Source organism: Oncorhynchus mykiss, chromosome 12 (assembly GCF_057628025.1).
Source record: "Oncorhynchus mykiss isolate SJ-2025 chromosome 12, ASM5762802v1, whole genome shotgun sequence".
Taxonomy (NCBI): domain Eukaryota; kingdom Metazoa; phylum Chordata; class Actinopteri; order Salmoniformes; family Salmonidae; genus Oncorhynchus; species Oncorhynchus mykiss.
This window is the reverse complement of record NC_143033.1, coordinates 344,271-415,806: the sequence shown is the minus strand read 5'-3', so window position 1 is coordinate 415,806 and position 71,536 is coordinate 344,271. Positions and strand designations below refer to the sequence as shown.

Here is a 71,536-nt window from a genome sequence, read left to right as displayed (position 1 = left end):
GGTGTACTGGGGTTCCACAGCAGCCCCTTGCCTTCTCCACATGAGCCTCAGAACCTGAAGTGTCAGAGGCGCAGGACACAGGTAGTTTGTAGGTCGCAATATGTTGTTACTGTGCGATCATAAGGTAAAGGCGTGCTGTAATTGTAGTCTGATCACTGTAAGACAGTAGACATTTACTACTACATAAATATTGTTGTTGCCGTGAACATTATCCTTACACACAAAACACCACCAGCTTACACCCATACCAGTAGAGGCTACTCACCCAGAGGGCCATGAGTCCCTAGAAAACAGCAGTGTATAATAGCAGTGCAATGAACACGTCCATTACAGAGGTATACAGAAGGCACCCTGGGTGGATAAATGTGCCCCAGTCCATAGATTTAACATTGGGCTGGATGTGTTAGGCACCGTTAGACGCTTGCACTCTCATGTACAGGTGCTTTGGGTGGAGGAGTGAGCCGTGGTCTGGTGTTCTAAGCGTTGTCGGAGACTGAAAGCCCAGGTACCTAACATTGACTGGATGGGGTTGGCACGCTTGGTACAGCTGTGGTGTGATGAGTGAGCGGCGAGTGGAAGCTACAACCCCCAGAGCCTCAACATTGGTTGAAACAACGATCCATGCTTGGACACATGGTGCTCCCCTATTTATATAGAATCAGCTCAGCTACTCTTTCAATTACATTCTGTCCTGTCGGCCTACATGACATTAGTACAATGGTGTACCTTACCATAGCCATTAGATGGTGCTGTACACCACTAGAACACATCAACATCATCAAGGCTAACATCACAAAATGGTACATCAGCAGGTGGACATACGCCGACACTAGACATTTGACAGTTATCTGCGTTCAGACTGAATCTAAGAGGGCAAGCACTTACATAGGCAAGTTACTAGGTTTGATGCAAAACCTCTGGGTTGAACAGACTCACAGTGTAATGACGTGTGGAGACTTGGATACATTGTTGGGAAACAAAAATAGTTTGGCTGTAGTTAGCAACATCTATAGTGTCACGTACACTGACAGTAGACCAGGACTCAGTTTCTACAGACATTTGACAAACACCGTGGCTTTAGTGAAAGGTTACGAATGGACGCTAAGGAAGGGGTCTACAGTTGCAGACAATGGGACGAACATGAAGCTGTACTGCCAACATGTAAGTTTACAACCCATCATCATCGCCGGGAACATGACAGTTCTCTGTATACCCCTTGGTTAACACTCGTTTGTATGTGTCACCCCTAGGAACCCCACGTTGTCACCGTTATACTGACTGGTTCATCGAACAAGATGATAACAGTACAATGTGAAGAACCCCAGAGAATATACGACCTGATGCTGAGGTATGAGGTTGTATGCTCCAACGTATGGGATTCCAACATAGCACTGTCAGCGACTGCTCCTTGTACAGCACTGAGTGACCACAAGATGATGCTAGTCTATGCAAACACGATCCCCTACACCGAGAATGTTGGTCAGGACTCCAATGTGGACACATTCTACCACAACATGAAATACATCACACTGGAAACAAAGGGCAGAGTACTGAGACACAGACCATACACCATGCCTCTCCGCCGCTGGGTAGATATACCACCACAGCCATCGACCAGTCGTAACAACATCATCTCAAGGGACACTCAGGACGATACTATACCACTTGCTCTGTACTACGGTGATCAATGGGCAAAACTAAGCGCCGTTATCAAGTCAGACGGTCGATTTGTTTCAAGTGTGGAGTGTGAGGATACCCAGATTGACCAAGATACAAAAATGGTCGAAATTGAACCGGGTGAAAACGTTGTGCTTATAGGTAGGTACATCATTGTACATAGGGCTGTTGTAAGGATAAGCTTAACTGGTCATTACTTTACACTTGTGTTGTGTAACTTATGTGTCTATCCCTATAGGTACCGATGAAGATGATGGGTCAGAGGACATGTGCCGCAACCCGTTTAGCTGTCTATGCTGCTTGGAGATATCAGACCGCTACCTTTCCTGTGGACACTTCATGTGTATACAGTGTATACAAAGCATCAAGGCAGATGGTGTCATTGTGTGCCCAGTGTGCAGAACAGAGGCAATGTTTACCAGACCCCTTATAATAGCACCCCACTTCGTGTTTACATGTCCTGCATGTTGTAGTACCAAGACCTGGGTTGGAGAGTGTGGACACGTAACATGTAGATGCAGCACCAGCTGTGCCGAATGCTCTAAACCCATTACAAAACTGAGCAAACTGTATGCCTTAGGGTAATTGAGACTCAACCAGAACGACTGTAATGGGTAACATTTTTATTGTGCCATGATCCATTGCTAATGACAACATAGATGAGTCTGTTGAATGGCTACCTTTGCTGTACATAAGTCTAACATAATATCTAACAACATATGCCTATATACCATATATGACCCTGTCACAATAGAATGCTTTGTGTTATTGCATATATTACCTTGTACGAATAAACTGTTGTATATTACATTAATAACCTTTTAATAAACATCAAGTGTTGTATATGACATGGTGTACTTTTTACATATAAACTGCTGCCACCACCTTGTTGCAAGCTGACAAAGGCCTTTGTTGAACACAGGCAAACTATACATGGCCTTTTAGTACAATGTGACTAGTTTCAATGGTATCTACACTAGGTGGGGGATCTTTTGGGTTGGAACCCACTGGCCCTTGACATGCTCCATAGGACGTGTGACAAAAGGGATGCGTGTGTACCTGGAACGTCACTGGGTACGGTAGCTTTGCAAGGTTGTACATGTAAGACCCTTCACTTTTGACAGCAAGCAAGTAGTACTGTCTCAACCTGTTCTCTCTGTATACTATGATAGTATATAAACAACTTGTCCTGTGATCATCTCCATATACCTCGTATTCACCCCCAGGTGGCCAACATATAAAAAGCCCACATTCTAGTCTCTGAGAGAGTTCTGTCATCTGTGAGCAATGGCAGGTGCTTTGGTTATGATGGGACAGGGCCTTGACTATCTCCTCAGAGACCTGTAACACACTCATCAGAGTATCAATAGGTGTCTCACATCCTAAAGTTATGATCTTTACATCATTGTGTATCATCAGGGATTGTGCTATGTAGTCCGGAATCGGTCTCTTTCCAGGGGTATCATTCTCACCCAGTTGAATGTCTAACATGTGAACCTTACTGTGGCTACTGATATGATCCTTGACCAAAGGGAGGTACCTATTCAGTTGTGTTATTATTTGACAGTGAACCACATTGTCATTTCGATTCCCTTGTGACTCCATCTTCACTGGAAGATTAGCATCTTGTTGCTTCTCAGTTTTGACTGTGTATTCAGAGTTAGCGTCGTGGTTCACTTCACTCGTGCATTCCTGCTTCTTACGCACCGGGTGGTCCTCTGGGCTACTCTCCAATATGGCAATTGGAGTGAATCTTCGTTTCACTGGAGATTTGATGGATCTTGGTCTTGTAGGACTAAACCCGCTCACATCCATGGCTCGATGTTCTGAACTCAGACGTTGTATGATGTCGTGTATCTCCCTCTCATAGTCTTTGAACAGCTGACCGGTATCGGACCCAGTGTCCATATCATCTTGATCACCGTGATCGTCATCATCTTCCTTAATTACCTGGATAACTGTTCCTTTAAGAACCTTACGTATCCTTTCAACCGAGGCTGCTTTCTGAGCCGTTATCATATCTAGCACAGTTCTATGCTCACCATTGGCCATTCCAACACCTAACAACTGATCCAGTGAACACAATTTCATCTTAGAAATGTGCAATTGCTTGCCCGTAGTGTGTAGTTCCATGGTCAGCGTGTCCCTGGTCTGAAGGAGCTCATTTTTGTTTTCCTTACACATGGCAATGGTGGCCATAAGGTCTTTGATATGTGCTCCCTGATCATGTATATTGCTATCTAGCAGAGCCCTTTCACGTCTTGCATTATCTAGCTCTAGTGTATGCCTACACTCCGTGTCTTGTATATCACTCTTTAGCTTTTTCTCATTCCGTGACAGGGTGTCCGTAACCTTTTGCAGAGTAGATATCTGATCTTTACGGTCACACTGTTCGTTTAGATGGACTCTCTGCATTGTCTTGATTCTGGACTCTGTTGTGTCTACCTGCTTGAGTAATCTCTCTACTTTCAAACTCCACTCGGACCTCTCCCTCTCCTGTTCACCTGTGATCCTGACTATGTCCCTTTGTAGGTCCTCCGCTTTGCTCTGCGCCCCGCCGTACAACTCTTTTAGTTCACTGATGCGATTGTTACTCTCCAGTGATGTCCTCTGCATATCCTCGTTGTACATGTCTGCCGCAGTAACTCTTTGTATCATGATAGACAGATCACGCTGTAGTTTATCAATGGTTTCCCTGGCCGTGTTGCACTCGGATTGCAACCGGACATGTTCTTGTCTAGCGAAGGTGATCTCCTTCTGATGTTCTGTGCTCTCAAGTGTCCCAGGCAAAGAAGGGATATTGTGGGTCTGGATCATTGCGATGAGAGCACGCACTATCTCGACTACAAGAGCCCATTGCACCTTAAGCGACTCGACAATGTGAGGCGCCGACGATATGTTGCCTGTGTCAGTGGACAATTGCTCGACAGCGGTCCGTATGCTCTCAGTTTCCGAGTCTGCGCTATTGTCTGGTTGGCAACCCAGCTCTTCCAAGGCACGTTTCAATGCACGGGTGCCATCTCCTTTTATAAAGGTCGCAATATTCTCCAGCGCTAGGTCTGCCGCTTTGACATGTTGTGCGCTTTGTATGACAGTAGTCTGTCCAAATGTATCCCTTAGTCCATTCCCCAGTCTACGGATGAAGAGATCGTAACATCCGCACAGCTCCATAGCCAAATCGAATCCTATTACATCCCTAGCTTTGGTACTCTCAAATAATTGAAACCACTTAGCCAGGTCTTGGAAATGATTCCCCAGTGCCTCTACTGCTATTAAGGTCTCATCTAGGGTGCTAGTTGTGGGGATGTCAGGCTCTATGACAGGCTCTGTGCTAGATGTTGAAGGCTCCGCATTGATATCCAAAGGGAAGAGTTTTGATATGACATTGAAGAACATTGCATGAGAATCGCTTCCAAAGTCCGATCGAAGTGGAGTATCTACTGCGTTCATCGCCTCTGTGGTGTGATCCTGAGAGGTAGAGGTCCCAGAACCTGTGTTTACGGACCCTTTCGCCATGCGTGTAGCACCCGAGTCTCTCGAGTCGTCTCCGTCGACAGTCCTTCTGCCATGACCACCAGCCTGGGTCGGTGTCCTCTTTGGGCTCTTTCCTTCTGCTCTTCGGCTCCTGTCTCGATCTGTCTTCTTCTTGTTCTTCTCGTCCCGTGTACGTTGCCGATATTTGCATCGACCTGTATTTTCGTCGATGTTCTGATCTTTCCCCTCCGTCTTCTGTTTCCTGTCCCCAGTACCACCTTGATCCATCTTCCCACCACGATGCGATCTGGTTCGCTCTTCTTTCACACCCGGGGGTGATTCGTGACTCGGGTTTAACGATGTCTTCTTCGACTTGCCTTTGGTCGACTTCTTCTCGTTCTCTCCACTCGTCCTCTCCCTTGCACTTGTACAGTTCCCAATGTTCCTCACAGCTAGCTCTGTAGACCCTTCGGTGATTGAGACAATATCTCTGTTCCCGTTCTGCCCGGCCTCGGTGTTCCGAGGGGTAACTGGCTTGTTTATCTGATCCTGCCGCAATCGATCCATCTCTGTTATCTCGGGTGACTGCAGCACACAGAGTTGTGCAGATGCCACCCAGGAGCAAATTGTCTATCTGCAACACAGCTGACACTCGCTTGGGCCTTGACTCACACACCACGGGTGATATTCGATAAGCGTACCCGCAGCGTTGACACAACTCGTCCTTCTCTCGTTCACTCAGGAGTAGATTGTTGTCGACTCTCAACGCCTTTGACTGGTTGTCTAGCTCGAGAGACCAACGGTCCAGGGCTCCGCAACACAGGGCCGCGAGTACAACTGCCCAGTAGGGAGCCTGTATAGTGTCTTTGGTAGCACTTCCCCCGCAACACCTAGTCACCTCTACACCGGTGCACGTCAGCCTTACGCTCAACCACCGAACAGCAGATGGGACTGGCGATAGGTCCGTGTGTTGGTTAGCAGTTGCACGTGAGAGAGTGCCTAGGGTCGAGTCTAGCTGCCACAATACACAGGTACCCCAAAGCGCTTTGTGTGGATCGGGTATGGTGAGAATCTCACGGTCACTCGGACACTGCAGCCGTTCCAGGGTTAGCCTGCTCTGTTCGTGTAAGGCCTTGAACGCAAGCGGGGCCCCGAGTATGGACAACGTCTCGCCTACCAATTCTGAGGCTAAACTATCCCTTTCTGTAGAGTCCTGGGTGTAGGAGGTAAACACTAAGGTGTTGTGCACGTGACGGTTCATATTGGCGTATATCCTCGAGACGATAAGCTCGGGTTGATGTCCACAAACCATGTCCCCTGTGTAAGGGTAGGTCAGGTGGCTAGCTGCCGTATCATCGGGTGTGTTCATCTTCACCCAGGCCAAGGGCGCTCTTGCTAAAACGCTGATCCTTTTCACTTTGTGACCCTTGGTGTCGGTGTACGTGTTGGTAAAATGTTTGGTTGTAACAAGTCCGTAGCTGTCTCCGCAGTGTGTGTATACAGCCCGGAGAACTATATAGCGTGTACTAGGGATCATATGCGACCCTACGGCTATGCGGAAGACACCATCATGACCGGGCTCCGTCAGACTTACAGATGTCGGTATTCGCTTCTCTATATCAGCCATGTGCACCCAGGTGTACTCTACACGACTTATAAGATGTACGTCGTCGAACCTTACGCACATATGCCACGTACGGCTCCAGTCCCCTCTCTGAAACGGTTCCATGGTCATATGCCCTGAGCTAGAGAGGCATGAGTGGGCACCTTGGTGTGGAATAGACAGGAGACAGGGTTGTGTGTACAACAAAGGTTTAATTTATTTCTGTGTTACAAGCAACAACACAATGATACAAGACCGTGTATAGTATAACAATCACCAAATGCTTACAAAGGGATAATGAACAGTCAGTCCTCGTCAATTATAACTTTAGACGTTCTCAAAGTCCCGTGTTCCAATATACCCTTGCACCCCACATTATTGTCTTGTGTCACGTTGTCTTGGACTGGAGCAGACATGCAGCTCAGATCATCCTCGACCAAACCACTGTTGAGTCCCTCCTGTTCCCATTCCTCATCTGAATAATCTTCCCAATCGTAACAACTCAGTTCCCCCAGTTCAAGGCAGCAGCTACGAGTGGTATTACATTTGAAAGTCTCCAGATACTCGCTCATATCCTCAGAGTCCTCCAGTCCCATGACGCTCTCGGCTGCTTCGATCTTTGCGTTATCACACAGGGAGGGGTCCACTGGCTCTACTAGAAGCGGAGTCTGATCCGATGCCAAGGTCTCCACTCTGCCTTTGCTCCCCGATGCCATTTTGGCGATATCTCTGTACAGTCCCATAATCTCTCGGATGGCCCCTTCTTTTCTGTCCAGCCTATTTGTGATGCTTAAGTACAGGTAGAGATTTCTGTTACCGATGGCCGAGCCTTGCTGACCGGCTCGGACTCTCCGCCACTCAGTGTCAAAGTGATTAGCTCCGTAATGTGTGCAGATTATATCTTTCAATCTAGCAAAGGGTATACAGTGTACCGCTCTAAACAGCGTCACGTCGGACTGGTGCACAATGCCCGATGCTGCTTCAGCCATACCTTTGTCCGTCTCGGAGACTTGGGCGTCGTGAACAATGCCTGAGGCAGCTTCGGTCATAGCCTCCTCGGTCTTGGTGAGATCGCTAGTGTCTATTCGGATGTGTCAGATATGGTCCGAAGTGCAGACCACACAGCGCGAGTAGAGCGTTTCCATATCCACTAGTAGTTCGGAAAAGATCGGCTGCTTGCATGTCTTACAAGAGGTGTACATCTGTTTCATCTCGGTAAAGGTACAAGTGTTGACCGTCTCCGTGCTGAGGGGTACGTTTATCATGGGCGCAGCGCAGCACGATGACCCAAACCTCATCTGTTCGAAGTCAAATTCCACATCTATGTTTCTCGGGTTGCCTTTCACCTCAGAAGAGTGGAAGGTCTGATTCTTCAGACATCTCGAGCACCTCAAGTCTCCATCCCGGTTAGGGGTGCGGGCGCTCGGTTGCCCGGGCATGAGGAGTATCTGCTTGTGGTTGTGGTCGACCCAGTTGATGTGGCAGTTGAGCACAGCGTATAGCAGCATCTGAGACCCGAGAGGTAGTCCACTCAACTTGTGAAACTGTTCACTGTGGATGAGGTCCACTGCTTGACGCAGTTCGGGTAGACAGGCCGCTGCCATCTCCAGCGGCTGATCCGTGGTGTAGGCGACTGCTAGTTTGTAGTAACAACTCAGGCCCCATTCGGAATTGAGTGTAAGCATAGAATGTCCGACGCCTTTCACCAACTGGAAGGCTCTTATGAGCTTAGCCTGGTATGATTTCCTCTTCACAGAAAAACTGAGTTTAGCCCACTTTATGGAATCTTCCCTGTCTCTGGGTCGTTCACCGGTCTGTGTGTAAGGTTGATGCCTGCGCCGATTGGGCCGTTTGCTCTTCCCATTCTGGCTATCCCTGTTATCACAACGGCCCTGGTCCTGTTTGCTCATAGACATTGGACATGGCCCGGGTCCTGGTTTGAGGTTACGTTTCTTGTAGACCTTTTTAATAACACTCAGCTGCGTTGGGTCCGTTGCAAGGGTGCCACCTCTCTGACTCGTTATCTGTGCAGCAGCAGCCTCATGTAGACTGGGCGACAGGTCGGCTGCTGATTCTCGGGTGTGCGGAGTGTATCCACCCAGATAATCCCTCCCTTGGACAGGAGAGCTGCCATGTTCAGAGGATCCTACTACAGTTTGACAAAGGGGCTGTGGCTGTAACGGTGGTCTGCGGACGGGTGGGTTGGCCCTAGTTCTATGACACAGAGGCGTTTTGGATAAAGAGATTACCTTTGGTAGTGTACGCTCTGGTCGGACATCAAGTCCTTTTGCGAGGAAGCTGAATGCCTTGGCCCTAATTGCACACAACTTCTCCGTTGACTCCTCCTTATTTAAAGCCAGATCTTCCTTTTGGTACCTATAAAAATCAGCCAGGAGAGCCAGTCTGATCATATCTTCATTGCCCTGCATCTGAGACAACTCCTCTTTGCTTGGCAACACTGCACTCGACTCTTGTGATTCAATCAGGGCCAGAGACAGTTCGTCCCACAGATCCAAACAGAATTTGTAAGCATCGCCGCAGTCCGAACTCCTTGTCTTAGACGTCAACATCTTGACTAGTTTCGTCTGTAGTCGTGGTGTGGACCCACTATCTCTCTGTTTAGAATGGCAAACTGTGTTAAGACACTCCAGGTAAGCCTGCAACAGGATGGATTTTGCATAGCGACGGGACCACACGACTCCGGCATCGTCTACCCTTGCCCCGCAAACCCATTTGCGCCGGTGCTTCTCAAGTCTCCCGTGGTCTTGCATCTCCATTGTCCAAACGTCTTCCCCGACGAGGTGTTGAAAGTGCACGCAGAACACCTAGGGCACTTCTTGGCATTACAGAACATCCCCAAGATAAACGGGGAGTTCGAATCGACCCTGTTTCTGAGCCTGTGCAAATTGTTCACTCGGGACACGGTCCTCTCCCTGTACGAGAACACCCTGACTGACGAGGCTCTACGTGACAACGTTCTTAGTGTAGCCTCCGAAGACAAGGATGGGGATGACTCCTACCCAAGTGTTTTCGTCAACTTTCACAAAATCAAGGCAGGTCAGATTCTGTCGTTGCTGCGCAAGTTGCTGGACCTGTTCGACCTGGACGACCTTCGCGAAAGCGATATAGTATACGAGCGCGGAGAGGAGCCTAGACACATGGTATTCCTGTACCTGATTCAGTTACTTGCTATATTCGTGAGCAGCTGCATTGAGGACAAGGACCTTGCTACCATAATGAGTGTTGCATCGGCCACTTTCCTGGAGGTGAATCATTGCGACCCCTTGTGCGCGGCCACGGTGGTGAAGCCCATGTTCATTCCCTACTATGATCAGCAAGTGGGTAAAAAACACAGAAAAGGTGAGACCGAGGGAGTCAAGCAGGACGATCCCGAGGCAAGATTGAAATATTACAGGCTGTTCACGGGCTATGAACTGGACACTAAGGGGTCTGACGTGTCCAGCGGGATGGATATGACTATTCGCTGGACCGATCACAGTGTACTGCAACGTATGCAGGGGTGCAAGATCGTAGAAAGGCAGAGCAAAACGTTTTGGTTCGTGGCTCCTCAGATGGGAGACAGGATGGTGATGGTTAAGAATAGTGGCCTGAAACTGATGGGAGGACAGACAGGCAACAAGGCCCTGAAGATCTGCTCCTACCTGATTTCGGATAACATAATGGCTTACATGCAGTGCGCCGTATTTGGCACGATGGCCAACATGCTGCCCTGTCATGCAAACAGCGACTTCACTGAGACTGTAATGACCACCATCAAGAGTTCCATGACCACTTTCACAGAAGTGGTGCGTCACCAGAGCGCGAACCTGATGGCCGAGCTGAGTAAAATGCCAGACAGCTGCCTGTCCACCACTGGTGTAGGGTTTGCAGGGCAGGAGACAGGCAACTCGCTCTACTTTGGAAGAGTCTTCACTGGTCCAGAAGACAAGAGACCTCCTCCCAGCAGTCAAGTGAGGTTGGGGGTCTTCACTTCAGTGACTCTGGGGATGACGAACAACACCATGATGAAGAGTATGCTGACTATTGCCCTGAAAGCAGAGTCTAAGATCAATCCCAGTAGTAGTCTAAACAGTATGCTGTCTATGCCATATAAGCCCGTGGGAGTTACCAAGGTGGCGACCGATGCTTTTTTCTACGGCCGATACCACCACAGGTTTAACACGGGCGAATTCACAGAGGTGGCCTGTGTTAAACCCATGAACGACCCCAGGTACAACAACCTCGTACACGAGGAGAAACTTACCAACAGCAGCAAGTATCAGCTAACCTTGTCCCATGGAGCCTTGCCAATGTGCACACTCACCCTGGCCATGACCGTAAGACAGACTGTGATGATGGTAATGGGGTTCCTCTGCACCGAGCTGGCCCGTGTTGTATATGCCCCGAAGATGACCGAGGTTAACCTGTGCAAACATCTTATCACAATATCAATGGCTGGGAAGTTCAGACACGGAAAGGACGAGGAGAGCACAAACGCGTTCGAAGCGTCCTATGGCACCTTGATAAAGCTGACCGGACCAGCCTTCGGCAACCCGGGTATGAACGGTGTCAACTACCACGACCTGGATTCTATGGAGTGGTTGCAAGCCGAAGACAACCGTCTCCCCGACTACATCCACAGGTCTCTGAATATGATAGGGGACACAAAGAAAGAGGTCCGAAGGATCATGCAGGAGAAGAACATGTCGTACAACAGGGTTGTGTTTATGGGAGAGCTGGGCCCGATGAAATTTGCCACTGTCTTTGCTAACGAGGAATACATGATCCACGCGCCCATGATGGTCATGTCCAGCATGAGGATATTCTCGAACAACAACAACAACAACAGCTACGGCTCTGTCAAGCTCTGTAGGCAGGGTGTCTACTACCATGTGAAGGTGTTCAGCAATAGGTGTGTCGATACAACACTGTACAGTTCCCAGGGAGGTAGAAACGTCAGCTGTGCCAGTGAGAACAAAAGTACGATCGATGAAATTGTGGAGAGGATCAAGAAAGGGGTGTCCTGCGTGTTGCCCAGGATAGACGTAAACCGCATCAAGATGATGACACCTGAGCTGAATGAAAAGGAGTTTGGCTTGCTAGTGTCAGCTGTTAAGAATAACAACATCGAGGTGACTGGACAGGAGTCTTGTTCTTACTCCTCATCGGCGTCTTGTTCTACATCATCAGAAGGGAACAGCCGTGTTTCACCTGGCCACTGGGCCGGTATGAAACGGGCTACAGAGGAACTTCAAGGTAGCCCCGAGAAGAAGAAGGCGAAGGTGACAAGCGAACTCACAATATATGACCCAGAGGTGGACTTTGGCTTTGACGACTCTGACTGGTGATTGTGCTTTTGTTGTACCTCACATATACAGAGTGACTCTTCACATATACAGAGTGACTGTTTGTATCCATTTGTCTACCCTATATGTTTACTGCTTGGCTGTGTGTACCCTATATTTCTAACACTTTGCTATTTTGTAGATGTGAAATAAAAACTCTAAACAGAAACATAGCGTGATGGTAACGTTCTTTATTACACATATACAACAACCAAGGGTGTCAGTGGAACATGACACGAGCCCGAACTTTATGAATATATGAAATGTATCATGTTCAGGTGTAACAGTTCAACTAAAACCAACATCTGCCTGTATGCGCATCCGAGCATGTGCAAATCTTCTCTCACTGTGAAAATGAATCGATTCTCCATGCTGCCGATTGTACTGCCCAAGTCGCCCTTGTACACTCTCGGCACCCTCATTTTACTCCTGCAGTCGAGTCTAGCGAACTCCTCCGTGGCTCTGTGGTAATCTGACTCACCACAGTGAGTCAGATCTAGCTCCCCGTGGTCGACCCGGGCGCTGATTAGCGGATTGAGTATCCCACTGACTGTGATGAGTCTTTGAGAGTTGGAATTACAGTTGTCCTGGGGACACGCGAGTTTGGTAAACTTGCAAATAAGAGTTTCCCCCTTGTGCTGGGAGATCCTGGGTACATTGGGCGGGTCAAAGGAACACATTCCGTATATGTTCATAAAGTCATAGGAGGAGGAGGACGTGCTCAGCTTTTCCACGTGCTCTCTCACCAGACCCTTTATATCTGACAGCGCTTTATTCCTCAGGTCACAGTAAAGACGTCTGTATTCCTCATCAATAGGTCCCAGGGACACAGACTCTTTCCCTTCGTTATTCAATCTGGGTCTCTTTTCGACCGAAGGACCCTCGCCCCGAGACTGCCCTCTCTGGTCCCTCGAGTCCTCCCAACAAGGTAGTTTACCATAGCACGCTTTAATGGCAGTTGCTACGAAAAAGAGTTCAGGGATCCCTTTGCTTGACCCCACTGGCAGATGCCCCGGTCCACACGTGGACATAATAAGGTACGATATCTTTATTGGGTACCTAATGGGTGAAATGGAGTGTACTACCGTTACCGATGGCCAGCTCTCCAGTGAAGCCTTAATAGAGTGTCTGGTGAAGCACCGAGAGCTGATCTCAGGCCCTAACGTTTGGTCCCCTAGAGCTCGAGCCTACGTTCACTTTGAGCAGCACAACCACGGAACGTTCGCAGTTCTGAAACCCAACGGCCCGACGGTGGTTCAGTTACTGGGAAAGCTACTACCCGTGTACTGCAGGCTGTGCTTCTTGTCCGAGTGTCATGACCGAGCGAAGGCTGCGGCTCAGGCTTTACTGGCCCGTCTGACAGTATCAAGGGACTTGAGGGGTGAGGTTGCTGAATTTGAAATCAGAGCCCTGGTCTACCTCATAGATAGCCTGTCGGCGACACCTCCCTCGGAATGGGGGGAGGTCTGTCAGTCATCTGACGTGTCAGCTGAGACCAAGATCGCAGTCGAACTCCTCTGGTCTCATTTGGTGCTAGTGTACGCTGGCAACCGCAAGCTCCTGCTGTGTAATCTTGAACTGTTTTTCACCAGACCCCAAGACTCCCTGAATCTGTGTCCCAGCGAGCTTAGGGCAGCGCTATTTGTGCACGGTAAACATGAGCCATTCACTAGACAACGGCTGTTGTACACAAGAAAGTGTCCCGTTCTTCCACGCTGTGCGTACCCCAGGTCTAAACGGTACACTTGTAGATCCAGAGTCACTGCTGTCAACCAACTTTACGAGTCTCGAGTGTCCCGCATTTGCTGGCTGGGAGCCCTGTGGATCCTCGACATCGAGTGCAACAAGGGCACCCTTCACTGGCTTTACAAAGCCGAACCGCACAGACTATAGCCCGAACGTCACAATTCCACGCGAGTCCAGGTCCCACTACAGCTACCTAGCCTGTCCAGAGAGAGCACGAGAAACGCTCAGGGCCGAGGGGAGCTGCCTGGTAGAGTTGGACAACAACGTGCTCCTCCACGTGCTGCACGTAAACACGGTTGGCAATCAGAAGTTCAACGCGACCGTAGTCTCCAAACATCTCAGAAGGTACGCTCAGATACAGTCCAACACCACCAAGACCAAGCTGCTGAGCAGACTGAGGTTTGTGTCAGACAAGAAGAGGCTCTGCTCCCAACACGGCTATAAAAACACTCGCATAGAGTTCTCGTCCAACCCCAGCCGCAGCGCCAACTACACCTCGAACGCCAAGTACCTGCTACAGCCCTACTTCAGAGGGGTGTTCGAGACCATAGCCTTATCCCAGGGAACCTGCATGGTGTCGACAAAACCGTTCACAGTTAGCAACGAGAACCTCACCTGCTACATATACGGAGTGGCCAACCCTTTAACCGTGGTGATCCTCATGAAGAACACAAGGAAACATTTCCACACACCCTTCTTCTTCTCCTCAGTCAACGTGGCTGGCGAGGAAACCAGACATCAGCTATTCTCGTCCATGTCTATCAACTCGCAAAAAGTGAGGGACGTAGCCAAAGAGCTCCCTAAGGCACTGGCTAAGGTGGCAACGCTGGTGGAGATACACATTCATCTCAACAGGCTGTGCTGCGAGCTGGCCCAGGAGCGGCGCGGCATGCTGACATCGCAGGAGAAGATGTGTCTGGTGTACCTCACGGAGACATACTTCATAGAAGTGAGAGACCGCAGTCACCCCAAACACTGGCCTGGCTACAGAGAGGCCGTGAGAGGCGCATTTGTCGAACGGTACCGTAGCAATCTGACTTCGTTCCAGGATAAGGTTCTAACAAATTACCATCTGAAGAACCCAGAGTTTATCAACTTGGTCTCCTGGTTCCTCGACAATCCCAGCTCTCTGCATGACAAAATCATAGTCTCACACGAGGCGTACCTGAGAGAAGAGGGTAAAGTGAACGCTAGAGTGGAGCTGATCACAGCAGTCGACGTTCACGTCAACCACCACCCCAACTGTCGCCGACCTTGCGGATTCCCCAGCTTCGAGGACATTGATTTTACAAACCTAGGATACAGTCAGCAGACCATACAACTGGCTTTAACTAAATCACTCTGCGCCTCAACAAAGCGACCATTAGCTAACGTCAGGAAATCCATCGAGTCAACGATGGGAGGCCAAAGGCAAGAGACCCATACTTAACAAAGGCCTTGTGAGAGGGGGGGGGCTCTCAGCCAGCAACGGCATCCATGGCAAGTGAGAACCCGACCATCGGCTACCGGGTAGCTCCCTCGGCTGCATCTAGATCGTCCATTCTAAGGGTATGGCGTATAGTGAACACACACTTTGAATCGCTACTGACAAGGGCGGAAGGGTCTACCACCAAGAGCAGGGCTGAGATCAACATACAGTGTCAGGTGAAGGAGCTGCGAGACCTAATGGGAACGTGTAGCAGGCGCCTCAAGACCATAGAGGCATATATATCGGAACTGCAGACACAGGACACTGGTGCCCAGAATAACTGCCCGTCGAGTCAGAGGCCGTCCTCAGACCTGACAGGAGAATGGCATTTTCTGTACATGGAAGACAACAGTCCTTTCGGCTACATGAAGTTGGTTCCAGAAACCGTCTCGGTCACTAGCGAAAACGGTCACCGTGAAGGATCTACCTTGGTGAAGCGAGCCGAATTCACCATCCCAGGTGCTGTGATGAGAGAGGCGAACGAGGCCCTGATTCATGACGCTTACACTCAAGCCGACCGCAGTGCCGAGTACGCACTGTGTCCCTGTTGTCAGATAACTTTCAAACATTCAGAATTCTGGAAGCACGCCTTGTTTGAGATAGCAGAGAGAGGTAACAGAGTGCCAGCCTGGCAATCCCTGGATAGATCAGAGACGCCTAAGTGGATAGTGGACCGAGGTGCTGGTTGGAGCAACCCTATTTACAGACCCAGAGGTTTACAGAGTACTTGCCAGATTGGACAAAGTTTCGCAGAGCTGAACCTCACTCACTTCCTTTCCGACTACGATTTCTCTCGAGCGCTCGACAGCACATTTGACTTTCTGTCTTTACAGTTGAGAACCTGAAACATGTTATCCTACTCGTATCATCCTAGCGCTATGCTATTCCCAGCACCTGTTCCTCCTCCTCCTCCTCCTCCTCAACCTCCTATGCCTCAGCAGCAGTCGATCGTTCACGAGTCCGATGGTAGAATCTTGGAAACAATACGAGAAGACTTGGTGACCCTAGACTACCTGATTGGAGTTGCTTTGCTGGGCAAAGAGTATGTTTTTGTGCAATACAGGCCCACAGAGAAACACAAAAGGTGCGCAGGGCTAAGGATCGACCCTGTTCAGCAGATTAACATGTTCATCAAGGCGCTGCGAGACAGGGCCATAGCGATAGAGACATTGCTATACACGCTCATTCCGTCAGCTAAAAAGTATTTCTGGATACGTGTGTCACTAGCAGACCTGACAGAGCTCAGCTTGGAACCTCTCTGGATGATAAAGGGGAAGGTTGAGCTGTACCCGAAGCATCGGTGGGTCACGATTACGATCGATGACCAGTCGCTCCAGCCCTGCGTCCTTAACCCTCAGTCCCAGCTGCTCTTCTCTCAGCACAACAGAAACGGAACGGAGCAATTGCTAAGAATGGCCAATGAAGGTCTAACGGGTCATCGTCAGGATGAGAGCGAAGACGACGATGAGCACCTCTCGACTGGAGAGCAACAGGAAACATGTGGCGAGTGCAAGGTGGACAGGGTTCCACAAAAGCGCAAAGCATGTAAAGTAGAAGAGGACACGCTGATCGGCACCGTGGTGCCAAATAAGAAACGCAAACGCCTGGTCGATAGTTGTAAAGTGAGCCCAGGCTCTGAACCCGATGTGCGATGGCCATGCGAGAAAGAAGACAAACAAAGATGCAGTACAACACAGTTAGGACACACAACCTTTAATCGTGGCATGCAAACCAGAATTAAATCAAGACAATATCAACCTGTGAAAAGAGGAATGAACAACATGTACAATAGAACAATGAAATCCCGTTCCCCTTACAAAAATGCAAACAAAGTCACCCTGAACCAGAGCGACCGAGCTCTATCTCATCCATGTCATTCGTCTGTCCCTCAAGTGCACACGGAGCAAGCTTCGGTGGCTAGCGGTGTCACGCACGACACGTCTAATGTTGCAGCTGCCTCCCCTGATCACCCTGAGCAGAACAGTCCTGATGACTCTATGAGTCGTTGTGTCTCTGCTGTAGTGGAGCAGCGTTTCGGTGACCCCAATTCTGTTTCTGCAGCGATCCCTTGTGTGAACATCTTGCCGATTGTAAACCAAAAATCTCCTTTGCGATCTCAGCCGCTGGAGCCTCAAAGGAAGCCAGTTGCTCAGCTACGTGGGGCTGAGGAGCTAAGGAGTTGGCGCTGCTCGCTGATGTAGCAGACTGCAACCCACTCATGCACTCGGCCGCAATATCCCCATGGTCCTTTTCATCTTCACATTTAACATCGGAAGGCCTGAGACCCAGCTTGTTGGCCAATAGTAACCCATACGCGGTCGGGTGCAGCGAGTCCCGGGTGAGCATAATGTCGTTGACTGTGAGGGAAGAGTCTGGTTTTCTCCCTGATAAGCTGTCTGCGAATGTTACACCGGACGTGTTCAAGAGTGTCACCAGCATACAGTGGAGAACATGCACCGGTGACCCTGATTGTAGCTCTCTCACTGTATCCCTGTTGTTGTACTGGATCGTATTGTGTCTCCTGTTGAACTGGCTAAATCCGGACAGAGCGCTCCTCCAGAAAGTGGTCCACATGCTCAAGGTTTCTTCCAGGTGGGCCACGCTGACAGTAGAGGGGTTGTTGCAAACTAGTTTAACGTCTGACCCGAGCTCTGTGACGGGCTCTTTGGCTTCAGTCTCACCGCCCTGGCTGATGGCGTGTTCCAGCTGCCTTGTAACGCTCTTAGCCATCTGCAGCAGCCGCGGTTCCTTGCAATTACTCTTGAGCCGTTCCAAGGCCATGCGAGGGTGCCTGGTCACTTCGCCCAGGAACTGTCTGATCAGCAGAACCTCTTTGCCTTCGGAGATCATCGAGGCCATCATTTTACTCAGGCTGTGCGAGACGCATGCGGACTTGTGCTCGGAAACCGTAGTCCCGACCCCGGATCTCAGAAACACATCTGGTAGCTCGGCCGTGTTGAGGCCAAACATATCGGGCTGCTGGTCGCTGGCCAGGAAGCGGGACAGGTTGTCAAGTAACGGTTTGCCAAATGAGTTGCCAGCTGCCGAGATCCCAGCACGCTGCTGCTCCCCACGCGATGAAAGCATCACGTCAGCCATGTGCGTCAAGGAGGACCGGTCTACGCTTGTGCTGGTGTATAAGTGTCTGGTGGAGGCCGTTGTCAGCCCCTGTATGATCTTGTGAAAGAGAGTAGCCCAGCTCTTCACCGTTGCGTGAGCGCTCTTGGCCAAAGAGGACAGATTGGAACCCCCTGACCAGCAACTATCCCCCATTGAGATGTGCCTGTACAGGACCCCGTCCACTGTGGTCGTAACAAGGTCCGTCTCCGTGTCGTAGAAGGCCAGGCAAGTGGAAGCCCTGCACTCGGGTATGACTGGGCACCGGCCGTGCTCGAAGGTCTTCATCACACCCCAGAGGGCCACTGTTGCCATCTTTAGCTCTGTTTCCTTGATCGGATCTCGCTTGAGCGTGATGTCCCGTTGGACCCAATCTCTGATGATCTTACACACCACCGAGACCTGAGTCTCAGGGACCGAATAGCTCATCAGCAGTTTCAGAGTGTCAGCAAGGTGGTCGAGCGGCACGTCCAACACCGAAGGCAAAGCTCTCTCGTGAGCCTCTCGTTCCTGTACGGCTTCGGCAGCGGCATCGGGAGGGCTGAGACCGTCTCTTACAATCCTGAAGCAAGGTTCGTGCCGCTTGCGTCTAGCCTTGCCCATGTGCTCGCCTATGGCTAAGCCACCAGGTCTCCTCTGGTTCTCAATTCTCCTCCGTTTACGTCGGTCATAGCTATCGTCATCATCATCATCATCATCATAGACCTGTTGCCTGTACGTCTCCCCGTGGACTGCGGGGTTGTCAGAGACTAGGTTGGTTACGGTAGCTTTACCCGATAACCCCAGGCCGAGAGCTCTGAGTTTCTTCCAGGGCAAGAAGACGCAGGGCACAAAGCCCGCTAATACAGTCCAGCGAATCATGTTCCTCAGGGTGCTCTTGATGTGTTCGCACAAGTGGTTTGAGGAGTAGTAGTTGATGAGGTACCGCACCAAGCAAGTGGAACTCTCGCTGTTGCTCCCCAATATGTTGTAAAGCAGCAGCTCCACGGAGAGAGCCGGGCTGAACGTGTTGACAATCTCCTCTATTGCTATGGCCAGCTGTGGATCCTCACTTACGTAAGCCCAGGAGTCGACGTCCCGATGGATAGGGATCAACCCGTAACGCTCGTAGTCGACATTGTCACACTGAACCCTTTCACGATGACTAAGCTCACGTTTTCTGAAGATGTCTAATGCGTAGGCGCTCCCTCTGTCTTCCAGAGCAGCTTCGGCAAGCTCCTTCTCGCAACGGCAAAGACGCTCTCTGGACACGCTGGTAGTAGCTCTCGTCATCTCCCTGCACGGTCCAATCGGATAGCCCAAGGTGTCTGTAATATCAAGCGTTCGATGTCTGGTTAACGATAGCAACGTGCTTTCCCGTATACTTACAAAGTGCTCAGCTTATGAGCCGAGCCTCCAGCATGATCTGGATGCTGTTCAGAGCCTTATGTTGTCTGTGTAGCAACAGGCAGACCCTGAGTAACCTAAACCGAGGTGGTGGATATTACCGCTACTACCAGGACGACAGCGACGACGAGGACAGCGACCACGACGACAGTGATACCAAGGTCCAGGCACGTGTGGTTAAGCTCTCCAATCTGAAACGCAAAGCCATCGACGTGACCACAGATGTGATTGTTGCGGAAAAACTTCTAAGACGACACGGTGACGATTCGAGTTTACTAATGTACCACGACAAGTGCTCCAAAGAGATGTATAGAGCTCTCGGTAAGCTCCCTGTAACGTCACACGGAGCTCTGGTTAAGAGTCCTTACAAGAAGCTTCGCAAGGGCGTGTGGGACACTCGAGACATTGTCTAACCAACAAAATAAACATCTTATCAATGGACTCTGTCTGTCTCAGATGTTGCTATTGACACCAACTCTATCTCTATTATAGCAAGTACACAGCCAGGTCCCCTGTTAGTCAGTATACTTTAAATAAATCGACTAGAGTCCCAAGAGGTTGCCTGCATCATGAGTGTGGTAACCATGGACCCGAGTAGCTACACGCTGAAACCACTGGAGACAGTTGTGCGTTTGGTGAAAGCCCCAAACTTCCTGGCCTCTCCGAACAGCACATTCGCTGAGTACATGACGGATAACATAATCAGAGCATCGGCCACCAACAGTTCCATCTCGGCCGACGCCACTGTCCTGATATCGCAGGCTCACATGGGAGTTACGCTTTTCAGACAACAGAGAGACACGAGTCGCCTACTCGCTGGCTTTGTGTACAAGATGCTGGTGCCGGATGAAGTGGTTCCCAAAGGTACGAGGTTCTGCAGGCGCTACAGGATCACGGACCAGCGCGAGGCTCAGCAAGGCACCTATGACACAATCAGCAACGGAGTGCAGACTAGGGAGTACATCCAAGTGTTCCAACATAGGTCCAAGGTGGTCACGATGCAATTCGGAAGCCTCCTGAGCGTTACAGTGCCTTCGGTGGCCATGGATCTGATCAGAAGAGAGTTGGACAGGGTCAGCACTTCCTGGGAGCTAACTAGGACTATTGAGGTGCTCAGATATTGTTCAGCTCAACCCACCTTGACAGACAGAATCGTACAAAGGACAAAGAGCTCTAGTCGGGCTGAGAAATTGGACTCTGTCTTGGTGATGGCTGAACTCATGTGCGGTATGATCAACATACAGGCCGACTCTTTTGTTTGTGCCCTAGAAAACGCTCGGAGGATACTGGGGAGCGATAAGGCCGAAGTCATGATCGTGGGTGACACGCTGTTCCGCGTCATCTCCCAGAGAAGCTCCAATGGCATAATATCGTCTCAGATCGTCAGCGAGGACACCAAACTCACCCCGGAGTTCTCTGTGTACACCATGGCCAACGAGACCGGTAGAACCGGGGCAGGCTACGAGTTCACCATGAAACAGGTCACCCAGCACGCTCTCGGTGACAAGGACCTACCCTTCACCAACGAATCGTGCTTCCAGGACAGGTCAATCGACATGAAGGTAAACTACATTAGAGTCGGAGGAGGCCCCAATGATAAGATCCCCATCGTGCAGGTGGACGGAGTGCAGATGGAACACGGTAGCAACAGAGACACGTCCACTGAACACAAGGCCTTCTGTAACTCCGAAGGATTCAAATGGGAGTACTTCACGGTCGGCTGCATGGCGCCAGCTCTGAATCAGATCAACCCGTCACATGTCCTCTCTACCACAGAATCGGACGACATCAACTACAAGCAGCTTGCTCAGCGATCACCCTGCGCCTCGTACCTCCACCAGTATGACGGAGCGGTGGCCTGTGTCACTCTCCGTAGCCTACACCCCGTGGGTAACCCGAAAGAGCTGTTCAATGAAAGACGTCGTACGAGACTGCAGAATGATGTCAACTCCTTGATGAGAGCCGACCCCAGCGCCATTTCTGTAGAACAACTGGCCAGTCTCGGGTACAGTAGAGACTGGTACAGTAAGATAGAAAACCCAGCGTCTGTACTTGAGTTCGACTCCCGCAACATGGTGGTACCTCGTCCACCTGACAATTGTGACAGGGACAGGGACCACGTCGTGCCCGAGCGCTGGGTTGTTAGGCCTCGCGTGGCTCTGTTCAACTCGTCGCCGATGAACAGCATCGAAAACGAAATTGCTCAGATAGGCAGCGAATTACTCACTCACTTCGGCGATACAGAGCATGCCAGACATGTGCGAGATAACTTGATATTCCTTGAACGGGCGCTCCACCACGGACAAGGTTTAGAGTCAATGATTGTCTTGAGAAGGGCTATCCTGGACAGAGGAAACGTTACCCATTTCCAAAATGCAGACTGGACCAAGGGAAGACTTTTCTGGTCTTGGTTAACCGATCCGATCTGCGCAGTGTACACACGGGGTGTCCTCACTGAAAAGGAGACCCAATCGACCATTACCAACGAGGAACGTACCGTGTTGTTACAAATAGAGGGGCTGATGAACAGCCTAAGCGCACTGTTTAAGGGCATAATCGGGAGCAGACGCAACTCTGTGATAGCCTCCATGCCTATGTTTACCAATACCACTGTCGCCACGGAATATGGCTACCCAACTACCTTCACCTTAGATGATGTGGACTATTGTAATCTCATGTACTGGATCATCCTCCCAGTCCTAGGCGCTAGAGTGTACCGCTTTGGGGATACTGGCAACGTTGCTGAATCTGTCCAGGTCCCTATCCTATACAGAGAGCACGACCTCAATCTAACCAATGAGTTGAACCTGCCAAACGAGAGAGCTCTCACCGTGATGCGTTTGAATGGACAGTGCGCCTTCTCCAAGGTAGCACTGCAGGGCTGGGTTGACGTCAGTGAACATTTTGAGCCTACCGCGTTGACACACAAGCGGTGTACCGATACCGGATTTAGCGATACGTCCCTCGTCACGTACATGTGGGCCATCAGACTGCAAAAGCTTGCGGGTATCAGCAACACCTTGGCCAAGGTGATGCTGGGGATGCATTACAGTACCCTGTTGACTCACAATGTCATATGCGATCACTACGACACCAAGTACTACTCGGGCATGTCCTACCTTCTGTTCAGAGGTGTTCGTTTCACGGGATGTGGTGTCTCCCTCATGCAACAAAAGTCCGCTCTATACACACTGGGCACCGAGATCGTCTGCAAACCCACGTCTCACAATACGCACCAGGTGCACACCGTCAACCAATACTGCGAGTCTGTCATTATACCAGAGACCCTAGACTCTCCCGGGGTGTACATCCCCAACTTGTACATGAAGGACGTACGAGGAGGAGACGTGCACATAAACACGGGAGGTCCCTTCGACATGGTGGTCGCAGACGCGTTCAACGGATTTAGCCCAGAGTCGGACTGCTCGAGCGGCTATCGCAGACCTTACATCTTCACCACGGGCCGATCGGAAAGACTCAACGGGTCCGTTACGAGGGACACTATGATGCGAGCCGAAGCGTACACTTGTATGCCAACCCTACTCCAGCCGTTCAGCTCAGCTCTCAGGGTTAGAAACAAGCACGCCAGCAGACACCGCAACAAGGAGGAGAGTAACCATAAGCTCTTCTGCAACACCCTTCACATGGTGGAGTTTGAGAAGGGTGTACTCGATCCCATAGGGGATCCTTTCAAGGATACTGTGGAGAGAGTGAACGGTGATAAGCGTACCACAGACATAATGCAGCCAATGCTCGGGGTGGCCTTCTGCGGTACTTATAGTATAGGCCTGACGTCTGACAAGAAGCTCATGTGTGTCGGCGATGCGACCCGGGAAACACTGGTCGATAGGCTAGCGCCTAGAATCAGTGGAACGGGTATATTTGCCTGCAACCCCATCCATGCCACCACTCGCTTAATCAACCCCATCTTTAACAGGATATTCGAGAGCACCCGGTACTCTCGTCACCTCCAGTGTTGAATGGACCCTCGCAGTACCATGGGAAATGGCTGCTAGTAATACACATAGCTTACTCATTACAACCACGGTTCATTGAGGCAATGATGCGCAGTAGCGGACTTTCACACAGCATAGCCCGGGGAGTATGCGCCTTGGCCGATTTTGTACTCTCATGCGGAGTAAATTTCTTCACCTCCCTGTACATGGACCCCATGGAGCAAGAGAATAAGCTAACCCTTATTAGGCGGAAAGAAGAGGCCGCTGTTGACAGAGCAATAAACACAGTTTCGAGATCCATATCAAGCTTAGACGTCAACATAGCCCTGCTCAAGGAATCTATGACTACAACGATAGGGGAACAGAAGGAGTACGACAAGTTCAAGAAGGAACTGCTGTCCACCCAGATGGAGAGAGCAGACCTCCGTTATCTACTGGGAGCGCTCCGGGGAAGACTGGACGTGCGGAGGTTACTCGGTGCAGTAAAGACTCTCTCTGACAATGTGGGACTGCAACTCAACGCCTCGGCCTACATCAACAGGCAGGTGTTAACCCTGGCTGTTCAACGGGATCTGGACGATATGAGAGAACCAGTCACTAGAGTGAGCGTTCAGGATGCATACAAGGAATACAGTAGAACAAAATCCCTAACTGAAGGGGATGTAGTATAACAACATGTTGTCACCTGTTCACAGTTAAAAGTTCCCTATGCCTACTAAGTGTTTGTACACTTTGGATGTTTTGTATGTACTCTGTTAGATATCTCAATGCCATTAAAGTAAAAATAAAACATATCTCTGGCTATAGCACAATGTCTCTGTGTAATTGGTCTACATGGGCATGGAATTGATGTGGAACTGTCACTAGCACATGGGAATCACCAGTATATAAGGGGGCGAGTAGCACCTTCCTTTGTAAGTTCTAAATAGACAGTACACAGATATGTCCCTGTGCTGAATGAAATAGCTTCTGAATCCTCTGGCGGTGATAACGGACCCTGGCCGTGTAGAACTAACACAGAACCTGTGCCTACTGAGTAATCCACCTAGATGTGCACCCGATCATAGCCGGTTCATTCTGAATTACTGTCACTTCAATTGTCTTTCAAAAGGTTGTGTCGCTGTCATCTTTCAAATAAACACAACCAAGATATATATGTATGTGCAAGACGTATTTTATTTCAAGGCAATAGATATATACAAGCTGATACAAACTTGGAAAAGGGTAGGTGCAAAAGGGTATACACATTACCCAGTGTAATATGGTCGATTAAAGTAAGGTATAAATCCGTACACACGTGAAATCGAGAACATCACAATATAGTCATTTTATCAGTCATGGCCCATTGTCAAACAAGACCTAAAATAACCTTTAGGCATCATGTCACCACACGGTCCCACATGTAGACTCTTGTAGGCTGAGGTAACAATATACAAACATCAGTGCTCTACTCTAAAGGAAGCTGTAACACTCTGTGGCTGTGGACATGTGATTGAGACCAATAACATCACTGCCACCGTTGTGGTAGGAGCTAAACTCCTCAACAATATCAATGTAAGTACCTACATAATTACCATCTGAGGGGCATGTGAACATGCTATTGGCATTCCTGACATTGAAACAGTAATTGCTATCATCTTTGGCCCGTTGCTGCGCCAGGTGAGGTATTACTGTTTCCATTCCAATCCTGGAGGCCAACAAAGCTATGACATGGACCAAAGTAGCACCTTCACTGGGTTTACAATCTAACACAAGGTTAAGCCGCCTGTCTTGTGGTGACATGTACTGAGCTGTAAACCACCTACAAAGATAGAATACCATTCTTCTAAACTCTATGCTCGAGGTGAGGTTTCTCAGTGTGTTGTCAACAACTGTGACTACCTTAGACTGCCCTCTACTGGGCAACAAAGTGCACCACATAGTCAAAATGATCTGTTTCTTCAAGACAAAACAGCCCCAATGAAACCTGTAGGACCCAAGTGACACATTGAACAATCTCGGTAAGGAGTCATCAGGTCCGATCAGCTTCTCCGTTCTGGGAAGGGGACGGGTTCCCACCACAACGTGATCCCAGAACCCAGGTACATGAGGGATGCAGACATATCTGTAGGCCACCTCTTCTGGCATTGCTTCGTTTACCCAGTACCTGAAGGACATGGTGTCATTCACTGTGATGAGATGGTTGAACGCTGCGTGGGAAGAGAACACTGTCAGTCCAGCTACATTATCAGGGCTAGTCATAGTAGTATAACATAGACAGATATATCTATAAATGGTAATATACATACCTCTTTTCAGGGTGTCAACTCCAGAGGATTGCGCCTCGTTCATAATCAGCTGCACATGGACGTTGATGTCCTTGTCAGTCTTGAACATATCATCTATGTTGAGTTCCAGATCCCATTCTCCTACATTCTCCAGAGCAGGGCAATTTGCAAGGGTGTTGGCTGTGGTGCTTACAGTGGCCCTCGTGGACAATATATTGTGTAGACGACAACCACTTTGTTCACTGTAACACAGTCTGCACAATACACAGCCGCATGCACATTGCATGGGCCTGTTCAGCTGAATCAAGTAGTTGTTACAGATGAACGCTCTGTTGAACTTCGTTTTACACGTGGCACATATAATCAACTGTTTCACCACAGGGATTATCATCTCAATGGACGACACGGTAGACCCGTATCTCTCCAGGTTATATCGGCTGGGCCCAGGCACGGCTTCTTCATAGGTGACAGCTGCTTCGGATTGTGGTGGTGTGGGGAACAATGTCCTTTGCGACTGTAAAGATGTCACTGGCTTGAGTTTGCACAAGTTGGAGCCGTGTACATCAACCGTCTGCTGTGGAGTTTCAGGCACTTGAGATGCTGGGTTTTCGGGACGTAGGATCCGGGCCTCCTGTGGCTTGAATGGGCACAAGTTGGAGCCGTGTACATCAACCGTCTGCTGTGGCGTTTCAGGCACTTGAGATGCTGGGGTTTCGGGATGTAGGACCCGGGCTTCCTGTGGCTTGAATGGGCACAAGTTGGAGCCGTGTACATCAACCGTCTGCTGTGGCGTTTCAGGCACTTGAGATGCTGGGTTTTCGGGATGTAGGACCCGGGCCTCCTGTGGCTTGAATGGGCACAAGTTGGAGCCGTGTACATCAACCGTCTGCTGTGGAGTTTCAGCCACTTGAGATGCTGGGGTTTCGGGATGTAGGACCCGGGCCTCCTGTGGCTTGAATGTGCACAAGTAGGAGCCGTGTATATCAACCGTCTGCTCTGGAGTTTCAGACACTTGAGATGCTGGGGTTTCGGGATGTAGGACCCGGGCCTCCTGCTGAGGTCTAGGCACTTGATGAAAAGTTTCAACCAGCACCTCAACCTGCATCGGCTGTAGAGGTTGTGCCAACTGTTGTTGTTGAAATACATATTCACGACAGACCCTATCAAGAGCACACATGGAATTCTCTGGGTAACCGAGAGGGTCCATGTCACCAATACAGGCGTTGAATTCCACATCTGTAAGCTGGGATACCACATTAGAGATGGCGCTTGAAGGTGGTATCATAGTGGGAAGGGGATTGGTTGTAGCAGAAAATACTGAGCCTGGACAAGACTCAACGTTCCACTGTGGCCTACTGAAATGCTGATTGGATGCATAGACTTGAGACACTTCACACTCCTGAAAGGCGTTTGCATATTCCACATCGGTTAGCTTGTCATCCAGAACGCTCTTGGTACCCCTGTAACACAAGGCAAAACAGGTCACCCCTCTACCCAAAGGCAATAGATTACTGTTCAGTAATAACCCAATGTGTGTGATAGTTACACTTACGTGACACACGTCATGCTATCCAGGGCAGCAGCAACCTTTTCTGATGTATCACACCCAGACATGGCTGTGATGCTATCCACAGCAGTCTCAAGTTCCTTTGAGGCAGCACACCAGGCCCTGGTTGCTTGATACCCAGGCGCAGCTAAAACAATTGCATGGTCAACTCTACATTCAGGCACATTGTGAGACATTTCACATGTTTCACCAAAAGGTTGTTGGTGCAATGGTTCAGTTGTAGACTGGGGCTTGGGTACAGCAGACACTACCTCCTCGGTCTGTGTCTCATCAGAGTATGGCTCCTCGGTCTGCGTCTCAGCAGATTCTGGGGTCTGAGTCACAGCAGACACAGTCTCAGCGGACACTACCTCATTGGTCTGAGTCTCATCAGAGTCTGGGGTCTGAGTTTCTGCCGACACAGTCTCAGCAGACACTACATCATTGGCCTGAGTCTCAGCAGAGTAGGGCTCCTCGGTCTGCGTCTCAGCAGATTCTGGGGTCTGAGTCACAGCAGACACAGTCTCAGCGGACACTACCTCAGTGGTCTGAGTCTCAGCAGATTCTGGGGTCTGAGTCTCTGCCGACACAGTCTCAGCAGACACTACATCATTGGCCTGAGTCTCAGCAGAGTCTGGCTCCTCGGTCTGCGTCTCAGCAGAGGTAGCCCCAGCTGGGGCCGACTCAGGCTCTGTGTCATCTGTGGTGGAATTAGGCACAGTGCATACTGTCCCAGAACAGGCAGCATCCTCTGTGTACTGGTACTCTGGCTCAACAGATACACATTGTTCAGTGTCAGGGTCTTGCTGCACTCCACCTACTCTGGTACGGTTTTGTTTGATAGGTAAACTATGTTTGACTGGAGAGGATACCCTTTCCGCGACATGTTTGGGTACAGAATTGTGACAGTCATCCTGGTCATCATCGCTAGTGTAAACAGAGTCACTGGAGGAACTTGTGTTGCTGTCATCTCCGCTGTCATCTGTACCGGGTTCTTTCGGGCCTTTAGCCCGGATTCCACTGCTGGAGTCGTCGCTTTCATCTCCGCTGTCATCTGTGCCGGGTTTTGTCGGGCCTTTATCCCCGATTCCACTGCTGGAGTCGTCGCTTTCATCTCCGCTGTCATCTGTACCGGGTTTTGTCGGGCCTTTAGCCCCGATTCTACTGCTGGAGTCGTCACTTTCATCTCCGCTGTCATCTGTACCGGGTTTTGTCGGCCCTTTATCCCCGATTCCACTGCTGGAGTCGTCGCTTTCATCTCCGCTGTCATCTGTACCGGGTTCTCTAGGTAGGTTAGCCTTGTCATTGGTATCCGTGACATGGTGTAGAACCGCTGATGTGCTATTGTCTACCTCTTCACTGTTGTTCGGTCTCCTGCTGAAGAGCCAGGCCCTCTTTCTGCAACCACTTTTAACACTCGGCCGAGAACCAAGCTGATTGTAGGACATGTCGACCAATCTCTTCTGAATATTGTCCACAGTCACAGGTTTCTGATGTGGGCCAGTGTACGGTCTATGTGATCTAGGCATGCTGTGGCTTTGTGAAGCGTCCCTGTTATCATATCTGCCAAACGTTGCTGATGTGACCCTGCTCCCAAGACCACCATTGCGGCTGCTGCTACAGGAGACTTTGGGACACAACCTTTGAGCTTTAAGGCCTGTATTGGGTTCTTTTCTTTGCCTACGGCTGACAGAACTATGGGTCATGTCACTGCTGCCGCTGGTGGTGTGAGCTCGGCTGTGGTCCCTGGGAGACTGGGCCCTGATACTGTCCCTTGGGGGGTGGGACCGACTGCTGCCCCTGGTGGACTGGGGCCGGCTGCTGACATTGTCACAAGGTCCGTGTCTCTCCCCAGTCTTGCATTGTTTCTTGGCAGGTTGTCCTTCACAGGGTTGCAGTATCCATTCCGGAGGTATACGGCGTCTCACCTTCGCTGTAGTAGGAGCAGGACAAACGTTTTGTGGCCGTGTGTTGTATCGAGTTTGGGGTCCATTGTAACCATTGTAACCCTTGGTCTTCGGTGACAGTACTATGCCATGACTAACTTGTTGTAACCTGTTTTTGTCAAACCTACATCTTATGCCAAAGGCCTGGGGGTGTCTAGGGTTCACAGGTACATTGTGTGGAACCAGAAGGTCGTGTTGATATGTGTTGCGGTCCTCTGTGTTATACAGCCTGCGATTAGAGGCTCTTTCATGCCATCTTCTCTGCTGTATGTTGCGCAAGGGAGAGGGAGTAGATTCCCTCAACTGTGTATATTCCTCAACTCTTAGGTCCATATTGTGATGTTGGTAGTACCATTCGCCTCTGTTATTGTATGTTGAACAAAGGTCATGTGACATTCTATTTTGTCTTTTGGTTCTAATTCTTGTTAGTTTGTAAAGTACTTCGCACTAACACTGGACCATCATCATGGTTCAGCTGCAAATGTACACTGAAATCAGCACTCTCTGTCTGTATATATGTGGTTGAGGCTCCGCCTAAAAGATTCAAGGCCGTTTGAAGTAATCACCACAATGTGTCATCAGGTAGAATATATGTACCTTTCCTGGTTCACTGCTTAGTTGTCACCCTGAGGTGACCAGGTTTCAATGTCTCACTGTGGGTTGGGGTTCCAACCCCTGCTGTTTCTACGGGCCACCGATATGTCCAACCACTGCTGAATTGTCCATTCCGATAAGCACATAACCTCGAATTGTCCAATAACTCCCGAGATGTCCAATCACTGTTCATCTAACATTGCTCATAAATTCCAAACAAAGACCTCAGGCCGCAGCTGTTTCTTATGCAGATGAAACACACGCTATCCAAGTACAGATGCCTGACCCAACTAATGTTATTTCCATGGGCCTCAAACATACAATGACTGCATATGTTTCCAAACACTTTTATATCCATGAAGCTGTGACTGTCCAAGTGTGACTGATTCACCCAGCTACTGCTTTCTCCATGGTGACCAAACATCCACCCCAGATGGGTAAATCTTTGTTCAGCAATGTCACCTACAGCATAACATGCTTTACCTTTGAAACTGTTGATATACTATCCAAACCGGCCCCTAACCACCAAACAGCAGTTAACCGTGTAATAAAGCCTGAGTCCAAACATTGTTCACGTGTGGATTACTATCTCAATGTTGACAGGAGATAACCATGACACAATCAAGCCGAATGTCCAGCTGGGTCATTATTTGTTAGCAACGGCAAGATACATACTGATAAACTTTTATGGTTGGGAGTCTAAGGTGGGCAATGAGGTATCATCTGTACCTGGTTCTGTCGGGCTCCCCTGATTAACTTAACAAGATCGGGTCTAACAGGGTTGTCTTATAAAAGGCATGTTTGTTAATCCAGAACAGTTTTGGCATGAACAGATACATTAAAGGCGACCTGCATGGGAACATTGGACAGCCCTATGACTACCACTTATATTTTGAAATAATGGTAAGTGTTAATGATTACTCTGACAACTACATGGTCCCAGGTCTATTACACCAGTATCGATTTATCAGGCAATTACACCATAATCATAATAATGTGTGTGTGTGTGTAATTCTTTGTTTAGCAATGTCAAGTACATAAATAAAAACGTTGTTGTTACTGGAACAAAGTGTAATCACTCCATTATAATTCTACTTGTACTATACTTAGGTCTTGAGTGTATGTAGACATGCATATTATATTATACATTGTTGTCATTTGGGTTTATTTACCACAAAACAAAGCAGTGGTACATATCAGCTGGTTATAGATCAATAGAGACATGTTGACATGGCACATTTATAGTAATAAGGAGAGAGAGAGCGAGAGAGAGAGAGAGAGAGAGAGAGAGAGAGAGAGAGAGAGAGAGAGAGAGAGAGAGAGAGAGAGAGAGAGAGAGAGAGAGAGAGAGATACAGAAAGCTACACAGTGATTTAAATGATTTCTCCCCTGGAGGAATATTGTGTGTGTGGAGGCCTGTATATATGTGTGTGTGTAATTCTTTGTTTAGCAATGTCAAGTACATAAATAAAAACGTTGTTGTTACTGGAACAAAGTGTAATCTTCTAAAGTATGCACTCCATTATAATGTTCCTATACTTAGGCCGTGTGTGTGTGTGTGTGTGTGTGTGTGTGTGTGTGTGTGTGTGTGTGTGTGTGTGTGTGTGTGTGTGTGTGTGTGTGTGTGTGTGTGTGTGTGTGTGTGTGTGTGTGTGTGTGTGTGTGTGTGTGTGTGTGTGTGTGTGTGTGTGTAGAGAGACATGCACATTATACATCAGTGTCATTTGGGTTTATTTAACAGCATATCACAAAACAAAGCAGTGGTACATATCAGCTGGTTATAGATCAATAGAGACATGTTGACATGGCACATTTATAGAAATACTACTGTTCAGTGTAGTAAAACAGTTTATAATTGAATACATATCCTAGGGACTGAGGCCAGCTATGTACTTTTTCAACTGGTCTGCCAGGCTGTTTTGGTTAATTTCCCTCAGTGTTTTGTAAATGGTATCCAGGTAACTGGTCATGTCATTTTGCACATTATCCTTCAGCACTTTTGTAAGGTCAGTTGCATTTCTGATTAGCTCAGCCGTGCTGCTTGGTAGGTTCAATGTCCATATGAATCTTTTCAATTGTCCTCTGTCAAGGTTGCAAAGTATATTCAACACTTTCTCTGTCACAGCACCTTGATGTTTATTGATAACCTTGCCGAGTGTAGCAGAGGCCACAGGTTGTAGCTGACTTGAGGTGTGAGTACAGTCACTGTCTTTGACTCGCTTCACCAGGTCATTGCGACCGATCTTCTTGAGCAGGGTGTTCAACCCTGCCCGTGCTGCAGCTCCGTAATGCAATGCCATAACATCTGCTAACCCGGTTCTATCTGTCACATATTGCAGGTCCAGAGCACTGATGCGGTGTCGATGCGTGATCTCTACCTCGCTCATAACAAGCTTCATCTTCTCAATATCATCACGGGTTACATTGTCCAAAATCGAGACTATTTCCTTAGGTGACATAACATTACCATTAACGACTGAGGATGATCCAGGGTAATTGTCCCATGTTGCCATCAAGCTATTACTAGTAACATCTCCCTTGCTTCTGGCAGTGTCAATCAGGGCCCGGGCCTTGTCATGAGTATCTCTTATACACTGGATACTTTCCAACTCTCCATTGTTCAGCATCCTTTGTGAAAAGAGAACATCTGCAATATGGTCCAACATCTTCATCTTGCCAGTGGCAGCAGCTATGTAGCTGAGTCTTTTTTGAAAAAGGACGTTCATGGTATTGGCTATTCGGTATGTGACACAGGAACAGCCTTTTGAAATATACAACTGAGTATTTGGCTCTGCTAGACCTATGCTTACGTTAATAATATCTACCAAGCACTCTTGTTTATAGCCCGAATATGGTTGGATGAGTGTTGGACATTGGTATATGTGGTGTAAGGTTGATAACGTGTTTCCGCTATAGCCTATACAGTGGTCTGATACATGCTCTACCTTTGGACAACAGCGGTACTGTTGCCAGATTGGGTAATAGGGTGATGGAAAGGTCCCAGTTGTATATAACAGCAGCGGTTGTATGATACTGCGATGGTTCGATATCCAGCTCCCAAGGAGGTAACATTACTGTTATACAGGGCATCTATTCGGGTAGCTGGCTTGATGTTAAGTTTAATCGGAGCAACACCCAGTGTACACTGTCCCCTCCTACGGTGATCCGAGATCCGTGACAGGTACACCCTAGGACCGTAGAGCTGTGGCTTGTGTCAAATTTTTAGGTAAGAAGGTTATTTTCCCAGTCCTGTCTCTGTGTAACAACTTAAGCATGTCTCTCCAATTGTAGTAGAAGGTGGGCTTGTAGCTACCCACTGAGCCTTGAAAGTTGACAAGGTAACCTGGATAGGCATCTATGCACACCTCCGGCAACCCGACGTCAGGACACAGTTTAACATTGAAGTAATAAACGGGACAGCTGGGCTGAGGCTCTAGGTGTAGCCCTTCGGGACTGACCATCTGTGCCACGGCAGCGGACTGGTTGAACAGGAGACAGAGGATACAGCAACAAGGGTTAATCGGCTCAGACTCTCCAGGTTTTGCTCTGCTCAAAACAAAGCTGTTGTAAGACTGGGGTGAAATCAGTGAGGTTAGCGGCTTGGGGGTGTTCGGAACGTTCAACAGCATACCCTTACACGAGGGTCCGTTTGCACACAAGGGCAGTGTATGCTCATTTAGCATGCTCAACAACAGGGCTCTGTCGTACACGTTCCGAGACAGCGACCTGCCTGGTATAGCACGCTCTGCTAGGGAGGCTACAAGAGGACTTGGGTTCTTGGCAAGTAGTTGCATCACGGTCAGCACGGGAGTGCAGCTGCCGCACATGGGGTTTCGGTCACTGTCCGACTTGCAGGTGCACAGTTGAGGCGCGAAGCACTCGTGGAATAAGGTTCTGATATCCGACGCTGACAAGTGTCTACTCTGAGATACCTTGTCGAACACGCGCAATCTGATCAGGTCTCTATAATCTGCAATCTTATCTTCGGGATCTGCGACCATGGTGTGGCTGTCACTTTCCTCGGACGGAAGAGTGGAGCTGCGCCATAGTGTACGGGTCTCACGTTCCGGGCTGCTATCCAAGCTCCGGGAACAGTTTGAACAGGAGGTGCCCTGTTTCTTACAGTCAGAGGAGCAGCTGGGGCACATCCAAACGCAGCACACTTTCTCCTGCAGGCCTTGAAAGCAGGCGCAAATTGGGCAGATGAACCCTGATATGGTTGCACACTTTGTGAAGTGAGGATCGGTCAAATACCACACCGGGTTCTTTCTGAAGCAGGTCGTGCATACCCTAACGTTACACTGACAGCGGAGTTTAATGCCCGCTCTTTGCCTGTCTTTACTGCTTTTAACCAAGGAGACTAGACAAACAAGACACTTGGCTCTGGACGCCTTGAGATGCTTCTTATTGACTTTCCCAATGTTTCTGTATTTTACTGTGGACACTCTCCGGTATAGGTTTGTTGCTTTTCGGACTGAACTCACTAGTGTCTCTGTGCGCCTCTTTCCACAATCTCTCAGCAGGCCCTCGGGAACATCACCGGTGAAGAACGGGTTGTCTTCGATGGAGTCGGAAGGTCTGTGCTGTCCTCTGGACAAGGCGCTATCACTGGATCCTGTCCCTGTGATAGGCGACATGATATATGTACCCGGAGCGGAAGGTTTCAGGTTGAGTGATCTGACAGAAGAGATCGTTAAGCCTTGCCAAGCACACAAGTACAACTTTAAACACACCGCGGAGCTGTTGCTTCGGTACGCACCAAGGGAGAGTCAGTGCCCTTGTGAATCTTCCTCTTGTGCGTCTGTGGACCAGAGGAAGGACGTTTCGGAAGGAGCTAACATCTCTCCTTTTGTACACAACGGCCCTGACAACGCCCTCAGTAAAAGACCAAGGGGAGGGGGGGAGAAAGGGGGAAGCGGGTACACCACCAGAACCCTCTGGGCGTACGAAATCGACAACGTGGTGACGGCGTACAGGTGGCTGATGCAAAATCGAAGCCGCAAGTACCCGAAGTGCTGCGACGCAGTGATTGTGTATCAGCTGAGGAAGTCTCAAAGTCTCCCTTCGGGTCTATACGTGTACAGGACTCACCCTCTTCACTTTGGATGCACAGTGGCTAGACCCTTGACTGTTGTGGACCAGTTCAACTTTGGCAGTCAATCGAAGCCGGTCATAGGCCGGGGAGGACTACCCAGTTCCATTACCATAGAGATGTTCCCAGGGCGTGACAACTTTAGCGCTCTTTACGTGATCAGCCGCAACCTTGCCATCTCCGTACCCGAGTACGGGAACAGATTGTTCGGAGAGGCTAGAGCCATGGGGATCATTGAGGGCTGCACAACGATGACCGCTGTCGCATGCGAGCACCACGAAGTGGCCATGAGGACAGAACGAGTGTGTGTCATTGATCTACGTTGGAAGGGGTTCCACACTAAAAGCGCTTGCATGGCGGCCATACCCAGAGTGAGAGGGCTGCAAGCCGTAGTGTGGTCCAACCACAACGCCGCAGTCCAGGATATCGAGTGTAAGGTGCTCAGCTGGATATTCGGCCTCTCCAACGAACTACCAAAAGAGGTGCAAATGATAGACTGTAAACGCGAAGCATGCGGTGTAAGGTACATACTGATGGACATGGAAACGTTCCCAGGGGTTCTACCACAACCTCCAAGTACCACTAAATCATTTTTCATACACACATACTTCATGGGCGATGTTAAGTTGGCAACAAACACAATCGGCGTGGTGTCTGAAGGTAGACGTAGAATAGGCTCCCCTTGTGAAAACAACTCAGCGTTTGCTATGTGGTACGAGTTACCTACTTTGGGACACTGTCAACCCACACCATTTAGCTGCGGGGTTAGGTACGGGGTCACCCGGTCAATCACAGCTGAGTTTAAGAGCTCCCTGATAGAATGGGCACTGGCAAAGGATGGAACTAGTTGCTTGGCAATTGCGGTGCAGCATACCCTGTACTATCATGCTGAGGAGATGAAATACAAAATGATGTTATCCCACACAGTCATGGACAATGACAACACACTGCACATGTTTAAGCTGTGAATATCATGCCCATGTACCTACAAATAGACTGTTAGGGGGAATACAGGCACACACACAGGAGGCATGTCAATTTAAATTATATTTACATATCTGCAGACAGTGTAGGACATCCCAGAGTCCTATGCAAGTGGTGTTATAACAACAAGGTCTATGATTGCTTTTAAACTGGTAATCCCTATCTGATATTGTTTATAGTATCCACAATGGACTGCCAGGATGATGTGCTGAAGTGGAAAACCATAGCAGCGGCTCTTCACCAGGGAGCTCTCGACCACTGTGAACCATTCCAATCCACGGAAGAGGCTATCGACTACTTGTACCACTACCGGAGTACTCAGAATGCTTCAAGCTCCCTACCCATATCACGGCAACATCATGACTTCTACTACCATCGCGATAACCTACCGGGCCCTGTGGGGCTGAGTCAGTTTTTCTCTGACGGAGTAGGGGATCCTTGCTTACTGTGCAATTGCACAATAGCGACTGTTGACACGGACAAGTTAAAGTACAACTTAGTCAGTGTAAATGCTACCCGGGACAGGGTTCTGAAGGGGGAATTTACCCGGAGTCGCTTGGAGCACCTGGCTGTTATGCACACGCCTTACTTTGTCTTGTTGTTTTTGGACCTCGTGCACAACAAACGCTACATATTTCATGACACCGCACGTGCTAGACACAGTATCTCTAGCTATGTTTTCGATCACCTCAAAGAAGACAGGACTACCACATTCATCAGAAACGATGTCGTTTCCTTCACGTTTCTAAAGCTATGGTGGAGATTTCAAGACAGACGAAGTACCAGGACGCTGAACGTGTCCATCCCTTCGTATCTCGAGTTGCACACAGAGTGGACTACATGGAACCCAAGGAATGACACTTTTGCAAACAGAAAACCTGAACCTCTGTACACGTTCCTGGCGAAGCACTGCCTGTGTCACGAGATATTGCAGAGGGACCCGGTCACCTTGTCCGACACTTTAGATCTGTCACCCAGAATGGACAAACTGACTGAGGGACAAGTGTCTACGTACGCGTTGAGTCTTCTGATCCCCAGGTTGCACATTGAAGACGTGCTACATTCGACTGTAAGGGCTTGCACCGCGAGGCAATCTGTGCTTAATGACTCTGGCCTCGTAAGTGTTGATTCGAAACATATGCAATGTACCAACACACTGGAACCCAGGCTTGATTGTCTGGTCTTGGAAGATGTGGGACATGCCAAGGCTGTGATGATGCATTTCGTGACAACTCTTCAGTTCCAATGGCAGAGCTTGAGCTCTTGGATGGCAAGCGTGAGAGGCAAACGCCTAGATGAGCGGCTTGTGTGTAACATCCGCAAGGTCTTCCTAGGTGTAATGGGCTCTATCAGAGACATGTGTCTGCTAGACAAGAGACCTCCTAGACAACTTTACGACGGGCCCAAGTGTCGAGAACCGAAACTGGCTACAGCGTTCCTTGTCCACAAGGAGACCGGAGACGTGCTGTCATTGTTGTCATGTGTCTCCTTGCCCAGGATGTATAGGTCTTCGAACACTACCAAGGACGAGGACTCTTTCCGCATGGCGTGTGCTAGCTTGGCATTGGCTATGCTGTATGCAGACCTCAACAGTGACGAGGTTCTACTGGACAAACAGCAGGAGCTGAAGAACTACTGGGAAACGGGAGGGTCGTTCTCAAACACCAAAGACACAGTGTTCGCCAAAGGGTACCTGGTCTCGGCTGCAGATGATAGCCACGGCTGGTGGGACCGGACCGTGTCCATTGTGAACATTTGCAATTTCTGCAGGACCGGTCTGGTGAATGACCACACATGGTCTAAACTGGAACCAAATGAAGCCGGATTGAGGGATATGAGCAAGGTCGATGGTCCTCATGTGTGGTTGGGTGAGAAGTCAAGATCTCCCGAAGCTCTGAAGGGTAGGCTGCTAGCTCTAGGCTTCCGAGAACCCCTGCATGTCAGCGTTATAGAATTGCTGAGGGAAAAGGAAGCTTCCGTTATCCGGAGGTTAAACATGTCCTTCACTACACCTAAACCAGAGCTCTACCGGGGATTGCCTAGTGCGTTGGTATCTGACAAACCTTCACAGGTTTGGAACCCTTTGTCGTGTAACGCCTCGGCCGTGAGCTCCTACACTCCCTCGTACAGAGCCGCAGGCTGCGGGCACACCAACAAGCGCTCTAACAGCAGGGTTACATCTGAGGTTGCACAAAAGATGCCTCACATTGATGCCTCTGGGAATGCTTTAAAACACATGGAAATGCTAAGCAGCGAGGTTATCAGGGAATTGGCTTGCTCCTCGTCCAGTCCAATATCTGCCAAAAGAACCACAGACATGTATCTTGATGTCCACAATGTGAGCCAGGTCGATTGTGATATGGCGAATGAGCTGCCAGACATCTCGACAGACCTACACTTGACGGCAGACACTAGAAGCGGCAATGTGCATTTCGAGCAACTGGCCCAAGGAGGAACATCTAGACCACTCTGGACAAGTGATGACACTAGTGCATTCCTTCTGGAACAACCTCGTACCCTTGCTTCTGAGAGGTTCATCAGTTCCAGGGTACGGTCTGAAAAGGGGTCCCGTTACAGCAACAGGAACGCCTTCTACACCAGTACCCCTCCTGAATACAGTTCCAATTCATTAGACATGTCTTCCTTGCTGTTTGACTGTTTCAGGGGGCAGTATGCAGCAGATCCTCAGATACTCAAGAGGATTATACATGACGGCTTAAGGAATGAGATAATAGGCAATCTCAGTGGACTGGCTCTGTCACAGTATCAGGAGCAACAACCACAGATTCAGTTTGATGAGCCAGTCGACCTTGTGTCTCAAGGACCTGCTCATGATATGGTAGATGTATCCCAAACCCCTGAGGGTGTAACCGAGATGGATCAGCAGATGAACCATCAAAGGGGACAGCATGCATTCTATGACAGACCTGGTCCATGTCCCCTAAAGAAGACTATGGTGGTGGGAAATGTTTTGAAAGTGAATGATGACAGAGGGCTAACCAATCACAATAATGAGGTTCCGGGCATTGACACACTTTTCCAATGGATAGGTGACCAAAGAGATGAGTTTATGAAATATAACTCACGTTGGAGATCGGTAGGGTTTAACAAAGCCACCCTGGTGCACCTGGGACTTCCACCATACCAGCAGATGGTTTATGTCACGTGTTCCGGTATGGCCGGAGCAAGGTTGAAGGATACAACGATTAACCAAGCCACCAGACATATCAGCCCCATAACTGATCCTTGTGTAGGTCTGACACATCCACCACAGTGCAACAGTTGGGTGAAACCTACCAATTTGCCCCCGGTGGTAGGAGTGTTACGCATGGATCCCAAGTGTCATAAAAAGAACTGGAAGTTCGGGATCGAATCCAAGTCACCGTGCTACAGCAACCTGAGGTACCCTATCATGATGGGTTACCGCAATCAGATTCTCTGTAGTAGACTGAGCTGCGAGAAGCAAATGCAAACGTACCAAACGGTGAATGTCGGGACGCCTCCAAATAAGGGATTTAAACATGTTGAGCTGATAATCAGCGACTACCCGACTCTGACTAGGGAAGATGTACCTAAACTCCTGATGGTTAGAAGTTCAGACACCTTGTACCTGGGGGCTGTCTGCACCATCCAAAACGTAACCGGTCTGTTGGTACACAGGGTGTTTGCCGAGGGGGAACTTCTACAACATATCTTGGATATGCACACCTCTCTCCAGGTGCACCCGTTCGTGGCCAGGACCTTCGCCCTGCATCTGATGACCGTACCCATTATCACCGAGTCAGGGGTAGGGGTGTTTGTCGGCGAGGCAGTCGGAGAGTGGAACCTAGGCTGTGTGCACGGAATGAACATTATCACCGAGACCGACAAGTTCATCCTGGCTTACCATGTACTACAATGCCTCCTACGAGCACAGATGCTATCTCTTCGGGTTCTGGGCTTCACTATGAAGTCTATACAACCTGCAAGGATATGGCGATGGGTTACTGGATTCAGAGTGGACTTCATTGGGTGTCTTGCTGACACTATATACGAGTGTCAGAACCAGGATCCAATTGGGGGAGACATGGAAGGGTTAGCTACCATTCACAGGACAATGGAACAGCTGGGATTACTTCACTTTCTGCCAGGTCATGTGAAAAGGATTTTGGTGGAAAGCTATGCAAGGTTCTTTCAAACGGAAGGCAAGCAAAGGGGGAAAAGACGAGCCTGTCCTAATCCGCCCCAGACCCAGTGTAACCCTCACACTGAGGACTTACTCTATACTGTGTACAACCTGTGCACATTCAAAAGGGAACCGATCTCGGTAGCCAGTACTTGGGAGACTATACTGGGCTCCGACAGGTACGAAGAGATGGAACTGCACACTGTGGGCTCGAACGTTCAACCCTACGGACCGTTCTACATACAGATCCACAACCAGTGTTTCAAATGGAACAAGGCTACTATAGTCGAGCCCGTTCTCGAAAGAGTTCCATCACTGGCTGAGGTATCACATGTGTTTAAGGGTAACACTCACGTGACAGAAGGGCGCATCTCTAAAGCTCTACAACCAAAGAAAATGTTATCCGCGGCTTGTCTAGGTCACCTGAACCAAGCTTCTACATCGGCCTCACATGGACCTTTCCCTACTGCTGCTGAGGCTGCGGTTGCAGCGGCTGCTGCGGCTGCTGCGGCTGCTGCGAGTGAACGTCCTAAGGGCAATCAAGAGCTTAATGTCGCTCAGGGAGGCACGCCTAGACTTGTGTTAACAGAGCACAGCATGTATTACAATGTATACTGAGATGTATAGAGTAGCTTTGTGTTATCCCTGTGTTTCAATATGTGTTTCAGAATGTGTTTCAGAATGTGTGATTCAATATGTGATTACAATATGTGGGTTTCAATATTTCTTGGGGTTTATATCAACCTGACTGTGCATTATGATACGTCCATTGTAGTACCGTGGTTATGATATGTGCATTAAAGATGGAATAAACATAGTAGAGTGTGTCTCAGTGGTTGTTTATTTCACATTGATCTCATACCATTCAAACACATTAGGTAGCTACTACACATCATTATATATAGCCTCTAGCGATAATATAGATGTGAGGCTTACACATGCACCACAGGTTCATAATGATGGGCCTTGATAAGGAAATGAGCACACCCTAGCTCATAGATGGGGTAGGACTGTTCTGTGATCACGACCGGGAGCCTTTCGTGTGCCATGAGCATGAAGGTAACTTCATCGATGCTCAACCACCTATCTTGCTGCATGAGAACATCGGTCAGACCCTGGTCGCTGGTACAGTTAATCAATTCTAGGTACACTCCTATCCCCGAGTCATTCTTATTCTTTATTATATATTCTGCAGTTGTACTGACGATACTTTTGCAAACATCACGGTCACACTTGCCATTGTCTCTGATTACACCCGTTAGTGCAGCTACGGTGTGGAATCCGCAGTAGTTATCCGATGGCACTCTGACAACCTTAAGATCGTTCAGCCTGCAGTAGGCTCCTAATGTGCCCTTGTGATAACAGTCAGCTGTAGACGGCTCATGGGGTATCGCCACGGGTACGTTCAGACCCTTGACCATCACGTACCAGATGCCACTATTGTAGCAGATGGAACCGGGAGCCCATAGGCCATGGTAGTGTTGGTTTGTGATATAATAGTTGAAGCCGTTGACATTTACCTCCATATTGACTCCAAACAGGCCTCCTACAATTGCCACCATGGGTATAAATTGGGACTCTTGATCGCACAATCCCTTGTACATTGCAGTTATGTCATTGCAGACTCCAAGCGACATGGCAGTGGCAGTTTCGAGCCTGAAACTTTTCACTGCTAGGTGTACCATCACGGCCAGAGATTCGGGCGTGCGTGGTTCCTCGGGGGCTGCATTGTCAGAAGAGACTGGCCCCGGTGATGTTGGTACACTCTTCGAGTACATGAAGAGGACCCACAGTGCCTCTATGAGTGTACCATGGGTGATGCGACACGTGCTCACGTCCACGATGTCCTGCGTCTTCATGTACACAGTGGAGGCGATGTTTCCCATGCAAGGTCTTTTCATTACAGTAGCTGAAACAGGTTGATTGGTGTCCAAGTCGGGCCTCAATGGTGTCACAGTTAGGAATCTGTGGCCTTTGTGAAACCCAAGCTTGTCTACATTCTCCACCAGTAGCCCTTTGCATAACCGAAGATAGTTGATGGCATCTTCTCCTTCGGGTACCCCAGCTGCCTCATCTTCACTAGACTGTGAGTGAAATTCAAGTGAAAGCAAGCCATAGGGCTCAGAGGTCCCAGCTGAGGGATGGTGTTCTTCACGGTCATCTGAATTGTAATAGGTCTCCTCGCCGGCGTCTTTGATTGCCATGCGTAAACTATCATCGAGTCCTAACAGATCCTTGTCCTCGTTACAACCCCAGAGCGTGGTGCACCACGGGTCAAATTCACTGTCTGGCCCATGAAGGGACTTGGCGATGGGTCTAGCTCGACACCTAGTTAAGCTACCCTTGATGCTACTGTGAAGGCTGTGTGCCAGAGTGCCAAGGTACTCGAAGGGAGGTTCATTCTGTTCGAGGTACGACCCGTCCCCGTGCTCCTTGACGAACCACCTGTCTCGGCTCTCTATTGCGCTCTTGACACTGCTCGGAATCAAGTTAAGACTACTGGCGTAGGGCATCTGCACCAGCAGTTCAGGAACGTATAGCTCTGCGACGCGCAGTACGGTGTCCGTGTCGAGCAGGTCACGGAACACTATCCGTAGAGCCTGTATGATCTCTCTAGTGTCAAGGACTGTGCAATGGTACGAGCCCTCAGTCAGGCGCTCAAGGTTCAGAGATAGACATAGGTGTTTGTCAGCATCCGAGCCGGTTCGGGACAATCGCTTCTTCAACGTGGGTTGCATATGCAACGTCCCAGTGTACACCAGCACGTACCAGGCTGCAAAGTACAACAACCCGGCTGAGGTAACTGTGATGTGGGAGCCTGTGGTGTCAGCATCCACGGCTAACTCTAACACGCGTGTCCCGCAAGCTGCGAACGTTAAAGCTATGGTAGAGCTCACGAGTCGGTCAGGCGCACTGTCACCCTCTGCAGCAAAGCAAGGTAGCAAACCGTTGTGCAACAGTTTGATGGTTAGGTTCTTTTCTGATTCGCTTATCAGCCTGAGACCGACTAGAGTGTTGACGGGACCCAAAAGGTACTTTGTGTAATGATCGGAGCTGACCTTGACACGGCCCCCTGTGCTCATGGGTATGAAACGTTCCAAAACTTCTGGCCTTACGCATCTCCACCCTCTCGCTAGCAGCTCGAGTGTGTAAACGGGGCTGGGTGACACGGGGAGGGCCAGTGCTTTGTAAAGCTGATAACACGCTCTGGTGCTGTTGACAAAGACGGGCCATATCCTAGCTGAGAACCTGAGCGTGTTAGGAGTCCTCAAGGTGAGGTCGTCCAGAGCTGAGGCCGCAACTCTAGGGAAGCACAACACAAGGGCTCGTGCTATCACGTCTACCTCTTGGCCTCTGGCTTCCATATCGTCTGGAGCCTTGGTAAGTACGTCCACGGCTGTCGAGATGTTGAAGTCGTCCACGCTTCTACTCGGGTACACGACAGGCTCTCGCTTTGGGGAGAATCTGTCGTTTTGAATAATGAACTGTACCAGCTCGTGGTTGGGATCGGGGCCAGGGTTGTTGTACCTGTGCTCGGGGCTCTTGCCTTTGGCTGTTTCGGATACGACTGGCAGGTGATCATTGGCGAACATCACAACGAGAGCTTCTAGGTCAGACGACGCTGCCTTCACTTTGTAGTCCTGGTACCTTGCTGAGTGTATCACTGTGGACTCTGTCCATGCTTCTAGCAAGGGCAGGCCATCACACATCTGAAGCCTGTGGATGTGATACAGGAGCCAGCACAGTTGAATCACAGCTTCGTTTCGCACCAGCCAGTCGCGCTGACGAGACGCCTCCACTGCGGCACACTCCATGAGAAACACACACGATGTCAGGAGTCGACTCCGACATCGGTCACATTTCAACCTGCCAATGCGACCTTCAGAGCAGCGCACTGCCTGCACAGCGGACCAAGGAGTGTAGCCGCACCATCTCATCTTGTCCAAGATGAACGTTACCATTCTGTCACTGTGCGCAATGGTGGATTCGATTGGACATTTTCGACAGTGAGCAAATACCATGGAACCGGTCCTGGTTTTCATGACACTGTTGAAATCATAGAACTCCTGGGCCCATCCTAGCTTTAGCTCGTTGTTGGTCTCACGTACTTCTTTGCGCTCTTCGATCCAATCTGAACGAAGGATTTCATGAAGCACCGGAGCTAGCATGGCATCACAGACAAAGGGCCCGAATAACTCTATGCCTTCGTTCATGTTGCTTTTGTTCAACAGCCACTTGTTTGCCAGATAAAGTAGCCCATCGTCGTTCTTTTGTTCAAGGACTATTCTGTTTAGTTCTGGCATATGTGTGCAGATCAGACCCGCTTGTCTCAACCGCAATAACGACTGCCTACACTCATCCTTCCCTGATAGCCACGTGCCGTTAGGCGACACGTCCTGCGTATGTATCGCACCTTGTAGGGATATAACCGCACCATTGTATACATAGAGTATGGGAGTCTCAGACTTTTCAAATAATGTACATTTGGCCTGAGTTGCCTGGTCGGTAGCTTCGAACACCTCCACGTAAGGTACCATGCGCCCGGTCCGAGCTACTTGGAAGGGTACTTCGGGGCTGTTGTGTACGCCGTTGCATCTTATTGACTCTGCTTGACTCCTATAATGACAACAGTGTAGACACAACTCGTTGTCGACGTTGTCCTCTTCTCGGTTATCTTCTCCTCTGCTGTAGAGCAGGTAATCACAACCCGAATCCATGCTGTGGGAGCCCTATCCGCGATGCAAGTGCTAGATTAGTACCTACACACGCCGCTCCAACGTTGCCTCGCAGACGGCAGGGGTTGGTCACTGCAAAGCGTTCATCTCAGCGTACCGGCACCGAGACACTGAGTCTCTGAGCTCTGTTTGAACATGAGCAACTCGCAGCTCGAGAGAGCCCTGGTTCCTGGTCATCTTTCTCACTTGGGAGACAAGCATAGATCTCTCGTACAGCAGAGTCTTCACAGAGATCTCCCCAGCCCCGATCAGGGCCTCGAGTACCGTGAGGTCGCTGCGGATGTCAAAGTGCAGATCGTTCATGCACGAGTCCCAACTCCACGTTGCTGAACTGCTGTCTAAACGGCTGCGGATGTCCTGTATCGAGGCGTCAACGAGCCCTTTACGTTTTTCAAAATCCCTAGGCGCTGACGAGAGGTTGTAATCTATATTCCTGAGCGCCCGGGCGCAAGCTTCACCCACGGCCCGTGGGGTGATAGAGCCCACCTTGTGTAGCATGCGAGCCAAGTAGGCCTTTGCCTCAGACCAAGGCTCCCCGTGGCTTACACCAGGCCTGTCCTGAGTCAGGTTGATAAACTCCATCACCGTGATGTCCCTTGATACCTTGGAACACATCTCTCTCCACACCTCTATGTATCTAACGTACAGATTGGTGTAGCGCTGGAGGATCATCCTGAGCGTCTCGCTGTCGGTATAGCACGTGTTGAGGGCTTCGTGAACGGCAACAACGTCACTGTTGCACTTACCATCTTCACGCTCAGGCTCTGTTTTGAGAACATCTATAGCTTGTCTCTTTGCAGCCAGGCGAACCATCTCCTGTACGAGGTTGTTACGCCCCAGTGCAGCCTGCACCATGTGGTGGAGATGCTCGTCGCTCGAGTCGACTCTAAGCTCGGGATACCTCTCTAGGACCTTCTTGAAACCTATCATAAGCTCAGAAACGGTCTTGGTATAGCTGGAGAGGGTCCGCCTGTAGTTCTCAGCTGCGGCCTTACAGTGGGCGTCATAGGCTTCGCATCGCATGCATCTACGTTTGGAACCGGTCGATCGGTCCCCGTGCCCTCCTCCGGGCGTCTTTTCTCGGTCTAGGTCTACAGAGGTCCACTTTGTAACTTTCCACGACGGACCGTGTATCTGTTCGGCTCCGGGAGCGCCCTCGTCATTGTGGTGGTAATAATAGTCATCGTGGTCGTCCTTGCCCTGGTCAGAGCAGGGTATTGACATCGTCTCTTCACTGTCGCTATTTCCAAAACGTATAACTCTAAGCGGGTTCCCAGGTACCTCGTCAAAGGAATGTTCCGAACTCATACTGATGTCATGGAAAGAATCATGATTCTGCTCGCTCTCGTTTTCATATTGCACAGATCCTTCTTCCATTGATTCCACCGTGTCTCCCTTTACAGGGTCCAGCGCGCTGGTCGACTGAGCTGAGCCTGGCCTCACAGAGGACATCGCCTCAGTCCTGAAGATATTGTCGTACTTTGAGAAGATGTCTTTAACCACCCTGGCCAAGGTGGCTCTCAAGGGGAGAGAATGATCAAAAGTGTCAGCCCTCTTCCAGAGCGAAAGGGTTCCCTTCCCGCTGGCCATTTCATTGACACGAGCCTACCCGGTCGTGCTGGACACAACTGTATCTCTGCTATGAGCCCCAAAATGTGTAATGTGAGATCTCTCCTTCGTATGTGTGATAAGTACATCTTCTACATCTACACCTGTCTCAGATGGCGAAAGCTTCGGCTCACGGACGATGAACTATCGAGCCTATTCGGCGCCCACAGTGATGTGTTTGCCCAGTTAGATCCTAAATGGCTATCTAGGTTCATGGTGAGGTGCAGGGTCTTGTACGAAGGGGAACTCAAGAGGTCTCTTGGTTTGGCACCCCTCAGTATATCCAATAACGTGTACAGGGTGCGGACTGGCCAGGGTACGTTCACAACGTTTGACAGCAGAGGTCATGTCGTCCAAATAGAGAATTACACAGACCTCCGTATCCCCAGGAAACTGTCCGTTGGCGAGACTGCATTTGCAGTTTTTGAGGAGACCCTATCCGTGTTCTCAGACGTGGCGTTTAGGCTACAAGGTGGCGGAGCGCCATCTCTGCCTTCCCTGGTGATCTGCCGACGCTCAGACTCGCATGGTACAGTGGCAGGCTTGTGTTCAAACTGGCGGACATGTTACACTGTCAAGGAGCGTGACATTCGAGGTCTGAAGGTGGGAGCGGGCTACATCTACACGACAGACGGTGTATCTCTGTACAGCTTGGTCGCCTCGTGGAAGACCCAAATATGTCTGATCTTTGACGAAGACTGTCGAGAGGAGATAGTCCGCACCCTGTGCGCTCTGGCTCTAGGGGACTGCAAGTTGGGTATCCAGTTCAGACTTAAATGTGTTCTGCCCGATCAAGGCAAGTGCTTGGATCTGAGAGACCTGGACCCTCTAGAGTCAGACTCGACACTAGGAGGTACCTGCATCCCCGGGGAGATTAAATTAGAGCCTCTCACAGCTCAACACTCGAGCTCCCTTAGCCACTATAATCACGAGGGGTTAGCATCTCTGAGAGACATGACCAGACTCCCCTCGGGGTTCTCTATTCTCGCGGAGAACCAGGACGTTGTGGTGTTGAGACACATATTGAGAGACGCTGTGGTGATCGTACCCAAGAGTATGGCTAGCATGACAAAGGGAGACCCGGGGACGGTTCAGTTGAGGGCCAGTAACATGTCGGCTCCGAGCGGGTATATAACGGAATGGTTCCCGTGTGATCGCTGTCTGTTCAGAGTTGAGAGGGGTATCCCGGGCGTGCCTCCTGTCGTGATATACTGCAGCCTTTGCCAAGGTGAGGAAGACGGGCACATAGGGAAAGAGCGGTCCAGAAGCGAGGTGCCCACGCTACACGTCATAAGAAACTCAGCATATGAAAGGGTCCTACCGAGAGGGTTCAGGTCAAACACTCACATCTTCAATCAATCGGTATGCCTGTTGCCTGGAACAATGGACATCGTCGCACCACTGGTGTTACGTTTCGCTGGCTGTGTCGCCATCATGTACGCGTTCAATGTCTTCAGGCAACTAAGTGTCTCCAAATCAGAGCTCGCTAGCAGCCCCGTTCAGCTTTTGTTCATGTCCAGTCTGAGCCTGAGAGAGGCTCAGACTCTGCTGTTGTCGTACCTGTGTCTGAAGGAAGCATTTGTCGCCTCGGAGAAGAGCTGTTTCAGGTTGACGGTGAAATCTCTTCCCATTCTATCAGAACTCAGAAAGATCGTATCGGCCAACCCAAAAGTTCACTCCGGACTTGTGGACTTGGACCTTTCGGGTGGAGAGGTGGTAATGTGCGAAGAGCTGGAAGCTGAGATATTGCGAATCCGAAACGGGTTAGCTGGCAACGATAGCAAGGATGACAGCGACTGGGAAAGCAACGGGGAGGACAGTGAGCAAAGAGAGAACAGTGAGGACTCTAGCCAGGGAGAGAGTGAAGACGACGATTGGGAGGACATTCAGGGAGATGACGATGAGGAAAGCAAAGACACAGGTGAGGAGGAAAGTGACTACGCCTGTGAGGAAGAGAGTGAGTGCCGTAGCTCTGAATGCGAATCCGAGGATGACACCGACAACGAAGATCGAGTCATAGCAAACATATCCACAGTCATCGGCACCGGTCCGAGGACCGGACAGAGAACGGGACATTTGGTCCTGTTTGGCCGCGGACGAGGTTGCAATTATTCTAGTTTCAAGTGGATCACCATCGGGATACGGACTCTGGGGCTGGTGAACCTGAGAATATTGAGGGCTTGCGGAGTCTTCAACTCAAAGCACGGATACAGCAGAGCTGTGTTGAAGATGCCGAACACCACCGGAGTTGTACCCCAACCCAGCTGGGCAGGGGAACCTACATTGCTTACCGATGACTTCTGTGTCATTGTCCCGGAGAAGACACGCGGTGCCTTGCAAACCCAGTTGCTCGATGCCAATGACTGCTTCTTTCAACTCAATTACTCTCCCAAGAGCGTCAGGACCAAAGTCGATTCGGGGTCCTTTGCCGATGGCGGTATAGTCGTGGAGATGTCGAAGATTGAGCAGGCCATATGTAGCGAGAACGCGAGAGGCTACGAGGAACATAAACTCTTTCGTCTCTTCAAGACCTGTCGCAGGAAGGTACAACAGTGCCTGTTCGATGTGGCCGTCGACAACCCCGACATTGGAGACCCTGGATGTAAGCAGCCACTGTACAAGAGATCCTGGCTTAGGTTGCAAAGGCAGAAGATGGGCTCCTCGGTGGTCCTGTCCACCATAGGAGATGGAGAGTTCTTCCCTTCAATCGAGATAGCGAAAGAAACAGATTTGGAGGAGAGTGACGAAGATATGCTCTCCTACCCCCTGCCGGAATACAATCTCAACCTCACAATCAAGTGTTACCCCAATCACTACTCCATGGTTAGGGCAGACAGGGCTCCAGGTGAATGCGGCTCCGTTTACGAGGCGTGCTTAGACGAGGCAGTGCTACTGGGTCACTGCGCCAGGGTCTCTGTCACACGCGGTGCCAAGAGGAACTTTGACGTGAGCGCCTGTCTGTCCTGGTTCTACAGATCCGTTCACCCGTGCGTGCCGGACATGAGCGTAGGAGACGTGATGCTCGACTACGAGTTCACCGTGCACGGCAGGGGCGAACTGTCGCCGGTCTACGCTCTCCTGAGCCATTTGGCGGAAAGCTGCAGGGTAAACTGCTTCCCCGTGTGCAAGTTGATCACCCTCACTAGACACAGAGGATCATCGGTGTGGACGAGGGGCACGGACGAGCCGTTCCACTCGCAGAGGCTGAGGACAAACACCATCGGGTCCTTCTTGTGCGCTCAGGACCATAGGCTAGCGCCTCTGCTGTCGAGGTGTTGCAACCCCTCGCCCATACAGGCCTCCGAACTGTGGGAAGGATGCGAGCTGTTGCCTCGCGGTGACGAAGAGCAGCTCCTCTTGCGAGCCTACTCCAGTACGCTGGGCCCAGTGTTTGAGTTTGAGAAGGTAGAGCGTTTCCCGAGTAAGGTCAGGACCAGTCTGGGCGATTGGATGTTCATGCGTCTAGCGAGCAGGTCCTACGGTGTCATCCGATACCCTGGCATCACGGTGGTAGACGGCTACACTATCGCGTTCGCGTCCGAGTCCCCGTTGTTTTACCTGAGGGACGAGGGGCCATTGGTGCAGAAGCTGGAGTCTGTGGCAGTGGTCGTAGAGAGCAGCTCTCTGTACAGAACGGAAGTGTTGAAGAAAGAGGACCCCGAGTGGCCAGACCCCGATCCGGTAGACTCACGAGAACGCATCAAGTGTAAAAATAAGAGCTCGGTAATCAACGACATGTTCATGCGCAGCGGAGGCCGGGACCCCTTAGAGGGGTACGAGGCTACCCAGATGTCTTGGAAGCAACTGGTAGCTACTCAGTGGACTTTCCAAAAGGCTCCCGTTGAGGAGTCGCGGGATCAGGACTGGGAGCTGGAATACCCTCTCTCCGAGAACCTGAAGGTGATAGGGGGCCTGGGATCTCACGTAGCTACTGTAAAGTGGCTGTGTGACGCTCCTCCTGCCAGTGTTCCGTTGGGGCTCAATAGTTCTCGAGGCACACGGGGGATAGGAAGGCTCCCAGTGTTCGGGCGGGTGGAGATTGACTCGAGGACCGCTCGAATCAGAGACCCGGCTGCGTGGAAAGGCTTCGACGACTTGTGCTCCCGGGTGCTGACGTGCCCTACCCAAAAGGTGTGGACCAGAGGTATTTGTAAGGTGGTGAACAAAGGACTCAATATGTTCAGACGTGACGCTCTGGTGCCCATCACGAACCTAATCATGATTGTCGAGGCCGGAGAGTGGTACGCGTCCCCCTGTCACGATTTCAATGGCCACAGTGATGACACCAAGCGGGACAGCCCGGTTGACTTGAGTCTGATTTACCACAACGAGGTATGCACAGCTTCAGAGTTTGTGGCTGCCCTAGCGTGTAGAATGCTCTCGGGAGAGGTGCATGAAGAGCTCGAGATAAAATGCCTAAGACGCGGGCTCTACAATTACCTGCAGCGGGCACTGGCATGGTTTGCGGGTGCAACGGGGCCGTTCAGATCCCGAACCGTGACTGTCTTCACACCCGAGGCTGACTCCAGTACACAATGGTGGACTCACACATTACCCCCAGGTTTAGACGTTCTGAAAACAAGTAGCACGGGGTATCTGATCTCCTGCAAAGAGCCTTGCTGCAATAGGGAGGACGTGAACGTTCTGCTCGCAAAGTCTAAAGGGGTTATTCGTGTCAACTCCTCTGGCAACCTGGTGTTACATTCAAACCCAGGGACATTGAAAGTGTCTGCGATGCAAGGGGAAGCAGGCTCACACGCTGTCATCAAGACACCCCTGGACAGCGTGAAAGGCGGGGAGAGTGACTGTTCGGAGGTACACGTTCGTTGCAACCGGTCACTTAGAGAGTTCTGTAAGCTGCACTGTCTACCAAAGGGAATTCGAGGGCCGGAAACCTGGAAGAGACCCTTGCCGTGGTCAAAGAGGGACCCGGGTTCATTTTGCACCAAAGTGTCCGAGTTAAAGTACAGATGGGAGTCTGGGAGATCGGACTTCACTGAGGCACTCGCTCGAGACTCGGCTGGTTGCTTTTGGCACGGCAAGCAGCTGCAAGAATGGAAGAGGTGCTCTGATGGGAAACTAATACCTAGGAGAGAGAGGTTTTGGTACCTGATCGACTACAAGGAGTCCTTTGCTAGACATAAGGAAGGTGAAGTCTCGAGCTGTGATGAGAGCGAACCTGTGAGCTACAATGAAAGCGAACCAGAGTTCTCTGACAGCAACGGAGAGTTCTCGGATGGGGACTCTGAGGAGGAAAACGAACCCGAGTTCGCCGACAGCAAACGAGAGTCCTCGGACGGGGACTCTGACGAGGAAAACGGATCCGAGGGGGTTGATGATCAGGTCGACAGCGGATCGGAGGGGAGTGTAGACGATGAAGACGACAAAGTAGATGATAAAGAAGACCAAGACCACAAAGAAGAACAAGGCGAAGAAACAGACACCGGGACCCCAGGGCCCATTATGGTGAACTGTGAGTGGCGTGAGAGGGGAGTTGCATGTTTCATGTTACTCAATTCATGTCTCGAAATTGAGTTCATCCCCAGGCTCCCTGGTGACGGAGGACATGTCTTCTTCGAGCCCGTCCACAACGAGGACTACAGGAGCAGGGCTCAATTGGACAACAACGGCAGGCTAGTGAAGTATTACAAACCACACAAGTTCTTGTCCTTGATGTACGACGTATACACCGTGGTTGTTTACGGGTGCGGACTGAGACCCGTGTTTGCACACGGGGAGTCGGACACCGCTGGGTCTATGGTTCTTAACATGGTAATGGCAACGCTTGCCCTAGCCGACAGCGTCTCCCCTGATGTATATCCTATAAACCCAAGGATTGTGATTGTGGTGCGCGAGGGGAGAGAGGAAATGCTTAAACTAGCTCGGGAGATCAGCCGCTGCATTGTCGTTACCACGGGCTGTAGGAGGAGAGCGGGCGCCCTAGCTTACATGTTCAGGGAGTTACCACACAACCTAGAAAGAGAGGCCAGTTTGCCTTGTGCGGGGAATGACAGGTTCGCCACTCACTACGCTTTGCCAGAGAAGTTTATCGGCGACGCTGGAATATCTGCATTTACGCAACTAACCACACTTTGGCCCTCCGTTTCCAAGAGAAGCGATGTGAACCACCCAGCGTGCTCACGAGACCCCAGATGGATAGGACTCATGGTGTGTCTAGCGGAGTGGGAAGGACAGAGACAGATCGCAGATGCCGTAGCCCCGGGAGCGCTAGAGGCTCTGATGTCGAGCATCAGGAAGGGCAGAGAATGACAGTGATCAACCTGTACGACTTGGCGTGCAGAGCGAGGCTACTGGGAGAGATTGACTCACAACTGGAGAAATTCCTAGAGTCATTTGAGGAGCCCAAGCGATCGTCGTCCACACCGGAAGAACCTTGTAACAAACAGGTGAACGAATATACAGTGTGGCTCACGTGCCGAGGCGTAGAGAAGGGAGAAACCATAGTCGGTAACCCAAATCAACCGCTTACACTGTCAGAAGCAATCGGTGTGTACGCGAAGCTGGGCAGAGAAGTCATCACCTGCTCTCACGAAGAGTCCCTCAACACCTTGGATTCGCTGCAGGACTTCCTTTCGCTCATGCTCCGGTACCCCATGGTGCCGCAGCTGGCTATGGACACCAAGGAGTGTCCCGAGTGTTTATTCGAAACTGAAATCACGGTCGATACCTGGGAAGAAGTGAGGAGGAAGATTATGTGCTACCACTTCACGCTCAGGCACGAGCAGTTCATGTTCGGGCAGAAAGACATCCCCGTAGAAGAGGTTGAGTCGTGTCAACTCCGCATCGATGACAACGACGAAATGGTGCGAGCCGGACCTTGTTGTAGCGTGTTCCTAACAGATGCCACCGACGACGATCGATGCACCGGTGAAAGCATGAAACCCCTCAAGTTCCTAGAGCAATTGGAGTCCCTGAAGAGACGCGATGAGATAACCAAGCAGAAGACTTTGGGTAAAGACATATTCCACCAACTCCAATCACATAGCCACACACTGGAGGAGCTAGAGGCCCCTAGATATCTGAGCTCATATCCCCTGCGTTGCCTCTACCAATTTTACGGATCTCTGAATAGGAGTCGGGAGAGAGCCCAGTTCCTAGCTGGGCAGTACCCCGAAGCTGAGCGGGACAGACTCAGGGCTCTGTTGAAAGTCGAAGAGCTGAGAATGAACCTAAGGTCAACAGCGTCCACCGGTACCAACGATAAGCTGCTTTCTTACATGTGCATGGCAATGATAGGCCCGGTCCGTAGATACAACTTGAGGTATAACTGCACGGCAGAGAGAGTCGTGTTATTCAAGCACTTGATAGCATCGGGCTTCCCTATAGAGACTGCCTCGAGTCTGGTGAAGAACATAACAGCGTCCAAGAGAGTCTCTATGATCGCTTTGCCCTTGGTCAAGGGGGTTGAGCTACAGTTGAAAAAGACAGTCCAACCTACCACCTATAACAGAAAGATAGCTTCTCTCATATGGTTATTCTCCCACATCACTGCCTACTGTACGCTTCGACAGCTGACTCATGGATACGTACGAATGGGAGACTCACCAAAGGACATGGCCTGTGAAGGAATCTACGTCTTTGACCAAGATCATGTTGGTTTCAGATTGTCCCGAGCGCCAGAGCTCACAGATGCAACAGATTCCTTGCGTCCGGGAGCGGCAGCCTCGGCATACATGCCCTTCTCACGAGTTTTGGAACTGCTTGCACTGCGGGATAGCGTTCAGGAGAGACTTCGCGGATAGAGTCATCAGATCCGGCCCAGAGCACTCGTACGACGCACTGGTGCAGTTCGGTGACGCTCCCATAACCAGCATTGTCAACTTACAGTGGAAACGCGAGGCACTGGAAAAGCACAACTCGGAGCGTGCAAAACACTCTGCTGACAATCACGAAACATTACTCTGTGATTACATGGAAAAAAGACAGAGCGGGCAGGCTGTGCGTCCTAGGCAGCAACGTAAGAGTAATGCTACAATGAAGTGGAAAAGACCTGTCTGCATGCAAAACAACAACAAGAAGAAGGCGAAGGAGAAGAAGAAGAAGAAAGGGTCTGGTAAATCACAGAGTGAAGGACAACCCCAAGGATCAACTGTACCACTTTGACACTATGGACACCAGACTCACTTGAACCTGTGTTGTTTATATCTATGCAGCAATATCTGAATAAAGCACAATTACTGCACATGAACCAATCTCTTCCATTCATTTCCTTTACCAAGGACCCTCACATGAATAAAAACAACCAAGGAGACATTGTGTAGTGGGTGCGATATGGTTTATTGTACAGTGACATAGAATAACACAAGCCTTGCGCACCAATGTGAACACCACACCATTGACAACACATACACAGCGCAACGTCGACCTGGCCTCGCCGCTGCTATTGCTGCTGTAAGCGCATCACCTTCCCATCCACTCTCCCCTCGTGCATTTCATAGTATCCCGCAGAGCAAGGCGTCCTCCTTTTCCCGATGAGTCGCTTAGGATTTCTTCGTTGTAGTGAAGAGACCTCTGCGGTCTCGGGAGCATCTGTAACCTCGCACGGTCCGAGTTGATCGCTGTGGTCACGGGGAGTCTGTGTGTGAGCCATAGAACCCTCTCTGTCAGAGTAGCTAGCGTCGGCCATGTACTTGTCCAAGGTTACAGTGACCACAATCGATAGCCCCTTGTCGAGATGGATGTTGGACAGCACCCTGGTTACAAACTCTGGCTGGTTGACGTGCAGGTGGATATGAGTTGAGAGTGTAGACCACTGGTTGTGTCTGGTACGAGTCTTGTCAAAGCACATAAGCACCAGAGTCCTGTTGTTAAATAGGTCACACAGTACCCGATGCTTTAAATATGGGAAGAAACATAACGCCAACATTACCACCATGGTATAGAAGTCAGCTCTCTTTGCGTGTTTGTCGTTGTACCTGCATGTCACTCTCTTCATGAAACGCTTGATCTTGTCTCTGCGAGAGTCGAACAGGGTAGATATGGACACGGCGCTCTTCAACACGGCCTCCTTTACAACCGAAGACATCTCTAGTGAGCAAGGCAGCTCGGGCTTGGTCTTAAGTTCTATTTCCTCAGCCAGCTCGAATATCTTAGCCATCCATGACAAGGACGGGGTACCTGACGAGGTGTTCACGCTCTGATTCTTGTCGATGATATCATATTGACTACGGAATCCTTTGGTTAGCGCTGTTGAGAACAATGCGATCATGACAGACAAGCTTGCTTTCACTATTATATGGTTACCGTCCCCCTCCGAGCAGCACACAGCCTTCCCTGGTTGGTATTCCTTCGCACCGTAACCCATTTCCACAGGATCCCCTTTATCGGGTATGTAGTACGGACCTCTGAACTCCAACTGAGGTTTGTGAAACACGAGCAGAGACGCAACGGGACACGAAGACTCAAATGAGCCAGTCTGATATCGGGTCCGAGTTACCATAGTCTGGATCAAGGAGCAACTGGAACCTGAGCACACGTGTCTGCTGCAGTGTGTTCTGCACACGTACCCCTGACTGTGATCTCTGAAAGAGCATTCGTTCTCAACACAGTAGGAAACCCATTGAGGATCCTCTATTAACTCTATGTGTGAATGGTTCATCCCGGGTCCGCTGCGTAGCGGGCTCCGCTGCTTTCTTTATCTTCTTGCTGTTGCTCTTCTCCTTGCTATCCACTGCCCCTAATAGCACCTTGCTCTCCGCTGTCCTTCTTGAGACTATGAACCGTACAATCCCCAGTGTTATTATCTTGAATGACATAAGAACAGTGTGGCCTAACCACTCCCATCTCTTCGTATGTTGTGTCTTCCCAGGCTAGCAGAGGGCAGAGCGCCGATCTCATTCTGGTGGACGAAGTGGGCTTTGTTAATTCTAAGGTGCTACTGGCTGTGCTGCCGAACATTGCGTTCAGAGGACGAAAGCAAGTGCACATCACAAGTCATGTCAACAACACTCCGTGGCTGACCAAAGTGGCTGATATCCGCCGGGATGACGGGGAGCCCGCATACCACGTAGTGTCGCAGAGCTTCAAGTGTAGGTATCACGAAAGGGAGCCGGGCCCGACCTGCTTCTGCCTCGGAGTCTACTGTCCACAACATATATCCGTAGACAACCATCTGAAGGAGCTTATGAACATGGTCACTCCGAAAGGATTCGAGAGCGAAGTCACGGGTAGCAGCAGCACTTCGTCCTCTGATACCAAGACCGACAACACCACTCCCTTCGAGCCCTCGGTCATAAACAAGTTCCTGTCAAATAACAGTGTCACCCTGGAATATATGAGTCGTGCGTCTGTGGTCAGAGCGTACCTGTGTCTCGACCCAACATTCGGAGGTGGCTCTAGGTCCTGTGCCGGTGTGTGCTGTGCTGTGGAGTTGGCAAGTGGAAAGCTAGTGGTGAGTTGTCACGTTGTCAAAGACCGACACCAGAAGGTCTCTAAACATGTATCCGTAATCTAATTGTTTGTGTTCCCCGCCACGACACGATGTGTTCGGAGGAGGGCTCAGGTCTAACAGGGTGCAAATGTAAGCTCTTATGCGAGCCTCGTCCTGGATCGTCAACGTGGTCTCGGCATCGGGTACGAAGCAGGAGATCAGTTCCAGGGCCTGGCCCCAGGTGCCGCATGTGCATTTGGAGTCTGACAGGTTCACCATCCACCCGGTGACCGCTAGAGATATGATGGTGTGAAGAGATCGTCTTTCCCTTCGGCTCTCCTTGATAACGGCCAAGTACTTAAGGGGTCCGCTGCGAATGGTGTCGGCCGAGGCGAACGCTGCAAGAACCATTTCACCGTAACCCTTCCAGTTACATCTCGAGATGCACTCGTGTATGAACTGCTCCGGGACCTGGTTGCCTATCGCAAGTGTTATAGCCCTCGTCAACTCGCAAGGCACATCGAAAGAATCACCTTGTACTTGTGTCCCAAGTCTGCCTTTGGTGTAGACTGAGATCAAGTTGTCGATCATGAGTATCCTAGCAGGTGAGAACGATACGATCTGACTATATAGGGTTCTGAGCTGGCCGTGATCCATGTTAGAGTAGAAGACAATGTTGCGCTGGAAGGAAGTGAACACTATCATGAACTCGTAGTGTGAGATGAGATACTCCCATGGGGCCGTCAGCAATGCTGCAACTGCCTCGCGAGCAGCTTTACAAGAGGGACAGAACATGTCTAGATTCCTGTGAGTTGTCTTCAACGATTGCCCTATCAATAGCGATGCATTTATAACTCCTGTCTCTACTCTTGTATCTTCATCCGTCTCTCTCAGGTTATGGCCCTGGAGGAGCTGGAGATACGCGATTTGGATCAGGTTACTCGTGTCTACGCCGCCCTGCTAAGCGCCCACATCAGACTACTGAAGCTTGTGATGCCCAGAGTAATGTGGAAGGAAGTACCTGTGGTCGTGGTATTTGAACAAAACACCTACGTCAACGCACTGGTCGACGTCAAACATCTCATAGAGAACACACTAGTACGCTCTGGGTTCAAGGTCCTGTTCTACAGCAAGTGGTCACATATCAACAACAAGTACATGCTAGGGAAGCATGTCGGTGCCAAGACCAAACTCGCCATGGTTCTCAGTACGGTATTTGCCATCAATAGAGAAACTCTCTATTACTGTGACACAGTAATGTCCCTGGGATGGGCGGTGTTATCCGAGGCCACCAAAAACACTCGGATGATCGAGTCGACCATAGGAACCTCCAAGGGTGCTGGCTCCAGCAACAAGATGGGCTCCAACATGGACGTGTTCATGTACAGGCGCTCGCAAAAGGGAGTCAATGTGGCCACAGATATTACGGCGAGTGTATTCGAGACACGAGACATCATAGCCCTACCTGGGGATAGGCTCACTGACAAGGCTCACGCTGAGCAAGGGAAAATGCTACTGGGAAAATTGAGAGAAGAAATGTCCATGGTAACTATCAGTGAGTCCGCGAAAGGTAGCACCGTGATTACAGGTGGCAAAAAGTCTGTACAGGGAGAGTACACCAGAGACGATATGCTCTCAGCGTTCTTACTTCTGTGCCACACCAGAGACGAGATATACAGCGGTGAAACGTCTATCAGCCTCAGTGGGGAGGTGTATTACAAGTAGCACGTATCTATCTATGTTTAACCTTGTTGCAAAGTGATTCAATAAACAATGCACATGTGTACAACTTATATGGAGACTCTGTTTATTATTTCCAATCTGAGGTTACAGTACAAGCAAGGCATCTGGGTATAATATGTAATCAGAGGGTTGGCAAATTCAATGGTGTCATTCATCTTCAAAGACGTATCCCATCCCAAAGTTTCATCCCTTCTATGCTTCATCTCCTTGTCCTAGGGCCTTCCCTGCATGACCTTGGTGCCTCATGAGGGCTAGATATTCAGTGTTGGCCAATGTCCGATACTTCTTGATTCCTTTTCACTTGAAACTAGTGACATTGTACTACACGGCCACGTATAGTAGCACTGTGTAACCTTGTTACAAAGTGATTCAATGACCAATGGACATGTCCCACATATTATGTGAAGACTATTTTTATTATTCTCAAGCTGAGGTTACAGTAAGAGCAAGACATAGACAGGTACACATAGATATTCTATTATACAACAAGTCTGGTTATAATATATAAGCACAAGGTTGGCAATACAATGGTGTTATTCATCTTCGAAGACAACCCCTGTTGCTCTTTCGCCGACCTTGATGTATCCACCCGGGTTATACCAAACACCACCGTCACCGTGGTCGTAGAAGTCTAGGCCAATAGCACGTCGATACGCAACCTCATCTTCCTGGTAGTATCTGAGAGCGGGATCATAGTCTGGGTCTGACCAATACACTGACTCTTCTTCTTCTTCTTCGATTAAGGGGCCCTCGTCCCTAGTGTCAGCGTCGTCCTCGTACGACTCCTCGGAATCAGTGTCTTCGTCAGTGTCCCGGTACCTTTTGTTGTAGATTCGAAGCTGTTCATCCGCAGCCTCAATGTCGATAAAGTCCTTTAGGAATGGGTTGCAATGGCCTGGGTTATCACACAACTGCAAAGTGTGGTGGCTGTACGTGTTCGGGAGGTGACTTGGTATAGTGAGAGGTGTAGACCCCTTCTCAGTTCGTGAAGAGGTAAGGGTAGTAGTGGTCCCTGTGGTAGAGGCGCTGGTCGTTGGATGGGTTAGGGCTGAGACTGGGGCTGTGGTATAGTCCATTACAGCTGCAGGTATCCGAGTCGTCTATCAGTCACGGCTGGGTGTGAGCGGCGCAGCACCTCTGGATAGTCTTTAACTCGGATCAGATAGATAGATAGACAGTTTGGCTGAAGGGTGAGTCTGAACCAAACAATCAGGATACGGTCTATTGGAAGTTGAGTCAGGTCGTATGTCAGATATGGAACAAGTGAACCCTATTAGTACAGATGTCTTAACCCAAATGCCTTTTTATCTAAATCTAAACCGTTTGGTGAGACATCCACCCTTTAGTCAAATCTAACACTATGGTCGGATGGCCGACACCCTCTGTTCCCGAATAACCGTGTCTCTTTTCAGCTGGACGCTTCCGCGCTTCTTGGTTCAATATTCCTAGGGACTGCTACTCTAACTCCCACCGTTCCGCAGCGGACCTCATCCGGCCCGTGTCCTTTCTAACATCGGACCTCAGCCTCATATCCCTTCTCAATTCGGAGCACAGCTGCTGTTGGCTTTGAGATGGCTTAGCACACCTCGCTTCTGGGCTCTGATCTCGTACACGGTCGGCTCTCGCAGAGTGTCTGCAGCAACTGTCCCCGAGCTTGTGTTGATAGGTGGCATATACCGTATCAGCGGGCACAGCTGGAGTGCGATAAGCAAAATCTGGGCTTGTGGAGCGTGCGGTGACATTATTGTGCTCCTGCAACCATGGTGTAGCTTCCTGCTCGCCTTGTTGCTGCTGTACTTGCGCTACCTGCTGATCTTGCAGCATCCGAACATGTGGCCCCAGCCACCTCTGAGTGGTCTTCTCCACCAGTTGTTTATGGTCACATATGAACCTCTCCGTGACACCCATGGCTCGTAGAGCGTTCACCGGCAAGGCGGTAAAAACGATAAAGTTCATCCCCAGGAACTTGGAACTGTCCTTCGCATGATCGTACTTATCTAGGAACGCTTTCACACTGGTGTCAATCTTCTCCATCTCGAGTCCTTCCCTTGTGCTATGTATAACAAACGGTTGTACTGGTCCCTTTCGGATTGTACGTAGTTAATAAGAGAAAACAATTGGCTCGTGTAAACGGTTAATTCACTACTCCCGTTGAACACCATTAGCCATGGCACTAGGCTACTACAACCTAAGTTCTTTGGTGTGTTGTGCTATGAGGTACATGGCTGCGGTTCAACTCCTCTTGGAGCCTCATCTCCGTGATGTATGCCGCGAGATCATCGTCCACCTCAAACTCCTGTGCGTGCAGTCTATCCTGGTCCCCGTATTCACACCCACCAGCACCGTCTCTGTCCAAGTGGTAGTTGTATGGGTCGCGTCTGAGTGGACTGTGATGTCTAGTGTCCCCTACTCCAGGCATGACATTTAGGATATTGACTGAGTCAGCATACTTAATGAGAATCTTCCTGATCAGTTGTCTGTGCTTTGTAGCGAACCCAACACCAACACGTTCAGTTTCCCCCGATGGCATGAGCAGAAACTCCTCAAAAGACATGTCCAGGTTGGCAGGGGTGTGCCCTGTCCAAGCTTGAACCAAACGTTTCACGTTGACATCCCTTATGTGCCCAGTGTATTGCCTCGTGCCCTGCTCAGCTACCCTGTTAACCCTGCTCGTCATTATTGTCTCAACTACTCTTTGTCTATGCAGAAATTAGTTAATAGCTGAGTCCTACTGCGACCTCCCCAACACCGTTAGACTCTTGTGTGACACAATGAGTGCCATATAACAGTGTCAGAGAAGAGCAGCCTACTTCCCCACTGCGGTTCTGACAGACCCTAGGTGGTAGACTAAAGACAAGCGCGGAGAGAGCACCAGATGTGGCTCCATAAAAAGAGTAGTGTTGCGAGTAACCAGGTGTGTTAGGATTAACAGCCCAGGTGGAGAACATCCCGGGTCGAGACACAGGGTAGCTCCTCACACTCTACACTGACTGACAGACCAAACTTTGCATGGGGTTGGCCGACTCAAAACTACTTTGACATTACAATAGCTGTTATTTAACAAAATGTGCAGGTTCACAATTGTGACGCTGCAATTGCCATGACCAGCCTAGTCCTAATCATTGCTGTGTTTTACCCTTTGACAGTGTGCCCTGAAGATACAAGTGTCACTGTGCTTGCTGATGATCAACCGTTAGAAGACACAGCACGCAACCTGGAAATCGTCTCAAGACCATGGAGGCCATCCTAACCCAGACCCATGAGGAAATGCCACCTATGGACACCGCAGACGTAATAGATTATACATTACAGCAAGATGATAACAGGCTGATGATCCTAGCTGAAGAGGCCGTGAAAGCATTGGACGCTCTGAACGAAGAGGCCCTAATCCAACTAGCTGCATACAATGTGAATGATGTCCATCGGGCCGAGGAAGACCACCAGCCTACGCCACTGTTGGACTAGGCATAGGAGAGGACAACTACACTACGGGGCATGAGAAAGACTTGACATTTATCACAACTCCTGTCATCGTCAAAGTTCTACTCCATGTGTTGTACAACACCCCTGTTGATAATAAAGCACACGAGGCAGCAAATATATTACGAATCCAGTCTTTATTCTGCACACACACACACACACACACACACACACACACAGGTACACACATTATTGTTATTATTATTATACATAACACATTGTCTGTCAAAGTAAACAAATTGTCCTCTATCAAGTGGAGCAAAAGACGTGGCTACTGAAAGGTTGTACCTCGTCGAATTCTACCAATTGCTCCAAAATCAACCTTAACCTGGGTGACAGTGTTCCTATTTCCATTGTAGTAATCGTCCTGGTAGTATTCAACCTCATAGCACTCTGATTCATCACCAGCATCTGTGTTAGTGCCCTCAACCTGCTCGTAGTCATGCTGTACGAGGTTCACGTGTTCCTTGTCAACCTGAGGAGCAATGTGCTGGGGCTGACGCCCTTTACGACTTCTGTGGATACTGGGCCGTATGCTACGGTCAGACAGTTTCACGTTCCCTAGCAAACTGTACACGTCGTCTACTCTGCCATGACTCTGGTATCCCGTTCTGGGACCCTTTGATTCCACCGTCATAGCGCTGGGTTCATCCTTGCCCCCAGGAGCAGTGTTCCGGTAGTATTGCAGCTTAAGGTTTCTGTAGATCTTTGGGGGTCTGGTCCGATCGGACTGTTTGACGTTCCCTATCACATTGTGCACTTCGTCTAGGCTCTCCTGACCCAGTGTCACAGCCTGTGCACCTTCGGATGCGGCCATGTCGCCACTGATCTTTGCTCCACAAGACATCTCGTCCTGCTCCATCTTTCTGATCATTTCGTAGTCGTCGCCGCTGTCATCCCATTGTTGTACAAGCTCTGATATACTATTGTACCTGAGCTCTCCGTCGTCCAGGGTGGACATGATGTACGCGCTGTAGTCTTCGCTTGGAAGAATGTTGTAGCGAACACTCTTACCTTGGCGCCGCAGCAGCACCGCAAACTTGTATTGTTCCATATTGTCAGGCCTTATGAAAATGTAATAACCGTCAGGTTTGTCACACAATTCCTCCAGGGCTTCAGTCATATTCTGCTTACTGACAAACCTCTGTGAGAGTATCTGTGCAGCCCAGGCGTTAGCCAGGTCTTTCTGTCCAGCGTCGTAGCCAGGTATCTTTCGCCTGATGGCTCCCCTGACCCGGTTGCGAAACATTATCGCACTTGGTTCAGCTCTGATGGTCCTGAATTCAATCGGCCCCAGCGATGACATTCTATTTGATAGTTAATACACCCTATTGTCGTAGCTAGTCAGGTCCCTAATATGAGTACTCTCCACATGCCCAGATAAAGCACTGTTGATTGACTCTGGTTGGAAGATATCAGTCTGACCGGGAACCTTTCGGGCTGCACCGCTGTGGCGTTAGGCTTTGTGTCCAACCGTGCTTTGTGTCCCAGTTGCTCCTTGTTCATGGCATAGCCAGAAAGAGAGCCAATCGAATGACCATCCTTGTAACCCAGTTCCTTCTGAGGTTCATGGACGACGCAACCTCCGAACAGTCCTGCTGCACCAACCACTCAGCACCCAAGCGCAACACTCTGTCCCTCAGTTCGTTGCAAGCGGACGTGTCCGTCATGAATCTGAAATAGGCAGTGTAGAGAGGCTGCAGCTCCAGGAGTAACTCCCCGCCACTCCTCATCTCTTTTGCGTCAATTGTCTTCTCTTCCACCCACAGTAACTGTATTGAAAGGTTCTGTTCACCGTCCCTGTTAATTGGGAGAGGGTACTTTGTGTACAGGTTGTAGAAGTTACCCTTGCTTATGCGGGCTGCCTCTCCGCATATTTTGAATAGGTTACCGTGAGCCAAACCCGAAGCCCTCATCGCTTGCCCACACAGCTCTGGGTTGGTAGTCCACAGGGACAATGCCACTCGGAGGTTCTGCAGTCTGAGGCTGCGGAACTTAATGTCTTCAGAGAGTCTATCCACGTAGACCAGTCTGCCATCGGTCGTCAACCAGAACGATTTGATCTCCTGCTGGGAGGTGAGCCTTTCGCAACACACCTGGCTGCACAGCTCGGGGTCTTCGTCTGTCATCAGCGTACGGTTAACCCAGAGCAGTTCTCTATCGGTTAACGGTTCCGTTCTGGTCAACAGGCGCCGTGTGGTGTGGCAGGGCGAACCCGAGAAAAGCCAACAGTATCTGAAGTTGATTTTCATCGGTAATACAAACTCTATCACGGTCCATTTCGAGGGATTCGATTGCTCCTTACCCGTGTGACACATGGACATGCTGTCCGTGATGCATTCACTGGGGCACAGTATGACACTCTCCGATTCACCTGAGCTCCAGCTAAGCTCTGGGTGTAACACATCAACAGGGTTGCGATCGCGCCACCGAGCGCTGTCCTCAAACCCAGACGAGACATCATGGTTACTCATCGAGTTGGTGAGAGATCCCATCGACATCGCTAGGTCTGCTCCTGTCGGGGTTGCTGTCGACTGCGTGAGGGTCAGGCTCGCCAAGGACGACAGCAACAGAGAAAGGAAGCGGATGAATAACGATAGAATGACAGAGTACAATCGACTGATAAAAGACCGCTTTGCACAAGCGGCGCTAATAAAGGAGCTCGGAGTGGAGCGTGCCAAAGCTAGGATGTACGAGTTACAGCTTTACGACGCGTCTGTAAACGAGAAGTCAAGCTCCGTAATGTACCGATTTGAAAGTCTGATAGATAGGGTGTTCGAATATTTCCAAGTCAAAGGCATGAGAATGGAACCGTTTCAGATAGAGCTCTTCAGGGGAGTGGTTTTGGGTGTTACCATTAGCCAGTTTGGCGACTCTCTCTTCAAGTATAAACACGCTCTCCTTGAGAAGCTTGGCCTAGCCCCTTTGGGCTCTGAGAACTATGATCACGTCAACCCTGCCCTAGGCCACCTTTACCAGGTGGAGAGAGAGTTCTCTCGCTACGCCAACCCTTACACCCTTTGCCTAGCCCCGAGACAGTGTGGAAAAAGTTTGATGATGAGGCTGTTACTAGCGGCTGTTCTCCTACACCTCGATATCAACGTCATGGTTCAGGCACAAAATAAACACATGTGCACCACCTTGAGAGTTGGGGTGGAGAGCGCCATGGAAGAACTCCAGCTCCTGCCCTCTTTCCGACACACTGAGAAACCCGTGAACATCTGTGGTAACCCAGAGAATAGGATCTACAGATTTGACCCCGGTTACAAGGGATCGTCCTTTGCTCACTTCTTGTCGTCCAGTAACGACGTGAGTATAACTGTAGATAGCTCTCAACGGACAAAGGGTATCTACCATATCATTTCCCACTCTGTCCTTTCCTCCTCTGTCCTTTCCTAATCTGTTCTGTCCTACTCTGTTCTGTCCTTCTCTCTGGTCTGGCCCGATACGCTACGTTTGATGTGATGCCTGACTAGTCACGATCCCACACAGTCTAGCCATGTAAGTATAACAAGGCCCCAACTGGCACACCAGGTGCTCCTCTTGCAAACTCGGTAAAGGGAGCGGCCGACTGAGGACGTTGTCCGATAGAGAATAGGGTGTCCTTCACAAGAAGGACAATCGGCTAGCATATGAGAGGACATCGCAGCGAGGATAGGAATCGACACAGGTAGGTAACGGACAACGGCTCGCCCCTCGGACTGAGGGGCAGGCCGACACTGCACAAGTCAGCAAAGGAGAAGAGAATGTCAGCACAAGACAAGATGAGATCGAGCAGAGGACACGGGTAGGTAACGGACAACGGCTCGCCCCTCGGAATGAGGGGCAGGCCGACACTGCACAAGTAAGCAAAGGAGAAGAGAATGTCAGCACAAGAAGAGAATGTCAGCACAAGACAAGAGGAGATCGCGCAGAGGACACGGGTAGGTAACGGACAACGGATCAGCCATCGGACTGAGGGGCAGGCCGACACTGCACAAGTCAGCACAAGAGAAGAGAATGTCAGTCCAAGACAAGAGGAGATCGCGCAGAGGACACAGGTAGGTATCGGACAACGGCTCGGCCCTCGGACTGAGGGGCAGGCCGACACTGCACAAGTCAGCAAAGGAGAAGAGAATGTCAGCACAAGACAAGAGGAGATCGAGCAGAGGACACGGGTAGGTAACGGACAACGGCTCGCCCCTCGCACTGAGGGGCAGGCCGTCCCTGCACAAGTCAGCATAAGAGAAGAGGAGATCGAGCAGAGGACACAAAGGCTTACCCCTCGTACTGAGGGGCAGGTCGTCCCTGCACAAGAGAAGAGGAGATCGAGCAGAGGACACAAAGGCTTACCCCTCGGACTGAGGGGCAGGTCGTCCCTGCACAAGTCAGCACAAGAGGAGAGGAGATCGCGCAGAGGACACAGGTAGGTATCGGACAACGGCTCGCCCCTCGTACTGAGGGGCAGGCCGACACTGCACAAGTCAGCAAAGGAGAAGAGAATGTCAGCACAAGACAAGAGGAGATCGAGCAGAGGACACGGGTAGGTAACGGACAACGGCTCGCCCCTCGGACTGAAGGGCAGGCCGTCCCTGCACAAGTCAGCATAAGAGAAGAGGAGATCGAGCAGAGGACACAAAGGCTTACCCCTCGTACTGAGGGGCAGGCCGACCCTGCACAAGAGAAGAGGAGATCGAGCAGAGGACACAAAGGCTTACCCCTCGGACTGAGGGGCAGGCCGTCCCTGCACAAGACAAGAGGATATCGAGCAGAGGACACAAAGGCTTACCCCTCGGACTGAGGGGCATGCCGTCCCTGCACAAGTCAGCACAAGAGGAGAGGAGATCGCGCAGAGGACACAGGTAGGTATCGGACAACGGCTCGCCCCTCGTACTGAGGGGCAGGCCGACCCTGCACAAGAGAAGAGGAGATCGAGCAGAGGACACAAAGGCTTACCCCTCGTACTGAGGGGCAGGCCGTCCCTGCACAAGAGGAGAGGAGATCGAGCAGAGGACACAAAGGCTAACCCCTCGTACTGAGGGGCAGGCCGTCCCTGCACAAGTCAGCACAAGAGGAGAGGAGAACGCGCAGAGGACACAGGTAGGTATCGGACAACGGCTCGCCCCTCGTACTGAGGGGCAGGCCGACCCTGCACAAGAGAAGAGGAGATCGAGCAGAGGACACAAAGGCTTACCCCTCGTACTGAGGGGCAGGCCGTCCCTGCACAAGAGGAGAGGAGATCGAGCAGAGGACACAAAGGCTTACCCCTCGTACTGAGGGGCAGGCCGTCCCTGCACAAGAGGAGAGGAGATCGAGCAGAGGACACAAAGGCTTACCCCTCGTACTGAGGGGCAGGCCGTCCCTGCACAAGAGGAGAGGATATCGAGCAGAGGACACAAAGGCTTACCCCTCGGACTGAGGGGCATGCCGTCCCTGCACAAGTCAGCACAAGAGGAGAGGAGAACGCGCAGAGGACACAGGTAGGTAACTGACAACGGCTCGCCCCTCGGACTGAGGGGCAGGCCGACCCTGCACAAGAGAAGAGGAGATCGAGCAGAGGACACAAAGGCTTACCCCTCGTACTGAGGGGCAGGCCGTCCCTGCACAAGAGGAGAGGATATCGAGCAGAGGACACAAAGGCTTACCCCTCGGACTGAGGGGCATGCCGTCCCTGCACAAGTCAGCACAAGAGGAGAGGAGAACGCGCAGAGGACACAGGTAGGTATCGGACAACGGCTCGCCCCTCGTACTGAGGGGCAGGCCGACCCTGCACAAGAGAAGAGGAGATCGAGCAGAGGACACAAAGGCTTACCCCTCGTACTGAGGGGCAGGCCGTCCCTGCACAAGAGGAGAGGAGATCGAGCAGAGGACACAAAGGCTTACCCCTCGTACTGAGGGGCAGGCCGTCCCTGCACAAGAGGAGAGGATATCGAGCAGAGGACACAAAGGCTTACCCCTCGGACTGAGGGGCATGCCGTCCCTGCACAAGTCAGCACAAGAGGAGAGGAGAACGCGCAGAGGACACAGGTAGGTATCGGACAACGGCTCGCCCCTCGTACTGAGGGGCAGGACGACCCTGCACAAGAGAAGAGGAGATCGAGCAGAGGACACAAAGGCTTACCCCTCGTACTGAGGGGCAGGCCGTCCCTGCACAAGAGGAGAGGATATCGAGCAGAGGACACAAAGGCTTACCCCTCGTACTGAGGGGCAGGCCGTCCCTGCACAAGAGGAGAGGATATCGAGCAGAGGACACAAAGGCTTACCCCTCGGACTGAGGGGCATGCCGTCCCTGCACAAGTCAGCACAAGAGGAGAGGAGAACGCGCAGAGGACACAGGTAGGTATCGGACAACGGCTCGCCCCTCGTACTGAGGGGCAGGCCGACCCTGCACAAGAGAAGAGGAGATCGAGCAGAGGACACAAAGGCTTACCCCTCGTACTGAGGGGCAGGCCGTCCCTGCACAAGAGGAGAGGATATCGAGCAGAGGACACAAAGGCTTACCCCTCGTACTGAGGGGCAGGCCGTCCCTGCACAAGAGGAGAGGATATCGAGCAGAGGACACAAAGGCTTACCCCTCGGACTGAGGGGCATGCCGTCCCTGCACAAGTCAGCACAAGAGGAGAGGAGAACGCGCAGAGGACACAGGTAGGTAACTGACAACGGCTCGCCCCTCGGACTGAGGGGCAGGCCGTCGCTGCACAAGTCAGCACAAGAGAAGAGGAGATCGAGCAGAGGACACAAAGGCTTACCCCTCGGACTGAGGGGCAGGCCGTCCCTGCACAAGAGGAGAGGATATCGAGCAGAGGACACAAAGGCTTACCCCTCGGACTGAGAGGCATGCCGTCCCTGCACAAGTCAGCACAAGAGGAGAGGAGAACGCGCAGAGGACACAGGTAGGTATCGGACAACGGCTCGCCCCTCGTACTGAGGGGCAGGCCGACCCTGCACAAGAGAAGAGGAGATCGAGCAGAGGACACAAAGGCTTACCCCTCGTACTGAGGGGCAGGCCGACCCTGCACAAGAGAAGAGGAGATCGAGCAGAGGACACAAAGGCTTACCCCTCGTACTGAGGGGCAGGCCGTCCCTGCACAAGAGGAGAGGATATCGAGCAGAGGACACAAAGGCTTACCCCTCGTACTGAGGGGCAGGCCGTCCCTGCACAAGAGGAGAGGATATCGAGCAGAGGACACAAAGGCTTACCCCTCGGACTGAGGGGCATGCCGTCCCTGCACAAGTCAGCACAAGAGGAGAGGAGAACGCGCAGAGGACACAGGTAGGTATCGGACAACGGCTCGCCCCTCGTACTGAGGGGCAGGCCGACCCTGCACAAGAGAAGAGGAGATCGAGCAGAGGACACAAAGGCTTACCCCTCGGACTGAGGGGCATGCCGTCCCTGCACAAGTCAGCACAAGAGGAGAGGAGAACGCGCAGAGGACACAGGTAGGTATCGGACAACGGCTCGCCCCTCGTACTGAGGGGCAGGCCGACCCTGCACAAGAGAAGAGGAGATCGAGCAGAGGACACAAAGGCTTACCCCTCGTACTGAGGGGCAGGCCGTCCCTGCACAAGAGGAGAGGATATCGAGCAGAGGACACAAAGGCTTACCCCTCGTACTGAGGGGCAGGCCGTCCCTGCACAAGAGGAGAGGATATCGAGCAGAGGACACAAAGGCTTACCCCTCGGACTGAGGGGCATGCCGTCCCTGCACAAGTCAGCACAAGAGGAGAGGAGAACGCGCAGAGGACACAGGTAGGTAACTGACAACGGCTCGCCCCTCGGACTGAGGGGCAGGCCGTCGCTGCACAAGTCAGCACAAGAGAAGAGGAGATCGAGCAGAGGACACAAAGGCTTACCCCTCGTACTGAGGGGCAGGCCGTCCCTGCACAAGAGGAGAGGATATCGAGCAGAGGACACAAAGGCTTACCCCTCGTACTGAGGGGCAGGCCGTCCCTGCACAAGAGGAGAGGATATCGAGCAGAGGACACAAAGGCTTACCCCTCGGACTGAGGGGCATGCCGTCCCTGCACAAGTCAGCACAAGAGGAGAGGAGAACGCGCAGAGGACACAGGTAGGTAACTGACAACGGCTCGCCCCTCGGACTGAGGGGCAGGCCGTCGCTGCACAAGTCAGCACAAGAGAAGAGGAGATCGAGCAGAGGACACAAAGGCTTACCCCTCGTACTGAGGGGCAGGCCGTCCCTGCACAAGAGGAGAGGATATCGAGCAGAGGACACAAAGGCTTACCCCTCGTACTGAGGGGCAGGCCGTCCCTGCACAAGAGGAGAGGATATCGAGCAGAGGACACAAAGGCTTACCCCTCGGACTGAGGGGCATGCCGTCCCTGCACAAGTCAGCACAAGAGGAGAGGAGAACGCGCAGAGGACACAGGTAGGTAACTGACAACGGCTCGCCCCTCGGACTGAGGGGCAGGCCGTCGCTGCACAAGTCAGCACAAGAGAAGAGGAGATCGAGCAGAGGACACAAAGGCTTACCCCTCGTACTGAGGGGCAGGCCGTCCCTGCACAAGAGAAGAGGAGATCGAGCAGAGGACACAAAGGCTTACCCCTCGTACTGAGGGGCAGGCCGTCCCTGCACAAGAGGAGAGGATATCGAGCAGAGGACACAAAGGCTTACCCCTCGGACTGAGGGGCATGCCGTCCCTGCACAAGTCAGCACAAGAGGAGAGGAGAACGCGCAGAGGACACAGGTAGGTAACTGACAACGGCTCGCCCCTCGGACTGAGGGGCAGGCCGTCGCTGCACAAGTCAGCACAAGAGAAGAGGAGATCGAGCAGAGGACACAAAGGCTTACCCCTCGTACTGAGGGGCAGGCCGTCCCTGCACAAGAGAAGAGGAGATCGAGCAGAGGACACAAAGGCTTACCCCTCGTACTGAGGGGCAGGCCGTCCCTGCACAAGAGGAGAGGATATCGAGCAGAGGACACAAAGGCTTACCCCTCGGACTGAGGGGCATGCCGTCCCTGCACAAGTCAGCACAAGAGGAGAGGAGAACGCGCAGAGGACACAGGTAGGTATCGGACAACGGCTCGCCCCTCGTACTGAGGGGCAGGCCGACCCTGCACAAGAGAAGAGGAGATCGAGCAGAGGACACAAAGGCTTACCCCTCGTACTGAGGGGCAGGCCGTCCCTGCACAAGAGGAGAGGATATCGAGCAGAGGACACAAAGGCTTACCCCTCGTACTGAGGGGCAGGCCGTCCCTGCACAAGAGGAGAGGA

General features: G+C 50.7%; 5 protein-coding genes across 5 annotated transcripts; all 5 read left to right on the top strand.

The window, feature by feature from the left end:
- The first annotated feature begins 717 nt into the window (after positions 1 to 717).
- LOC110523749 (uncharacterized) lies at positions 718 to 2,185 on the top strand. The gene is made up of 4 exons (XM_090191539.1): positions 718 to 1,161; positions 1,251 to 1,818; positions 1,916 to 2,020; positions 2,151 to 2,185. The coding sequence occupies exons 1-4, from the start codon at positions 718 to 720 to the stop codon at positions 2,183 to 2,185; spliced, it is 1,152 nt and encodes a 383-aa protein (XP_090047665.1).
- A 33,983-nt stretch (positions 2,186 to 36,168) lies between these two features.
- LOC149979057 (uncharacterized) lies at positions 36,169 to 40,984 on the top strand. Its single transcript, XM_090191538.1, has one exon. It carries the CDS (start codon positions 36,389 to 36,391, stop codon positions 40,982 to 40,984), a length of 4,596 nt encoding a protein of 1,531 aa, XP_090047664.1. The 5' UTR covers positions 36,169 to 36,388.
- A 5,771-nt stretch (positions 40,985 to 46,755) lies between these two features.
- LOC149979056 (uncharacterized) lies at positions 46,756 to 52,980 on the top strand. The gene has a single exon (XM_090191537.1). It carries the CDS (start codon positions 46,756 to 46,758, stop codon positions 52,978 to 52,980), a length of 6,225 nt encoding a protein of 2,074 aa, XP_090047663.1.
- A 3,332-nt stretch (positions 52,981 to 56,312) lies between these two features.
- Positions 56,313 to 57,184, top strand: LOC149979055 (uncharacterized). Its single transcript, XM_090191536.1, has 2 exons — positions 56,313 to 56,334; positions 56,490 to 57,184. The coding sequence occupies exons 1-2, from the start codon at positions 56,313 to 56,315 to the stop codon at positions 57,182 to 57,184; spliced, it is 717 nt and encodes a 238-aa protein (XP_090047662.1).
- Positions 57,061 to 58,884, top strand: LOC149979054 (uncharacterized). Its single transcript, XM_090191354.1, has one exon. The coding sequence runs from the start codon at positions 57,998 to 58,000 to the stop codon at positions 58,823 to 58,825; it is 828 nt and encodes a 275-aa protein (XP_090047480.1). The 5' UTR covers positions 57,061 to 57,997; the 3' UTR covers positions 58,826 to 58,884.
- The last annotated feature ends 12,652 nt before the right edge of the window (positions 58,885 to 71,536 follow it).

Bases quoted from the DNA above. Each gene is read 5' to 3' on its own strand.
- LOC149979057 (XM_090191538.1), top strand. From the start codon at position 36,389: ATGGACTGCCAGGATGATGTGCTGAAGTGGAAAACCATAGCAGCGGCT.
- LOC149979055 (XM_090191536.1), top strand. From the start codon at position 56,313: ATGTGTGAATGGTTCATCCCGG. The intron at 56,335-56,489 runs GTCCGCTGCGTA...GAATGACATAAG, and splicing joins GTGTGAATGGTTCATCCCGG to AACAGTGTGGCCTAACCACT.
- LOC149979054 (XM_090191354.1), top strand. From the start codon at position 57,998: ATGGCCCTGGAGGAGCTGGAGATACGCGATTTGGATCAGGTTACTCGT.
- LOC149979056 (XM_090191537.1), top strand. From the start codon at position 46,756: ATGTGTAATGTGAGATCTCTCCTTCGTATGTGTGATAAGTACATCTTC.
- LOC110523749 (XM_090191539.1), top strand. From the start codon at position 718: ATGGTGTACCTTACCATAGCCATTAGATGGTGCTGTACACCACTAGAA. The intron at 1,162-1,250 runs GTAAGTTTACAA...TGTCACCCCTAG, and splicing joins TGAAGCTGTACTGCCAACAT to GAACCCCACGTTGTCACCGT. The intron at 2,021-2,150 runs GTATACAGTGTA...TGCATGTTGTAG, and splicing joins TTCCTGTGGACACTTCATGT to TACCAAGACCTGGGTTGGAG.